The sequence below is a fragment of the Spinacia oleracea genome, chromosome 1 (genome assembly GCF_020520425.1).
Source record: "Spinacia oleracea cultivar Varoflay chromosome 1, BTI_SOV_V1, whole genome shotgun sequence".
NCBI classification, from domain to species: Eukaryota; Viridiplantae; Streptophyta; class Magnoliopsida; order Caryophyllales; family Amaranthaceae; genus Spinacia; species Spinacia oleracea.
This window is the reverse complement of record NC_079487.1, coordinates 116167215-116230678: the sequence shown is the minus strand read 5'-3', so window position 1 is coordinate 116230678 and position 63464 is coordinate 116167215. Positions and strand designations below refer to the sequence as shown.

The following is a 63464-nucleotide window of genomic DNA, read 5'->3' as shown; positions in this document are numbered from 1 at the left end:
AAATCTACAAGTGTTAGTGTATGATTAAATTTCTATTCCTAATTGGATAAATTAATTAAATAGAATTCATGTAGGATTCTAATTTCAATTAATTCGTATCCTACTAGGATTACGATTCCTTTTCCATAACTCTATAAATAAAGGCCTAGGGGTCATAATTTATACACAAGTTTCAAAGTATTCAAAAGTGAGTTTTTTGAGAGAAAATTAAAACACACATCTTGCTCAAAAGTGCCGAAATTTTCTAGTACCTTAAGGGCGATTCTAGTTGGTCAATCTTAAGGCGGATCTGGACGTGCTGTGGACTATCTACGGAGGGACGACACTTGGAGTCCTAAAAGACTTGTTCTTGTTCGGTTCGGGCGCAGCTAGGGAGGGCACGCAACAAAGAGTATGCATCTAAATTATGCTATATGATTATGTGTAAATAATATGTTGTCCTGGGTTAATGGTTGTTTCCGCATGATTTATGTAATGTCATATGTATCATAACCTAACAGTGGTATCACGAGCCCCTTATTATTTTCATAATCTAAATTGCATGAACATGGTTAAATATTACAAATTTGCAAGAATTAAAAGGGGTGATTAATTTTCGTAATTGTTAATTAATTGCAAATTGCGTTTATTTAATTATACGTACGCAGTTTTTCGGCAGTTTCTTCGTTACTCATCCGAATTGAGTGATTTTTGTGTCAATTCCGCATGTAAAAGGCATTCTAAAATTTTGACAAAAATAGTATTTTTCTGCCGAACCCAGAATTCTCAAATTCGAAGCCTAACTATGACTTTTCGAAGGTTTTAGTTTTTCGAATGCAAAATTTCGTAAATTTAAGATGTTAAATTAAATATTTGCGAATCCTGTTGATAAATCTTGAATTTTTGATTGACCTACTGCATATGTTTAACAAGTTTGAATGCCTAGTCTTGTTAATTATGCAATCTAATTTGTAATTATGATTAATTTGTTGAAAATTAGAATAATTTAGAATTAATTTGATTTTCATAATTAATTGTAATTTAATTAGAAACCTATGATTAAAAACCACCATAAAAATTGTAAATTTACGATAAATTTTAAATTTTTATGACCTAGACTTGAATCCATATCAATCGGAAATCAATTGAATAATAAATTTTCGATTTTTCGCCCTAAAATTATGAAATTAATAATATTTATTAATTTGTCATTAATTTTAAATATAAATTTTAAATTTTTATGCGATTCGTTCAAATAACTTGCACGCACGAAGCAATGGACGCTTCGTGTTACCCTTAAGGGGTGTTGTATAATGCGGGCATGCGACGACGAGCAAGGGAGCTCGTCGCCCGTGCGGCACGAATGCAATGAGCAAGGGCGTAGTGCACGAGCACAAGGCAGCAGCCCTGCCTTGTGTCGTGTGCCACGAGCAATGAACGAATGGGCATGGGCGAAGGGCGAGCCAAGGCAGTCGCGTGTGGGCAGCAAGCGAGCTGCGCCACAACGCGCGCTGCCTCGCGCGCAGCGAGCGCAAGCTCGCGTGCCACGAGCGCTGCGCCCAGCATTACTCGCGCGCACAGCGCGCGATGTCGCCCGCCCAGCGAGCGATGTCGCGCCCCAGCGAGCGATGGCTCGCGCCAGCGAGCGATGGCTCGCGCGCGCAGCGAGCAATGTCGCGCGCCCAGCGAGCGATGGCTCGCGCGCACAGCGCGCGATGTCGCGCGCCCAGCGAGCGATGTTGCGCGCGCGCACTGCGAGCGATAGCTCGCGTGCGATGAGCGCTGGCGCGCGCAGCGAGCACAATGTGTGCGGAGGCTTGCGATAGGACAGCAGCAGCTATGCGACGAGCGCATGGGCTGCGCGCACATGGCCAGTAATGGCTGTGTGCGTACGGCCCATGGGCGTGCAACGCGTAGGGTGTTTGCGTTACGATTAGATCGTTTTGAATGTTTAATTTGAAAATTTCAGTTCACGTAATTTTAATTAATTTTAAAATTAATAATTTGAATTAATTTCTTGGATTTTAATTTTGAATATTATAATTATAATAAATGTTATTTATTCTAATTATTTTACTAAAATTAAAATCATGAATTAATTTAAATACGACTGAAATTAAATTAAATTTTGGATTCAATTATAGATTGATATGAGCTTTAAATTTTAATTAAATTTGTATGTTTCCGGTTAGACTAGAAATACATTTTTATGTTTAAAATTGGTAAAGCATATGAATTTATTGGTTTAAGTGGGAGCGCTTTTTAGTCATAAACTCTTGATTAGGTCTACAAATCCTTAAGGTTAAAACAACTCGATTAGAATTAATAAGGACTGAATAATTGGTAGATTATTGGTGCCCTTGATTAATTGCTGCAAATGTTTACGTGATGCATAATGTGTTTTAACTAACCAGCTATGTGGGCCATTCATGATAATGAATGGGTGAATGGTATATATTGTATATGTACTGTTTTGCAGGTTATGAAGTGACTAGTATGGCCCAAATAGGATAGAAAATATGGTCTGCGTACCATTAATTTGAATGTAATTGGTCTAAAGCACCAAAGTTATTTTTCAATTCAAATATGGTCTGCGTACCATCAAATAGTTGTAATTAGTTATAGCTTATCCTATTTGAAGAAAATGGTGCCTCCCACGGAGATTTTCAAGACGGACTTTGAAGTCAAAGCTTCAAGATGAAGTCGGGCCATACTAGATCACAAATATCTTATGCATGTTTTAAGTTATTTATTGTTTTAAATATGTCTTAAAATGCATGAGATCAAAAGCTTGATTATGTTGCATGATTAAGGATTTTAGTTCACTTAAAATCTAACCAACATAGTAAGAGCCTTAAGTTCCAAACTTAAAAATTGAGTTAAAAGGTGCCATGCCAAAATATACACTTGCTTGGATATCCTTTACATCAATCTAGTAATAGTTTTCGCTCAGCGAGGTGTTACTTATTGGTCCTAAAGGGGCAAGGTACACAAATAATTGTGAGTACATGTTAGTTTTGGTGAAACTCAACGATATAAGTAAGGAGTCCTTTTATGTCGTGGCAAATTCGATAGGTTTACCTAATAAGTCCTTAGATGTACCTATCAACCAAGAATAGTTTCTAGACTATTAGCAAAAGGCTTTTGCTTACCTAAGATATTCTAGGATTAAGTCGACAAACTGTGCTTAGTTCTTCAATGATTTTAGGATCTTGGAATCATTTTATTCACACCTGCCGGAACAATAAAATCGAATAAAATGCTAATAACTTGTTTGAATTGCATGGTTGCTTTAATTTCAAGTTATTATTCATGATAAATGTTTAGACTTTGCATGCTTCAATGTATGTTTTAATTATTGTTTATAATTAAATATCTTGCACTGCAATAAATCCTTTTAGAAAGGTAACAGTAAATTTCCTCGATTGGTAGTGAATCCAAGAACGATTCACGGAAAAGAGAGAAAGTGAGCAATTTAAAATGTACGTTTCTTATATCGACTTTTATGGTTGTTTTCGAATATCAAATTCGAATGGCAAACCAATTGGTGCTTGTGAATTCAAAATACACTGTAGTTTTGAGATCATAAAGCATTGAGCTTAAACGCTCAGCTTTACCAATGGTTAACAACCTAATATCTTTGTCCATTTAATTCTCGAATGTGTCTAGTCCCTAGACATTCGAATAGATCGATGCTTAGAGAACTTTAGAAGCTTCTGGTAAGATCATCTAGTTGAAACTTAATATTCAACATAAATTAAATGTTAAGAACCTTGTTGGGGTGACATTGGACATGTCTAACAAGTATAAAAGTCAACACTAAAGAATTCAATTCTTAAGACTATAAGAAAGGGTACAAGAAATAGGAAACAAGGAACAAATGAAAGGAATTTACGATTCCGTTTCTACCTATAAATTTATGTTTAAAGAGAAGTGACCTAGCAATCAAACTTCCTTGGTATCATATACCGCTTGAGGTTCTTACTTCGGTAAAAACTTAAACAATGGAAGCTAGGATACACTAATGACCTACAAGTGAGAAATGAAGCATGGCAATGCTACATTAGTTGTAGGGTCATCTAGTTTGTTTTAAGTCCTTTCAAAGGCTGGAACTAAATGGCTATTTTGTTCCATAATCAGCATACCTAAATTTCTGCTTCAAACACAGAAAGACTCACATTCAAGAAAAACAAAAGCAATGTTTGTTTGTTTATTTGAATGAAATGGTCAATTACAGGTTGAGTCAATATGCTTGATTAAAACAAACAACTCTTTAAAGAACTTTACTAGGTTCAAATCAACTTCTTGATTTGAGTTCCACTAATCTTTGGCATTGTTGCTTAGACCATATCAACAAGTTAACATTCAAAAGCTCTATTTTGATGGACTTTTGAAAGTTGGTTGATTTCTAGATCAACTTAAGACAAGCTAGTCTTACTTGTTGAAAGTAACAAAGAATATGAACTATTGTTAGAACGCCTAGACAATAGAGTTCAAAGCTAAAGAAAGGTTTTATGACTTTATTATTTCACATGGATTTGAGTGAATATAGGTTTATTTACTCAAATGTGATATAAGTTGAATCTGTTTGGCTAGTTCAAAGATTCAAAAGTATAAAATCCACTTGGCAAGAAATCATAAAGATCTAGGTTAGATCATGTTGATGATTACTTGAGACCAAATATGATCATCAATGATTGTGTGTTGTAATTTCACAATCTAGGTCCATAAGATATGGCATATCTTAGTTGGAATAATCGAAGTCAATTAGTACTTGATTCGATTAATGATGAATCATAAAGACTTTTCCTATAATTTCTAAAACAAAATGCTCAACTACCACCAAACTAAACCAAATTCGTCAAAGCTATTGAAAAGTAATTTCAGAATAACTTTTCATAAAATATATCTAAAAGTTGCAAAACTCAGTGGGAGCTTAGTGTTTGTCATTCGACAAACTAAGGCCCAAGTATAGATATATGTTTCATTGTGATTTATTCAAATGAGACACAAGGGTATTGTTTCTACCACGAATTTTTGAGAACATAATGTTTGTTTGCTCGAAATAATGTCCTTTTGGAGATTCGTTTCCAAAATGACAAGTGGGAGAAAATAGACCTCGAAAGTTTTCGAGGCGAACAACAAACATAAACGGACATTCCGGAGGCTTTTCGAAGTGCTTCAGAAAATCCGAACTTATTCTTTAAGACTTTAGAAGTGGCTTTAAAGAATAGACATCTCTTAGAAGACTTTACAAGTGCTTCAAGGAGAACAGAATATTCAAAGGACTTTAAGTGGCTATTGATATTCTAATGTTTGATGTTCTATACCCAAGTAGGCATAGAATTCAAGTCACTGAAACTATGAGATTCTTCTATTAGATAGTAAAGAAACATAGAGATCAGGTCAATGAAACTATGAGATTCTTCTATTAAATAGTGAAGAAACCTACAACTTGCAGTCAAACTATTATCATGTAGATTAATGAGTTTGTGACTTGTAAGAAAGCTATGACGAAACCTAGATTCCCTAAAATGGTTAGAGGCCATATATAGACTCAAATGTTTTAAATGGTTAGAGGCCATAAACCATACTCAATGTTTTGATGACAAAATTGAAATTTTGTTGATTTGCAAGAATAGTTTCACACCTATTGGTTGCAAGTTTGTTTTAAGGATAAAAACCATCAAACAAGAATTGTGTTCACACACAAAGCTAGATTAGTTGCTAAAGGTTACAAGCAAATTCATGGTGTAAATTGTGTTGAAACCTCATGCATAATCGTAATGCTCAAGTCTATAATTCAAGCAATGATTGCATATTGGTACATATAGCAATTGGATGACAAAACGTATTCCTCAATCAAATGTTGGAATAAACTATGTACATGGTATGTCATAGGATTTGTGGATCCAAATAAATGCTTGAAAGAGAAAGCTAGCTTATAAAATCTAAGTACAGATTTAAGCAAGCAATTGGGAGTTGGAACTGTATTTTAGTGAAGCTAATAAGTATTTTAGTTTCATAAAATGTACATGATTCTTATAGATGTATAAGAAGTTTAGTGGGAGTACATAAAAACTTATTTGGTCCTATGTGTATCACACACATATCTCTCTATTGTGAAATAACATTCAAATGCTAATGACTTAGATTTGAAATTATTCATCAATGATGGACCATGGCGAAACTTAGTACATATTGGGTATTAAGATCTATTTACAAAGATCTTATAATATTGTTTTAGATTAAGTAATGGCATTTACTAAATCAAACACGAAAGTCTCCATTGGAGATATTCGACCCATGTGAATAAATCTAAGTAAAGAATGTTTGAACTATGTATAAGCATTTACTAAGTTAAACATCAAAGAGTCTAAATGAGATTCTTAACCTATATTATATGTCAAAGAATTTAGCTGGATTCAGTAAAGTTACATGAATAGAATTCAATTGGGAATTATTCTGCAAAAGAATTTATCATGTATGATATAATATGAGGATCGCCAAAAACGTATCGTATGACTTTAGGCATGACGAACATATACCAATCTCTATTGATCTAAGTGAAGATCAACTAGATTGAGACCAAGAATACTTATGGTACTTAAAAAGGTACATAGGAATAGTTCTTGATTCAAGGAAATAAAGATACGCTAAATATTTGATGCTGCACGCATAAACACTGGCAAAGGATCAAGCAAGACCCTTTGGAGTTAACCATTGATAAGGACGAGCTATAGAGCATCGTGTTTTGAAATGGCAACATGGATTGGAGACCATGAGTTGTTGCGTGGGAAATTAAAATATTAATTTCTATGTTCTAAGATATAGTTGGAGAGTCTTCCACATATCTATGAACTGCTTGGATAGGTAAATCCAAACAAAGCATCACTAGCAACCTATGCAGTTGAAGTAAAAGTAATTATTGCCTAAGAAGCAATAAAACAGGGTTGTTTAAAGTTCTTCACTGAACTTGGGTAGATCACCTATCTGCTGGCTTGATGGTTCTTCATTGAAAAATGCGTGGAACCACTCTTGAAGCAAGAAAAACGTCTGCTAACTTAATGGTTCTTCATTGCAAAATGCGTAGAACCACTAATGTAGTAAGAAAGACTAGATCACATAATAAACAAACTCGAAAAGATCTTATCATCATATCTCAAAGAACATTCGATGAAAAGGATGTTAAGATTGGCAAAGCATGATAACTAAACCTATGCAACAAGTGAGAAGCAACACTCACATTGTCGCACTGGAAATCAAGCATAGCTTTGAATTCCATGAATTGTTTTAGAAAATGGGTTTGAGGCCCATGGTTGTAAAACATTGGGGTTGAACATTTATCATATATGAAATGTATTTTCATATTCCATTTAATCTTGGTTTAGTATTAAATGATGAGTCCCTTCAAATTTGACGAAATATTCAAGATAGACTGTCAGGACCAGTCCTGTGACTAAGAAATGTCTATCAAGTGAACTTGAATGTCAAAGGTTGAAAATGGTCCCTAGTCGGAGTTTTCTATAAAATTGGACGCATAGAAAACGTTAGACGACTAGAATGCAAGATGACTAGTAGTTCTGTTTCTTGAACTATGTGGACATGGCAATGTCATAATCATTTGCATAGATACTTACTTTGGGAAGACTAGTATCGGACAAGACCTATGAAACTTTACTGTAAGAGATGAAAATCTGTCATAAGTAAATTTCATTAAAATTATTAGACACTAAATCCTCAATACCTGAGTGATTTGAGATTACTTGTTTGAGAACTGGTTGCTTTGACGTTGACCAACCGTCGCACCGTAAAAGGAGGCTATAAAGGCAACGCTCAGGTAATCACCTATCAAACGAAGTCTAATCTCAAGATCGCAAGATTGGGATTGTCCTCCCATAAATCGGGAAGAGATGCTTAAAAGTTGTACAAGGCCACTCGGAGAGCTAGAAACTGTGAAATGCATGGCCGTGCTCGGATGAATCATAGGCTATGATTATCTGTTTATTTGATCAGTTGAACTCTGAAACCGAGGAACACCTCTGGACATAATAAGGATGACAACTCTTACCTTATGTTCAAGAGCAAGCATCGAGCGACAAAGGAATTAGGAAATGCACACTTGTCCCTAAGGACAAGTGGGAGACTGAAGGAAATAATGCCCTTGGTCCAAGTATGCATTCTATGTTAAGTCTAATAAATGCGGTTCAGTATTAATTAACAAGTTAATAATTCAGTGAGATCAAGTGAGCTGAATGCCTAGCTAGAGGCCGCTTCAGTTCAAGTGGAATTAATGATATTAATCCACAGCTTACTCTTGACTGAACCCGTAGGGTCACACAAATAGTACGTAAACGGATCAAGTATTTAATGGCATTAAATACTCCATCTATGAATATTCGGAACCGACGGATCTTGGTTTCAGTGGGAGCTAAGATCGTCACAGGCAAGAAATGAATACTCCGGAAACGATGATATTGCCGGAAACGGAAATATGGATCGTATCGGAAATATGAATATTATCCAAGTCGTAGATGTTGCCGGAAACGGAAACATGGTACGTATCGGAAAATATTATTGGAAATGGAAATATTACCAGAATCGGAAATATTGCCGGAAACGGAAATATTGTCAGAATTGGAAATATTACCGGAATCGGAAAATAATTCCGGAAACGGAAATATTAAATATTTGTTCGAAACGGAAATTAATTCCGGAATCGGAAATATTAAATATTGTTCGTATCGGAAATAAATTCCGGAACTGGAAATTTAGTCGGAAGCGTATCGTACGAATTAGCATCGGACGAGGCCTGCCGGACGAAGGCCCAGCACGAAGCCGGGCCATCGCCCAGCAAGCACGCGCGCCACAAGCCCAGCCAAGGCAGCGCCCAGGCCTACCGCAAGGCAGGCCCAGCGCGCGCCAAGGGCCACGGCTGCGTGGGCCGTGCTGCGCGGGCTGCTGCTCGCACGCGCATGGGCAGCCCTTGTGGCTGCCGTGTGTGTGTGAGTTTGTGCTCATGCGTGATTCCTAAATCTACAAGTGTTAGTGTATGATTAAATTTCTATTCCTAATTGGATAAATTAATTAAATAGAATTCATGTAGGATTCTAATTTCAATTAATTCGTATCCTACTAGGATTACGATTCCTTTTCCATAACTCTATAAATAAAGGCCTAGGGGTCATAATTTATACACAAGTTTCAAAGTATTCAAAAGTGAGTTTTTTGAGAGAAAATTAAAACACACATCTTGCTCAAAAGTGCCGAAATTTTCTAGTACCTTAAGGGCGATTCTAGTTGGTCAATCTTAAGGCGGATCCGGACGTGCTGTGGACTATCTACGGAGGGACGACACTTGGAGTCCTAAAAGACTTGTTCTTGTTCGGTTCGGGCGCAGCTAGGGAGGGCACGCAACAAAGAGTATGCATCTAAATTATGCTATATGATTATGTGTAAATAATATGTTGTCCTGGGTTAATGGTTGTTTCCGCATGATTTATGTAATGTCATATGTATCATAACCTAACAGGAACGAGTTCCTCCCCATTCCCTTGATATTCCAATATAGAATCGACATATTAGGATTTTTGGGTGGCAAGGAAAAGGGGTGACCATTTTACCCTTTATTGTGTCACACTCTCGTACTCCCCCTAGAGTTAGTTTGTACAACATACAGTTCATCGGCTCCATTGTAAGTCTGATGTGCCTTCCGTATTTGGGAGCTTCTCCTGACTGCGATTTCACCTGAATTTGGATTTTCCTATCCCTCCGACGAGTCTGCACGAGTTTGACTATGTTGGACTAGCTGGTAGTTTTGATGGATATTTTCAGGTACTCTCAGAGAAAGATCTCCTGGCATTAAGGTAGCTGAGGTGGTGGGTCGATGATTTCGATGAATCCCTTTGGTATTATCTCCAGTGACCTACTGCGTTCAACGGAGCCATTTTCCAGAAGGAGAATGCTCCGGTCGATTCCGAAAGTGAAGCCATGTCTGCCACGTCCGGTAGGTGGGAAGGAATGAGTTCGCCGTGAGATGTGAGCATCTTCATATCCTTCCAAATTTCCGGCACCACCGCCGGATTCAATATGAGTTGTCGAAGAAGCTAGATAAACCGGAGCTATCATAATCGGATCGTTCCATGGTGTATCCAGCATGTACTGGATCTTGTTCAGGTCCATGTCCAAGATTCCGGCTACCAGAGTTGAGAAGTCTTCAACCTGCGTTTCCCAAGAATAAATCAGCTCCGCTACAGAGGGAAGCGAAGAGGTTTTAAGAGTCATTTTGATTTAGTCCATTACATCCCGCGGCCAAAAAAACAAATGAAACTTTGGCTCCCACGGTCACAAACCTATTGCTTTTAATCACATCTCATTTATACCAAATTATTTTCTGGAACCTCGAAAAAAATTAGGTGACCACAAATACTACATTAGTAGTTTAGTACCTACGTCGGTTGCAATAGCTTTTGCACATTTTAAATGTAAGGGGTTAGTAACTTTTATACTAAATGTCAGTATGATTTTATACGAAGTACAAAGCATTAATTTGGAAAAGTTGATTAAAAAAATAGGCAAATTTGCCAAAATAACCTTTTATATCTCAAATTTTGCGAAAAACAACCTTTTAAAAACAATTTGCGAAGAAAGACCTTAAACTAAAAAGAAATTGCGAAAAACAACCAAAACCTTTTTCATGCGTTGATTGAGAAATTTCGGCCATTGACTCGCCATGTGCAGGGCATATGTTATTATTTTGGCAAATTTTCCAAAACAACCTTTTATAACCCGAATTTCGCGAGAAACAACCTTTTAAAAAAATTGCGAAGAAAGACCTTAAACTAAAAAAAATTGCGAAAAATAACCAAAACCTATATTCAGACATTGAGAAATTTCGGCCATTGACTCGCTATGTGCAGGGCATATGTTAATATTTTTTCCTATTCACGCCCAAGTTCCCTCCAAATTCCCATATATAAACAAATGATAACCTAAAAAAACTCTACAAAACCTTTCACATTCTCTATGCCTTTCACACTAGTCATCTGACATGCTAAAGTCGTATCACCCAGTCAAAGATAAACCAAAAATCACTAGCTAAATAGCAAGTGAAGTCAGGATCGAATCCACAGGGAAACAACGTTCTTTCTACTACTAAATATAAGGTCTAGACTACTGGGAAACAAGAATATGAGTTGATTTGTATATTAAGACTACAACGATAAAAAATGAAATAATTCAGATATTAAAAGGTCTAGGGCATAGTTTCACCAATAAACAACAATCTAGGATGATAAACAATATATAATAATCAATAAAGCAGTTAATTAGACTAGCATGCTCTCTCGAATTGATACTAATCATAGACTTAGAATTAACGGGCTCTCGCTACGTATTAATCCCAATTCTACCTGTTGAAACAAGCCTAATGATATGCATGTTTTATATAGTATTTTTACCCCCGTCCCTTAGTACTTTTATGTGTCAAACGTGCTCTAAGGAGCCGTTTCTAGTACTAATGTGTGTTATTGAGTGTGCCTTGAGTTTCAGGTTTGATTATGAGAAATTGGTCGTTTTAGACCCGTTTCATTGTTGATCTAGGCCACTATATGAGTCTGAGAAGTTCGGGACCTCCATCGTCGACTTTCGGGAGCCCTGGATGCTTATGGTTGAGCCCCGGGAGTTAGACTCAGTGATATGGGCGAGCTACATTGAAGATTGCAAATCGCCCTGGAAGCCGAGGGCGAAATGCAACCATCGGGCGGAATTATAAGCAATCTGGATTCATCAACGCGCGCCCGATCGGGCGCAGCTCGCCTGATCCGGATCGGGCGGTCAATCTGGAGGCTATATGGAGAGTTCACAATCCGCCCGATCGTGCGGATTTTGGCCCGATCGGGCCGACTATCGAGTGGATCGCCCGATCGGGCGAAGCGACGCCCGATCGGGCGACGCCAACCCCCAACACTTATGCGCGAGTTTTCTTTCCGTTTTTTAGGCCTTATTTTGGGCAAACTATATAAGCAAGCCTTAATTGTTTTTAGAGGACACTTTATTTTCTAGTATTGAAGCTTAGTATTATTCCCTTAGCCTAATTTTCTCTCTAGTTTATGCAAAAACACTTAGTTTAATTCTCAATAAAAATTCAAGCTTTCAATTCCCTTGTTCTTCAAATAGGTATTAATTCTTATTTCAATTCATTGTCTTGCTTTAATAATGCTTTCAATTATGATTATTGCTTTGTTAATTGTCAACATGCTTGAGTAGTTTAATTTCCAGGGTTGGGGATCCATGAATAATATGAAGGGATGATTGAATGATTATGACTGTTGGCATTGTAATTGATTCCTATTGATTGGTTTATTTCACTATACAATTAGATTTGCGCAGGTTTAATTGTGGTAGTTATGCAATATCAAATTAAGATTCGAGAGATGCAATTTGATGTTTAGGCTTGTGTCAATAGGTAGAATTAGAGTTAATACGTAGCGAGAGCCCGTTAATTCTAAGTCTATGATTAGTATCGACTTGAGAGAGCATGCTAATCTAATTAATTACTTTGTTGATTATCGTGATTGTTCAATGTCCTGGATTATTATTTGTTGGCAAACCTATACCCTAGATTCCTTAATATATTGATTCATTCCTGTTTAATATTCGTTCGTAGTCTTAGTATAAAAACCATCAACCAACTTTGTTCACAATAGTCTAGATTAATTAATTGATAGTAGAAAGAACGCTTGTTTCCCTGTGGATTCGATCCTGACTTCCCTTGCTACCTAGCTAGTGGACCTTAGGTTATTTTTTATTAGGTAATACGACTTTAGCCTGTCAAAATTTTGGCGCCGTTGCCGGGGAAACGGTTTTATTTTCTGTTGTTGATTGCTTATCCTAGACTATTGTTTGTTACTACTCAAGGAACTCACGTTCCTTGAGACCGGATCTCACATTGTTTTGTAGTCTTTGTCTATGCCCAGGACCGTAGGTACTAGTAATCTTACTCCATTCGATCCTGAGCCCGAAAGAACCTTTCGTAGACGAAGAACTTTCATTGCACAGTGTGGGAATTACTCTGATTCTGATCATAATATTGGCGATCTTTTTCCTTCAGATACAGATTCAGTTTCAGAGATAGAGATGGGTGACGAAAATCTGATACCGCCACCTACCCCACGGCTTACAGACTATTCTAAGCCAAGTCTGTCCGTGCTACCAAAGGCGATCATGCCTTCTATTACAATTGAGACCTTCAAGATTGAGCCTACATTGATTAACATGATCGAGAGACGCCAGTACAGTGGGGAACCAGGTGAAGATCCGAATCTTCACATTCAGTCCTTTATCCAATATTGTTCCACCATCAAGCAAAAGGGATTGACTCCGGAGCAGACTATGGATTAATGGGTTGAATCGGGCGGCTTTGAAAATCAATAATTGGGAATCCTTGGCTCTTGCTTTTTATGTTAAATATTTTCCACCTGATAAAACGGCTCGTCTGAGGGGTCAGATATTAGGTATCTCACAACAAGCGGATGAGAGTTTGTTCGAGGTCTGGGAGAGATTCAAGGATTTGCAAAGAGAGTGCCCGCACCATGGTTTAGAAGATTGGTTCTTGATTCAACAGTTTTATAATGGTATGGGCAATGAGTCTAGATGTTTGTTGGATTCAGCTGCAAGTGGGAGGTTCATGCAACTTGAGGTGCCTAGAGCTATGGAGGTGATTGAGGAGATAGCCATTCACAATGCCCAGTATGGAAATCCTAGAGGTCTATCTAACAGGGGTGGTAAGCATGATTTAAATTCTATTGAACAGTTAACTGCCCAATTACTGCTTTACATTATAAGTTTGATAATATGCAAGCGGCCAATGCTCAATCTGCCCAACCTGTTAGTGTAGCTGCTATGAGTACCCAACCTGCTACTATTTGTGAAAGTTGTAGAATGTCTGGTCATTATGCACAGGAATGTAAGAGCTCTATTGAACAATGTAATGCATTTCAATCCTACAAACAAAACAACCCATTCTCCAACTCTTACAATGAGGGCTACAAAAATAACCCTCTGCTTTCCTACAGGAGCAACAATATCCAAAACCCTCACCAAGTTCAACATCCACCCCCACAACCACAACCTCAAACCATACAGCCTGACCCTATGCTAGTAGAGATGAGAAACATGATGCTACAAATGCAAAAATCTCTAAGTGAAAAGGATGCAAAAATCGATGCTCTTACTTCTCACAACAAGATCATTGATACACAGTTGGCACAGATGGCTACTACTATTGTAGGGAGGCCACCAGGCCAACTTCCTTCACAGCCCGAAAATAGGGAGACTGCTAATGCAATTACATTGAGGAGTGGTAGGGATTATGATGGTCCTTCTATGCCGGTTGAGGTTGATTCCGGGGTGTCTGCTAGTGATCTGGTCAGTAAGGAAATCCCGAAGATAGTTATGGGTGAAAAGGAAGCTGAAAAGGTAGTCAATGAGAATGAGGCTACAATTGAGGTTAAGAAGGGGGCGGATATTCAAGTACCACCTATTGCACTCCCCTTCCCAAACCGACAACTCAAGAATAAGCTAGACAAGCAGTTTGGCAGATTCTTGGAAGTGGTCAAAAATTTGCAGGTAACGGTTCCTTTTACTGAATTAATTTTACAGGTTCCTGCTTATGCTATTCATGAAAGATATTTTGACCAGGAAACGTGCTTTTTGTGAGGTAGAGACTGTAGCTTTCACTGAGGAATGTAGTGCTTATTTGCAAAACAAGTCTCCACCTAAACTTAAGGACCCCGGGAGTTTTTCCATCCCATGTAACATTGGCACCGTGTTTATTGATAAAGCCTTATGTGATCTAGGTGCTAGTGTGTCTGTCATGCCTTTGTCTGTCTGTACTAAACTGAATATGGGTGAGCTTAAGGTTACCAACATCACTCTATAAATGGCCGACCATTATGTCAAATACCCCTTAGGTGTTTTAGAGGACGTCCCTGTTAGAGTAGGTAAATTCTATATACCTGTAGACTTTGTAGTATTAGACATGCATGAGGATTCTCAAATTCCCATAATCTTAGGTAGACCCTTCCTTCACACGGCAGGGGCGGTAATTGATGTTAAAAGTGGGAAATTGACATTGTCTGTTGGGGATGATAAGGTGACTTTTAATCTGAATAGTGCCTTAAAAAGTCCCATGCTAGAGGAGGAACAATGCTATCGCATAGATGTAGTTGATTTTATTACTCGTGATAACGTCTCCCAAGTTCTCGAAAGAGACCCTTTGGAGACAGTGCTCTGTTGTGAGTCTTCTGCAGGTGATAGCAGTTTTTGGAGTGCTGAAGTGGATGCTCTGGAGTTGGCTCTTAATGGTGAAGAATCCGAGCCGGAGAGCACCAAATTGAAGAGGTTAGTTCGGCCGGTTTGTTCTGTTAAAGAGGTAAAGAAACCCGAACTTAAGCCTCTTCCTGCTAACCTTAAGTATGCATTTTTAGATAATGAACAACTTTGCCCTGTGATCGTCAGTACTGCACTTGATGCAGACCAGTTATCCCAACTTCTTATTGTGTTGAAAAGGCACAAAAAGGCCATTGGGTACAGCATTGATGATTTAAAGGGTATTAGCCCTGACTTTTGTATGCATATGATACATCTAGATGAGAATCATAAACCATGCATCCAACCCCAGCGTCGTTTGAACCCTGTCATGCAAGATGTTGTAAAAGCTGAAGTTATGAAATTGCTTGATGCGGGTATTGTGTATGCTGTGTCTGATTCTAAGTGGGTGAGTCCTATTCAGGTAGTGCCTAAGAAAGGGGAGACAACTGTGGTGAGAAATGAAAAAAATGAGTTGATACCAACTAGGGTAGTCACAGGTTGGCGCATGTGCATTGATTATAGGCGTCTTAATGTTGCTACTAAAAAGGACCATTTTCCCCTTCCCTTCATTGATCAAATGTTAGAAAGGCTAGCCTGTCACAAGTTTTTCTGTTATCTGGATGGTTATTCTGGTTTCTTTCAAATTCCCATACATCCAGACGACCAGGAAAAGACCACCTTCACCTGTCCCTATGGTACCTTTGCATATCGTAGGATGCCTTTTGGTCTGTGTAATGCACCTGCTACTTTACAACGTTGCATGATGAGTATCTTTTCTGATTTTATTGAGTCTATCATGGAAGTGTTTATGGATGATTTTAGCGTCTATGGTACTTCTTTTGATTCTTGCTTGCTAAATCTGACTAAAGTTTTGAAGAGATGTGAAGAGTGCAATTTAGTCTTGAACTGGGAAAAGTGTCATTTCATTGTTACTGAAGGGGTGGTTTTGGGACATTTGATATCTGATAAGGGCATTCAGGTGGATCGAGCTAAGGTCCAAGTGATTGAACAATTACCCCCTCCAGTTAATGTGAAGGGTGTTAGAAGTTTTCTTGGTCATGCGGGGTTTTATCGCCGCTTTATCAAGGATTTTTCTAAAATTGTTAAACCACTTACCCAGCTCCTCCTCAAGGATGCCCCGTTTGTGTTTACTGATGCTTGTCTTGAAGCCTTTGACAGGATTAAACAGGCACTGATTTCCGCTCCCATCATTCGTTCTCCCGAATGGGATCTCCCGTTTGAGATAATGTGTGATGCAAGTGATTATGCAGTTGGGGCAGTTCTGGGTCAGAGAAAGGAGAAGGTTTTACATGCCATCTATTATGCAAGTAAGACCTTAGATGAAGCTCAAGTTAATTATGCTACTACTGAGAAGGAGCTTCTAGCTATAGTCTATGCCTTGGATAAATTCCGCACCTATCTGATTGGATCCAAGGTGATAGTCTATACTGACCATGCGGCCCTTAAGTATCTGCTCTCTAAGAAGGAAGTCAAGCCTAGGCTTATTCGATGGATACTACTGCTACAGGAGTTCGATCTAGAGATCCGCGACAAGAAAGGGGCTGAGAATGTGGTTGCAGATCACTTGTCTAGATTGAGGTATGACGATGGTAAGGGATCTACACCGATTGATGACTCATTTCGGGATGATCATTTACTTGCACTTGTCAGCCAGTCACCATGGTTCGCAGATTTTGCTAACTACATTGTGGGGAAAATTCTTCCGGCCGATCTTTCATATCAACAGAAGAAGAAATTCCTATATGATGTCCGGTTTTACTTTTGGGACGACCCTTATTTGTTTCGTGAGACTGCTGAAGGGTTGTACAAGCGTTGTATTCCAGAATGGGAAGTTCAAGGTGTTATCAGTAGGTGTCATTCTTCACCTTATGGTGGTCACCATGGACCGTCTAAAACAAACGCTAAGTTGTCACAATGCGGTTTTTACTGGCCTACTATGTTCAAGGATGCACAGGCTTTTATTATGGCTTGTGATGCGTGCCAGAGGGCCGGCACTATTTCGAGGAGGTATGAGATGCCACAGAACGGGATCCTTGAGGTTGAGATTTTTGATGTGTGGGGAATTGATTACATGGGACCATGCCCATCGTCCAAGGGTAACTTGTATATCCTTGTTGCTGTAGATTATGTGTCAAAGTGGGTGGAGGTCGTTGCCTCACCTACTAACGATGCTAAGACAGTCATCTCCCTGTTCAAGAAGATCATTTTTCCTAGATTTGGGGTTCCGCGCGCTTTGATCAGTGATGGAGGGTCACACTTCCATGAGAGGCATCTGGATGCGCTCCTGCGCAAGTATGGGGTTTATCACCGCACTGGGCTAGCCTACCACCCTCAGACGAGTGGTCAAGTCGAGGTCTCCAACCGAGAGATCAAATCTATCCTTGAGAAAGTGGTGGCGAAGTCTAGGAAAGATTGGAGCGATAAGCTAGATGATACTCTATGGGCATATAGAACCGCCTTTAAGACATCTATGGTACCTCCCCGTATCGGTTGGTGTATGGCAAGGCGTGTCACTTACCAGTAGAAATGGAGTACAAGGCTTATTGGGCAATCAAACAGCTCAACATGGATGCAAAGCTAGCCGGTGAGAAGCGGTTACTTCAATTGGGTGAGCTCGATGAATTCCGACTACAAGCCTATGATAGTGCCCGGATTTACAAGGAAAAGACCAAGAAGTGGCACGACAATCACATTTTTCATAGAGAGTTTGCGGTGGGCGACAAGGTTCTACTTTTTAACTCTAGGCTTAAGTTATTTCCTGGAAAACTTAAGTCTAGGTGGTCTGGGCCGTTCACCGTGACTATGGTAAGCAAGTTTGGGTCTGTTGAAGTAGAGAATGAGAATGGTGAACGATTCAAGGTCAACGGGCAACGTCTGAAGTTGTACCATGATGGGGCTACTGTAGGAGTGGTTGAGGTCCATCACCTCAATCCCTCCGCCTCATAGACTGCATATTCAAGGTAACAAGGTCGAGCGGGACCTAGAAATAAACCAACGCTTTGCGGGAGGCAACCCGTATTTTATCGCTTTAGTAGTATAAGTTTGATTTTTTTTTATTCTATTTTTGTGTGTTTAGTTAGTATTTCCCATACCTAAGTGTGTTTAAGTATTGTTTTTGGTGTTAGTGAGGCGAGAAGAGGGCATTACGCTGTTTGGGTGTTTAATAATGTGCAGGCCTAAAGCTCCAAGTTCGAGAAAGTGAAATTACGCACAAGGCCAAGCACGCTGCAAACCGCCCGATCCGAATCGGGCGAGGTGCGCCCGATCGGGCGCGCACGATGAGTTTCATGCAGTTAATTTCTGCCCGATCGGGCGCAGCATGCCCGATCGGGCGGTCTGGCGAGTGGAATGCTCGATCGGGCGAAATTATTTTGCCCGATCGGGCGGTCTGACGAGTGGAACGCCCGAATCGGGCGGTTGTTTGCCCGATCGAGCGCAGAAGGCGAGTGGAATGCCCGATCGGGCGAAATTATTTTGCCCGATCGGGCGGTTGATGAAATTTTCGAGGAAAAGTCAAGGATGATTCTGGGCAGGAAAAAGTCAAGAAAATGAGCATTCGCAAATCGCCCGATCCGGATCGGGCGAGGTGCGCCCGATCGGGCGCGCACGCATGAAAAGAAAAGGTTCGCATCCCGCCCGATCGGGCGGAATGTCGCCCGATCGGGCGAGACGCGATTTCATCAATAAACCACGGTTCCCCCCTTTCTTTCTTCACTTCCTCTTCATCTTCAACCTAACTTTCTCTCACTTCCTCCATTAAACCCCAACTTCCAAAAACTTCCAACCACCATATCTCCCTCAATTCTCCACCAAATTCAACAATTTTTTCATCAAAATCATCCTCTCATCATCCTCTACAACCTACACCTAACCGATTTGAGTTTTCTCTCATCCCCACAAAATCCCCAAATTCACCCAAAAAGCTCAAAAACTCAAAAAAAAATCAGATTGTTCATCAATGGCCAACCGACTACAAAGGAAATGCACGAGGGTACCAAGAAATCAACATGAGGCTTCCACGAGCCGAGCTCGGGAACCGACACCACCACCTCCGCCGCCGCAATTCGAGCCCGACACGGATTTTCCGGAAGTCATCTTTATTACGGAGGAGCAACGAGCACGATTCATGCACCTCAAATTGAGGGAGGGATGGCTATCGAACCGTGTCATCGGTTCAATTCCGTGTGATGAACCGAACCTACACCATGAGCTTATCTGATTTTGGTAGGATTTTTGGATTGTCTACCACATATAGTAGGAAACCTAAGGAGACCCATAATAACTGCACCATGTGGGGAAAGCTTACGGGCAATGCTAATCCCGGGAGTATGCAACATTTTCATGCTTCCAAGATACAACACCCGGTACCCATTGTCTTTTACAGGTTCCTAGGATTCACAATCTTTGGTAGGGATGAAACCCAGAACATTAGGAGTACGGAGCTAGAGATCCTAGGTGGCTACGTTTCGGAAGGAGAGGAGAGCTACAAAACGAACCTTGCACATCACATGGCCTCTCAATTTTACTCCATAGCCACTTCCACACACACTACCAAAATTACCATTGGTGGGTTGATCACCCACATAGCCATGGCCACGGCCAACTTTACTGAGGCTAACCAGATTCCAGTTCTGGGTAGCAACCTGCTTGATTTGGCTTATTTTGCTGGACTCCGTAGGCTACAGGGGGAGCATGGGTTATTTAGGCCGGGAGCCATGTACTGGATGTTCGAGGGTAACAGGCTTTTCACCTTGCCTGACCCTCAGGGTCGCACTAGTTTCAGACCCGGTCAGGCTCATTATCTATTTGTTGGATTTGAGCAAGAGCCTCAGCCTGACCCCCAGCCTCAGCCTGACCCTCAGCCAGAGCCCCATCAGTACCAGCCAGAGCCTCGCACCTACTTCAGGAGGGGGCGTCGAGACACGGGGAGGCCCCAGGGTGGCCCGGTAGAGCATGAGGAGCAGGGGTCCATTGATGAGAGGTTGAGCAGACTTGAGCTCGGGTTCCGGGAGTTCACAGCTGATCACCAGAGGACCTTGTTCCCATTTTATGATCAGTATGCCAGGCAGGGCTATATTGCCCCAGATTACGAGCACCCTACCTGGTATACCTATCCCGCGGAGGGATATGGAGCTCCGGGTTCTATGGGCACCTTCACACCCACCCAGTACGGAGGGTGGGGAGCGGGTCCTAGTGGGCATGGTGGCCGTGATGATGGTGATGATGATGATGATGGCGGCAATGGCCGTCAATGATGGAGATGAGATCGAGTTGGTTCGATACCCTTGAGCCAATGAGGACATTGTCTGATTTGGTTTGGGGAGGGTTTCACATTACTTGTACATTGTAGGTATATTTTTCTTTTCTTTTCGCATTTCTTTATTTTGGTGTGTTTCTTTGGTGTGTTTAATGCTTTCTAGATTAGTTTATTGCTTTGAGAAAAAAAAAATACAAAAATACATTCCGATGAGTGCAAAATCATGCTTCCCTGTGCCCCTTTGATTGAAAATTGTTTTGATTCTTGGTGTTTGATGATGGGCAATGTAGATGTGTTAGCCATGATTTGATGTTCGATTGTTTTGATGCCTAAACATGAGTCAACTCCGACTAACTACTTGTGGACTTGGTGCTTGACTAGTTGACTTGGTTAGGATGTGTGATAGCTTCCTGGTGTGCCATTGATTTTGAGTATTGGTTTGCAACTATTAGTAATGTTTTATGACTCATATACATGCACATTGTGGAGGACGAAGACATTTTTCTATTTAGGTAGCCTTCAGATGAAATTAGATACGTTTGTTCCGTCTTTTTCTACCCATGTTGTGCTTGTGCCATTTATTCGGTGACTAACCACATTACAAGCCCGTAAATTCCCCATTGGTTACTAGCTAGTCCCAAGCCTAGCTTGGGGGAGCTAATAGTAGTGAGGTGAGGGAGTTGTAGTGTGGTACATTTTGAGCATATTGAGTATTGAAAAGGGAAGTTCTTCTTATCATGATTGTTGTTGAAAAAATGAAAAGAAAAATGAATGAGATGAGGAGAATAAAGAAAAAAATTGTGTGAAGGATCCAAAAGAAAAAAAAATGAGATTGAGCAAGAAAAAAAAAGGAGAAGAAAAAAAAATCGTTATTCTCAAGATAATTCAAGCTTTTGTCACTCCGGTATTATAAATTCTTATCTTCATGAGTGATTGGTTATAATTGTGAAATCAAGGCAAGAAAGTATAGTGTGGTTGTTTGTTGTTCTTATTCATGTGTTGAGTGGGAGATTGTGGTCATCATGTGTGGTTGATCATGGATTTGCTAGGATTTATGCTCCCCAAAGCCGAGGCTTTAAGCTCACATTTTACCCAAATTTACCGCACCCTTACCTAAGCCTATCATTACAAGCTTGAAAGACCTTCCGACCTTTGCGCATAGAGTTGTATTAATGTGAAAGTAGTTGTTTATCAATGCAAGTTATAACATGACACATTCCGAGTCGACTACTAGGTTGAGTGCATGTTTTTCTAGACACACGAGTGTTGTGAGTTTGGGAGGGCATTGTACACATATATGTTGGGAGGGGAGCGAACGGGTACATTTTTTATCCGCCACATAAATGAGTGACGAGTGTGTGAGCACTAGTCTTGAATTCCATTGTACACTTGTGGTTCTCTTTGCGTGACGATTGTTGACGTGGATTGGCGGTTGAATGAATTTGATTGGTTAACATTGATGCATGCTTGTTGGATTTTGCCTCGAATTATGTTTTTCATTTTGAATTATGTCGGGGGTGAAGTTGGTTTTGTGTTCATCGATGATTTCCTTGCTTAGGGACAAGCAAGGATCTAGCTTGGGGAGGTTTGATATGCATGTTTTATATAGTATTTTTACCCCCGTCCCTTAGTACTTTTATGTGTCAAACGTGCTCTTAGGAGCCGTTTCTAGTACTAATGTGTGTTATTGAGTGTGCCTTGAGTTTCAGGTTTGATTATGAGAAATTGGTCGTTTTAGACCCGTTTCATTGTTGATCTAGGCCACTATATGAGTCTGAGAAGTTCGGGACCTCCATCGTCGACTTTCGGGAGCCCTGGATGCTTATGGTTGAGCCCCGGGAGTTAGACTCAGTGATATGGGCGAGCTACATTGAAGATTGCAAATCGCCCTGGAAGCCGAGGGCGAAATGCAACCATCGGGCGGAATTATAAGCAATCTGTATTCATCAACGCGCGCCCGATCGGGCGCAGCTCGCCCGATCCGGATCGGGCGGTCAATCTGGAGGCTATATGGAGAGTTCACAATCCGCCCGATCGGGCGGATTTTGGCCCGATCGGGCGGATTTTGGCCCGATCGGGCCGACTATCGAGTGGATCGCCCGATCGGGCGAAGCGACGCCCGATCGGGCGACGCCAACCCCCAGCACTTATGCGCGAGTTTTCTTTTCGTTTTTTAGGCCTTATTTTGGGCAAAATATATAAGCAAGCCTTAATTGTTTTTAGAGGAAACTTTATTTTCTAGTATTGAAGCTTAGTATTATTCCCTTAGCCTAATTTTCTCTCTAGTTTATGCAAAAACACTTAGTTTAATTCTCAATAAAAATTCAAGCTTTCAATTCCCTTGTTCTTCAAATAGGTATTAATTCTTATTTCAATTAATTGTCTTGCTTTAATAATGCTTTCAATTATGATTATTGCTTTGTTAATTGTCAACATGCTTGAGTAGTTTAATTTCCAGGGTTGGGGATCCATGAATAATATGAAGGGATGATTGAATGATTATGACTGTTGGCATTGTAATTGATTCCTATTGATTGGTTTATTTCACTATACAATTAGATTTGCGCAGGTTTAATTGTGGTAGTTATGCAATATCAAATTAAGATTCGAGAGATGCAATTTGATGTTTAGGCTTGTGTCAATAGGTAGAATTAGAGTTAATACGTAGCGAGAGCCCGTTAATTCCAAGTCTATGATTAGTATCGACTTGAGAGAGCATGCTAATCTAATTAATTACTTTGTTGATTATCGTGATTGTTCAATGTCCTGGATTATTATTTGTTGGCAAACCTATACCCTAGATTCCTTAATATATTGATTCATTCCTGTTTAATATTCGTTCGTAGTCTTAGTATACAAACCATCAACCAACTTTGTTCACAATAGTCTAGATTAATTAATTGATAGTAGAAAGAACGCTTGTTTCCCTGTGGATTCGATCCTGACTTCCCTTGCTACCTAGCTAGTGGGCCTTAGGTTATTTTTGATTAGGTAATACGACTTTAGCCTGTCACCTAAACATCAAATTGCATCTCTCGAATCTTAACTTGATATTGCTAGATAGCGAGGGAAAATCCTTATAGACTAATACAATTAGACCTGCGCAAATCTAATCGCGAAGTAAATGGAAGCAATCAATAGGAATTAACAGCTAATACCAATAATGAACAATAATTAATCATCCCTTCATATTGGTTCATGGATTCCCAAAACCCTAGAATAGAACTACTCACGCATAATTGAAATAACTAAAGCAAACATATTAATTGGAAACATAATTAGAACAAAATAATAAAGCAAAGTAAGAAATAGTACCTAAGGGAACGAAGAACGAATAATGAAAGCTTGAATTTTTAATTGAAAATAAAGCTAAGTGTTTGAACAATTGAGAGAATAAGAAAACAAGTGCTGAAAATAAAACTAAGTGTTTAGAACTAGGAAATAAGTTGTTTCAACAAAATGACTAAGGGCTATATTTATAATCTTGCCCATAAAGCCAAACAAAACCGGAAATAAACTAAGCGAAAAAGCGCTGGATGTTATCGTCGCCCGATCGGGAAGACGACCGCCCGATCGGGCTTTTGGCTCGCAGTCAGGTCGATCGGGCGAAATTTCGCCCGATCGGGCGGATGGAAAAAGCCTCACTTTGGCGGCAGGATGGGCGCCCGATGGGCACCGGGAGAAGCCCGCCCGATCGGGCGCGCACGTGCTGAAGCGTATAAATACTCCTTTTGCTCGCCATATTTTCTCCATTCGCCCTCCAGTCGTAGGGCGATTAGCGAAATGCACCGTTCTTCACTTATAGCACCAAGTCTGACTCTCCGGGCTCAATCATAGACATCCTAGGCTCCCAAGGGTCGACCATGATCATCCCGAACCTACTCGAGAACCGTGTAGTGGCCCATATCATCATGAAACGAGCCTAAAAAGGCTAATTTCTCATTAAACGATCCTGAAACTCAAGGCGCACTCATGACACAAATTAGTACTAAAAACTAGTGTGTGGCCCGGGCGTTGCCCCGGATTTTGACTTTTATTCGGCTTTATTTGTTGTAAATATGTGTTCGTGTAGATGGTGTCGTCATAGAATTATGGGGCTACACACAAGATTAGCGCCCGATTAACCACCTTCTCAAGCTGAAACTCCATGTTCTATTACCCCAAGTGCATGTAATATGTTCTATAATTATTCAACCACTTACTCGTTATATATTACATTCTATTACCCAGAGTTTTTTTTTAGGCTTAATCTAGAAAAGTAATAATTGTACATTTATAAATGAAGTAATCATTCGCTTTTCTTGCATTCACTCCTATTCAATTTGTTATTTATTGTAAAAAGAACATAAATGTTTATATAGAAATATATAACATGAGTTGTAGTTGGTTAAGATGGTTGGATGTTGCACGTTTAACAAAGAGGTCTAGTGTTCGATCCTTACTACATGTTTTTTGGTTGTCAATGACATGTCATGATGCTGGTTAGTGGTGACGTGGTGTAATAAGGCGAGGTATATGTGACACGTATACGTTCTTAAGAACGCCTTTTAATATATTAGTATAGATGGCTCCTAAGAGCTCATTTAACGCAGAAAAGTACTAAGGGACGGGGGTAAAAACTCTATATAAAATGCACATATCACCATCACCACCAGACTCTTTAGTCATCATCCCAAAGTCCTAATCCTTTCAAGAAAATTCAAACATTTCAGCACTAGAACAGTCGTTCCGATAAATATAATTGGAAGTATCGAATTCTATTATTGCCACAAACATTATACCTTTCATTCAAAGAACATAAATATAATTAAGAATTCTCATGAAAGTTTGCATGTTGATAGATTCGCAGCAGGGTACAATTAATATAACCAATGAATTCAACAACAAACACAATCCAAAATCCACGTACAAGTTAGCAATTCAAGATATGCAATAGAAACAAATCTTCAATGCCAGACAAGTCTACAAATCATTTCTCCTTAAATCCATGTTGTGATTCTACCCTAAAATTGATAGTTTTACGCACTCATCTCTCAATATATCTCTTAACTCTTGAATTAGGGGTTTTCAAGTGAGCAATTGGTGGAGAGAGAACGGTAGAAAGGGGATTCAGAGGGAAGAAGAAGAAGAAGAAGGGAATAACAGAAGAGTGACGACACTTTGGAGATCTTGAATTGGGTTTTTGTCGGCCCTCTCTCACACTAATTTCAGCCAAATCAATTCAATTCAAACACTTGGGGGGGAAAAAACTTAACTTTCCTACATTACAATTCCACAAATTTAATACACCAGACTTACCAAAATGTAGATGTAGATAGTCGAACAACGTTGGAGAATGATTGAATTGAGAAAAAAACAACCTTGGACCAATAATTTCTACGAATGTTTTTGAGCAGGAAGAGGAAATTGAGTTTGGAGGAAGAAGAACAGAAAGAAGAAAGAAGTCAAATAATTTTTTTTTGGGTTATTGTTGCTTTTAAGAGGGAAATTTGGAGGGAAAAGGGTATGATTAGCAAAATTGAAGAGTCAATGGCTGGAATTTCTCAGTCAAACGCCTGAAAATAGGTTTAAGTTGTTTTTCGATTTTTTTTTTTTAGTTTAAGGTCTTTCTTTTAAATAAAATAAAATTAAAAGGTTATTTCTCGCAATATTTAAGTTATAAAAGATTATTTTTGGTAAATTACCTAAAATAAAAACAAAATTTACCATCAAAATAACAAAAACTTTCAAGTTAGCTCAATTTTTAGCTCCAAAACAAAGTGAAGGACAAAGAAAGGGCTTGATTACAGTTTGCACCGAAAGCTACGCAAAGTCGCCAGACGGAGAAAGCAGCAGACCTTACAGTTCAATTTTCTGTGGCAATTGCCGGAAAACCCCAATTTCCAGGTTTTCAGTTGGTTAATCGTTAATTTGGTTTTAGACACTGTGATTACTCCGTATGAGTTTTGGATTTACAAATTCCGCAATCTTTTTCCGACGGCTTTGCTTTTGCGTATGCTTATCATTTTTATTTTTTTTCTGTGGTAATTTGACTTGGGTTGATTCGATTTTTGGGATTTTTTGGTTGTGATATTGAATTTAACGATATTATCTGGTTAAAAATATGAACTTTATGGTTAAATTAGTTCGAATTATTAGGTTATTGGGGTATAATTTTATCAGTTTTTACATCAGTTTTGATGCTTTCGGACCACTTAAGCCTAATGTCTGAAAAAAATCAGTAATTTATTTGTGTAATGTGGTTGGCAGCTGAAGGTATAAGAGCTGGAAGATTGGTGAGGGAGATATGGGTGACAAGTTAAGATCAAAAGTTAGGAAATCTCCGGAAGCTAGTTCTGTGACAGGACACGAGCTATCAAAAACTCCCACGACTTTATTGGATAGACCTAACAAAAATTTAGCCGGGATCTTTGCCTGTGCTCTTCTTGTGTTTGATGCTGTTCTCATTTTGTTTATAATTGCTTATGTCCCATGTAAGTCCATCCAAAATCATGCTTCTTTGTTGTGTGATTTGCTGGTCGGTTTTTTTAAGAGATTCCGGTTTTCTTTTTCAGACACAAAAATTGATTGGGATGCTTACATGTCACAGGTGTGTATGTTTAAAGCATTTAAAAGTCAAATTTTAAGCAAATTAGCAGAACTCTTCTGTAGTAATTGCTTTATTGACTTGTATCACTGCCAAACAGGTATCTGAGTTTCTTAATGGAGAGAGAGATTATAGTAACATAGAAGGTGACACGGGGCCTCTCGTCTATCCAGCTGGTTTTCTTTATGTATATACAGCCATTCAGTACATCACAGGAGGACTAGTCCATCCTGCTCAGGTTTTCTTTCTCGCTGTCATCTAAGCTAATATGTTGCTGATCATGTCAACAGTTTAGAATTAGATGGAAGTAAGGAAAGTTCATTACTTTTTTATAGTATTATGGCTTATAATGACATAATTCTGTCATCTGCTAATTATAAGAAAGTAAGAATATGGGTATCCGATTTCTCTCTGTTACCTCAATAGTCCACTGACCACACACGGGAAAGAGGGTGGTGAATCTATTGTATTTTGGTAAATACATCTTGTAGTTCTCATATCAATGCTTCAGAAGCTACTGTGAACACTTATGGTAAAAACATTTACCCACAATCTTTGAAAGTGATTTTTAATCTGTTGATAATAATTTGAATTATATTTTATGTGGTGGAATCTGTGACCACTTTAGTTTATGTGATGCAAGGATGCAAAAAATTATCCTTTTTAAGTCCCCTTTTTCCCGCATCATCTTTTGTTTTGGTTAGGTGGGCTACTGTATTACTGACTCACACTAAATTTGTTGTTCTTGCAGATTTTGTTTGGTGCTCTGTACATAATTAACCTTGCAATTGTGTTCTTCATCTATATCAAAACTGATGTGGTATGATTCTTCCTCCTGTTGTAAGTCTTGTACTCACTCAATTCTAATGCTTGATATGCTGTATATAGTTGGTTTTGCTCCGGCCACTGAATTGATAAATACCTATAACGGCTACAAGGAAGTTGATTAAGCCGTGAATTTTTTTTACTTTAATTTAAACTCTTTACATGATTTTGAGAATTCTAGGCTACTTTATCTTTTACTCTTTTTGAAATGAGGTCAGGGTTATGCAATAGTTGAGAAAAGTGTTCGAATTGTGGCTGGAATGTCTCAAGTTTACAGGATTTGGCTGAGCTTATTGGGATCTTCTGTTGAGAAAATCTAGAGCGACAGCACAGCAGTCTAGTTTTTTTGGGAAGTTGGCTGATTATGTCAAATAGTCGCATTAGACTCCGATTTACTTTCTACTTATTCAACGTTTCTGCTTGACTTGCTATTTTGCTAATAGATTGGGGAAAATTGGAAGAGCTTATTTATGAGCTAAAAGAAAATAGGAAAAGCTTGCTATTCAAATTTTTTAATCTACTTGCTTCAAATGGATTTTAGAAGCAAACTGGGATTTGTTTGCATGTTAACGGGTATATCAGTATGTCTGCTGATCTGAAATGAAAGACTGAAATACCTACGTGAAATGTGATATGAGGCTTTTTGAGTTGCATTTGACTCATTTTTACTAGGGGTTTTGTATATACCTCTGAAATGATTTACATATGTCTGAGTTGATATGTGCGATGAGCAGTTTGTCATGCTGTAAATTAAATCACTCTGAACACTTCTCTTGCATTCTAATGGCCACAGACCCTAGTTTTTTCCCTTTTTTTTGGGTTTGTAACCAAAATTGTATTACCTGCATAAACGAAAACAACCTAACACCTTTAGGCAGTACAACACTCTCCCAACAGGCAGTCACTAGAATTAAAAAACCTTAAAACATCTTTATACACCACACAACAAAACGTTACAAGCTATATAACCAATCCTTGTCTAATCGGTAACTTTCTTTGGTAAATTCTGTCCGACCCTGCTATTAATTGTATTCTGCATCATTTGAGTAGTATGCTATTCTGCCGTACAGACATAACCTTCATATTCCAGACTGCTTCATTCGTGACATTCAAATTGTGTACACAATTGAAGCAAATGCAACCAACCAGACCTTCCTCTTGACAGATGAACTGTTTTCCTCTGAATCCATCTCATTACGTCAAGTATAGATTCACATTTTCCGGTTCCCCGGTTATTCCCAGCCAATTTTATATCAATCACACATTGAGTACTAAAATGACGTTGGAAAAATATTATAAATGATCATGTGAGTCTATCATTTGACCACAAATCTGACATAGATTATCAGAAATCAGGCCAAGCTTGTACCATCTCTCTTTTGTTTTAAGTCTCTTCCAAACTGCAACCCACATAATAAATCTGTGCTTAGGCACACTCAATCTATTCCAAACAGCTCTATCCCAATGAACTCTTGTTGGGACATCAGACAATAGCTTTGCAAGTCTTCTTTTTGGAGAAACTTACTTGTTACTTTAACTGAGCCTGTGTAAAAAGTGATTTCATCTTCTCCGTTTGTGAAATCTTCTTTGTTTCACAAACTTTCTTTTAATACCAGCCATAATCCTTTCGATGACTGTAGCTCCACCAGTTATTGGAGTGTAGGTTGACAACATGGATCCAATTTACCTGTATTGTATAGATTATCCTGCTTTGTGGAAACAACCCATATTTTTTTTGCCATTGCAGCTTGGTTCCACCTCACAATATAACATACTCCTAACCCACTAGCACTCTTTGGCAACACCACATGATCCTAAGCTAGTACACCTGAGCCTGCATTATTATTCCCATACCAAAGGAAGTACCTGCATATCTTTATCTTTATAATGCTGTTCAAAATAGTTGTAGGTAGTACTATCTTTATAAAGCTGTTCAAAATAGTTGTAGGTAGTACCAATGTACCATTACTTGAGCCCAATAGATGTGAATACTGATGGGGACAGAATTTATTAATTGCACTCTCTCCGCCTGTGAGTGTCGCGTATGCGGCATTCACTTGTGAGTGTTGAGTATGCGGTATTCACTTGTGAGTTTCGCGTATGCGGCATTCACTGTCGGTCCCAAGCCCAGATAAAGGAGGAGGGTTGCGGTAGGTTGGTGGCGGCCAACGGTAAAACTAAGTCACATATCATATATCATGAGATGAATCGACAATGGAATATCGTGGGGGCGTCCCCTTCTCAGCGACGCGCTACACCTCTTAAGCATGGGTGTAGTGAAAAATATGTGACGGTTGCTAGGTCGTCGCCCAGAAGCGGCGCGCCACCCCTACACCTGTGGGTGGTGTCAAATATGCAAGGGCGCACTACACTTCCTAGGCCCGGGTGTAGTGAAAAATATCCAAGGATTGCTAGGTCGTCGCCCAGTAGCGGTGCGCCACCCGAGGGTGGTGTTAACTATCCAAAGTTTCATGGTAAGCTTAGGGGTAAGGGTAAGGGTAAGGGTAGTAGGATGCGTTTTGGGACTTGGAACATTGGCTCTTTGACAGGGAGATCAGCCGAATTAGTAGAGGTTATGAGAAGGAGGAGAATTAACATATTATGTTTGCAGGAGACCAAGTAGGTTGGAAACAAGGCAAGAGAAATAGCTGCATTGGGTTATAAGCTTTGGTATTCGGGAAAAACTAGGGGTAGGAATGGGGTATGTATCCTTATTGACCGATAATATATTGATGATGTAGTGGACGTGTCTCGAAAGAGTGATCGAATTATGAGTATTAAGCTTGTGATAGGGGATGAAGTTGTAACCATTTTGAGTGTCTATGCACCACAAGCGGGACTAGATGCTTCAACTAGACAAGAATTTTGGGAGGATTTGGAAGAAGTGGTGCAACGCGTCCCTAGAAGTGAGAAGCTGATCATTGTTGGGGATCTCAACTGACATGTAGGCTCGAGTCGCGATGGATTTGAAAGCATTCATGGTGTTTTTGGGTATGGGGATCGGAATGAAACGGGAAATGCTATCTTGGATTTTGCAATGGCATATGGCCTGGGTATAATGAACACTTTGTTTGAGAAAAGACACTCTCACCTAGTAACCTATAGGAGTGGAGGTAATACGAGTCAGGTCGACTTCTTGTTAGTAAGGATTGCTTTGAGACAGTGCTACACCAATTAAGGTGATTCTGGGTGAGAGTACATCAACCCAACATAGACTTGTGGTACTTGATTTTCAAGGTAGAAGTTATATAAGGAGAAGGCCACTAGTGGAGCCTAGGATCAAGTGGTGGAAACTCCAAGGGGAGCAACAGAATTCGTGGACAAGTTGGAAAGTGAAGGTATTTGGGCCGGTGATATGGATTTGGATATAGACTCATTATGGACAAGAATGGAGCACACCATAAACGGAGTGGCGAAAGAGGTCCTAGGACAATCTAAAGGAATCATGCCACCAAGTAAGGACACATCTCGGTGGAACGAAGTCGTGCAACAAGCTATAAAGAGCAAACGAGAATGCTATAAAGAGTTGGGAAAATGTAGAAGTGATGAGAACTACGAGAAGTACAAGGAGGCTAAAAGGGAAGCAAAGAAGGCCGTAAGAGAGGCTAGAGCAAAGGTGAATCAGGATCTTTACGCAAGATTGGATACAAAAGAAAGGGAAAAGGACATATATAGACTTGCTCGAATGAGAGATAGAAAGACGCGAGACATCAGGAGGATTAGATGTGTGAAAGATGTTGATCAAAAAGTTTTTGTGGGAGATAAGGAAATCAGGGATAGATGGAGGTTCTACTTTGATAACTTGTTCAACGGGGATCAAGGGCGCGATATTGGAGACACAAATATCCCTCGAGATATGGTTAACCTACACTTTATATGAAGAATTCAAAAGAGAGAAGTCGAAATGGCATTGAAAAATATATGGGACCCAAGAGGGCAGTGGGGCCCGATGGCATACCTATTTGTTGGGAATGATTACAAATAATCTTGCAGCAGAAATAATATTCTTTCCCTTTCGTGTATAAACAAAATAGGCTAACAATTATATCTCTATGATATAATATAAACTCACAAAGTGTTTATGAAATATAAACTAATATTCGATGGTATACTCTAAAAATGTAACGTGTTTCTATATATCTGAATTATGTTACAATGTTATATTTCTGAATGAATTTAACTATCAATATGATTACATATTTATAACCAACCTATTACTAAGAAACTAATGACGCAAATTATCGCAGAATAATTTGCCAATAAATGTTTCTTGCTTTCTAACTTCTCTCCTTCTATTTCTCTCCTTTTCTTTTTCTTTGGCTTTACTAATTATATCTTCCCCAAATTAGGAGGAATAACCAACACTATTGAAGTCTGGAGATACTTGGGAGAGAGAGGGGTAGTATTGTTAACAACTCTTTTCAACAAGATTTGGGGAAGTAATAGGATGAGATTAGAGTGGAGGAAAAGTACTATCATCCCCTTGTACAAGAATAAGGGTATTGTCCAGGATTGTGCCAACTATCGAGGAATCAAACTAATGAGTCATACTATGAAACTTTTGGAGCGGATTATTGAGCAAAGATTAAAGAGAACTGTGAAGATTTTGGAGAACCAGTTTGGATTTATGCCTAGGAAATCGACTATGGAGGTCATTCATCTTATAAGGCAACTAATGGAGAATTATCGGGATAAGAAGAAGGATTTACATATGGTTTTCATTGATCTGGAGAAGGCGTATCATAAGGTACCCAGGGAAATTCTTTGTTGGGAACTAAGTAGGAAAGGAATTCCGAGGAAGTATATTGATATAATCAAGGACATGTTTGAGGGGGTTAGCACGAGTGTGAGAACTAGTGTTGGTAAGACCGAAGAATTCCCTATTACGATTAGAGTGCATCAAGGCTCCGCACTTAGCCTGTTTTTTTTTTTTTTTTTGCTATAGGCTGGACGAATTGACGAGATCAATTCAAGATGGTACATCCTGATGTATGATGTTTGCAGATGATATTGTGTTGATCAGGCCCGGTCCTGACATTTTGTGGGCCCTAGGCGAAATAGAAAAAAAAAGGCCCCTTGTTTAAAAATATCTAGTAAATTTGAAAGAATTCATTGCTACCGAAGTGAATTTCGTTAAATTTTAATTTATTTTCCAATAAAAAAAATTCGTACTATGATTAATTACGTTAATCTACCATATAATAGGAAGTACGATCCCTGAGAAACATAAACTGGAAATACGAAGCACTGAATACAAAAAATTAAGCTAAATTATATTTTATCTTTACTATCAATTTACTCTTAGTATGTATTAATTGAGTCTCTTCTATTAACACAATCATATCAAGGTTAAAGAGTATAAAAAATAATGTAGTTACTCCCTCCGTCCCGGAATACTCGACCCGGTTTGACCGGCACAGAGTTTAAGGGACTTAGATTGACTTATTTAATTTAATAGGTAGTAGTTGATAGTGGGGTATTATTTTAATGTAGTTAGTGGGAGGTGGGTTAAGAGGTGGGGTTGGGGGAGAGTAGGGGTTGAATTTTTAATTATTTTTTGTATGGAGTAGGGGGTAGGTGGGTTAATAAGGGTGGAGTGAGAAATAATATAATATTGTTAGAATATTTCCATTTTTAGAAACAGGTCAAGTATTAAGGGACGGCCCGATAAGGAAAACAGGTCAAGTATTCCGGGACGGAGGGAGTATAATATTTTATTCAAGAAAAATATTTACTACTAGTATATATTTTGATATTTTGTTATTTTTATAATGTTAAAATCTATGCATTGAAAAAAAATGTTTTATTAGAGGATAACACATATCTTTTGGGTGAGAACCACTTGACATTAAAAAATTAAAAACTAAAACAAACAAAGAAATTAAAAGTTAAAAAGAATAAAAAAAATCTCAACAAGCGTGGTTCGAACCCACGTTGCTGGGGAATGTGAAAACATATTCAACCACTACATCACAATACTCTTATGGTTAAGTACTGCGCGCAATATAATATATATAAACACGGAATATTTTGGGGCCCCTCACGGCCCTGGGCCCTAGGCGGCCGCACTCCTGGCCTATGCCCAGGGCCGGGCCTGGTGTTGATTGATGAAACAAAAGAAGGAGTGGAAAGTAAGTTGGAGTTATGGAGAAAAACTTTGGAATCTCGGGGTTTTAGGTTGAGTAGAAACAAGACGGAATATATGGAGTTTAAGTTTAGTGGATTCCAAGACAGATAGACAGGGGCAATTACCTTAGATGGGAAAATTGTCCAAGGCTCTGAAATGTCTTGTTATTTAGGATCTATTATCCAGAAGGATGGGGGATTGGATGGTGATGTGGCTCATAGAATCAAAGCAGGTTGGTTGAAGTGGAAAAGTATCATGGGGTTCCTATGTGATCCAGGCATGCCCCAAAGATTGAAGGGAAAATTTTACCGCACGATAATTCTACCGGCGTTGTTATACGGCACGGAATGCTGGCAGTGAAACATTGTCATGTGCATAAGATGAATGTGGCGGAGATGCGCATATTACGTTAGATGTGTGGGCATATAAGAAAGGATCGTTCGAGGAATGAGATTATTAGGAAGAAAGTAGGGGTTGCAACGATTGAGTTTAAGATGATGGGAAATTGTTTAAGATGGTTTGGGCATGTAAGCAGAAGATTAAGTGATGCCCCGGTTAGGATGCTAGAAGGGTGGCAAAGTGATAAAATTGCAAGGGTAGGTGAAGACCAAAGAAAACTTGGAGGAAGGTGATTGAGCATGATATGAGCTTTCTTGGGATTGAGGAAAATGTGGCGTTGGATAGGACAGAGTGGAGGGAGAGAATATACATTAATGACTTCATTTGACTTATACAACTTTCATTTTGACTCTTCTTACTTTTACTTTTACTTATTTATTTATGTTTTTTATTTTTTTATTTATTATTATTTTTTTTCTTTTGAAATGTACTTATTTTACTTATTTATTTATTATCCCTTGTAATATTTTTTAATCAAACCAGAAAGGAGCGGGAAGTTAAAAGAATAAACAAGGAAGAGGGAGAAAGTGGAATTAATGAAAGTAAGATAAGGGAATTATTCCACTTTCTCCCTCTTCCTTGTTTATTCTTTTAACTTCCCGCTCCTTTCTGGTTTGGTTGGTGACAATGACGATCTCCTACGATGATTCATGTTAGCCGACCCCAAAACATTTTGGGACTAAGGCTTTGTTGTTGTTGTTGTTGTTGTTGTTGTACTCTGCCTGCAAAAGATAAATTACTGGAATATCAAGTTCTCAATCGAGCAGTCATTTTATCCAAACTCTGTTCACAATCGGCCACAGGAATTCTCTTTGAACAAATTGGATTATGTAGGTATTTAAACGGTAAAGACCCTCTAGCGAAACTAGACATGTTAATCACCTCTTGGACTTTCTCCTCTTTCATTCCACTAACATACATAGCTGATTTCTGAGAACTCACCTGCAAGCCTGATGTATCAGAAAAAATCGTAGGAGCTCCCAAAACTATGGTGATAGAGTTTTTCCCCCCTTTGCACAATACCAAAATGTCATCCACAAAACTCATATGAGTTAGCTTCAAAACAGAACACCTAGGATGGTATTTGAAACCAGTATTGTGGCTTAAAGATGTACATATTAGATGTACACCTTGTCTTCTCATTTGTATGGACAAAGTTTCAAGCAGATCTGATTAGGTTAGACTGTTAGACCGTGAGAGTTGTCTGTACTCTGTAATACACCCATGACTGCAAATTACGTGACATATTTTTCATTTCAGTTCTTTTTTCATGTTTTGTTAAGATAGATTGTTTTGATGAGGTATCGACTAAACACTTAATTTTTTTTATTTATGACTTTGGAATAAAGTTCTGAGTGAGTCCTATTATTTATGACGTATGGGATATGTTTTTGGTGGGTTTTAACCCGAATTTGCACTGTTACTTCTTTACAGCTTCCCTGGTGGGCTCTTACCCTGCTTTGTTTGTCAAAGAGGGTGCATTCCATATTTGTACTTCGTCTATTCAATGACTGCATTGCTACAACACTTCTTCATGCTGCACTTGCAACTCTTCTTTATCAGAAGTGGTGGTTGGGGTTGATAATATTCAGGTTCTGTTCAGAACTCCAGACTTTGGAATTTGCTTATGTGAGGCTGTACACGTGAGATGAGTTAATTTACTAAGTCCTTCGTATTTATGCAGCTTGGCTGTTTCAATAAAGATGAACGTGCTACTCTTTGCCCCTTCTTTACTACTACTCATGTTGAAGGTAGGTATATGCTTTATGTTTTACAATCCTTTTCCAGACTCTGATGCTTAAAAGTTACGAAACTTTTGCCACAGGCTATGGATATCAGTGGAACGATAGTGGCTCTTGGAGGAGCTGCATTTGTTCAGGTGCCTGATTTAATTTATTAGCCATGGACTTGTTGGTAGATTCTCATAGTATTGATTATCTTCGGATCCAGATATCCAAGATTTTACTCAGTGCCTTAAGCAGATTGCCCAACTTCAATTCTTCGTTGATTTTAAATTTGATTGTTCGACTGGTAGTTTTTGTTCTCTTAATGATTTGGTTTGCTTTATCAACTTTTCTACCCGAGAGGTCTAGACAAGTTCATGATTTTCTTTTAGTTTCATGCATAGTGTTGTACTGCAGCACGTTCAACCATGTGGTCAAACAATAGCTGACTTTTATTTATGTGCTGAAGCCCTGAGAATTGTATTGCTCGAGAATCAACCAGTTGCTAAAGTGAATATACTGATTAAACTCGTAAACATATTTTCCTGCTGACGATTCTCCCGCGCTTATATTTTTTGTGCTCTGGTTCTGTATGATTAGGTAAGAAGACAAGTGCTGCTGCTGTTGTGTCAGGTGCATTGATTTCAATTAATCATTGATATCTCCATTCAAATTCGTGATGGATCTGCAGATCCTACTTGGGTTTCCTTTCTTAGTATCATATCCAGTGGCCTATGTATCTGGAGCCTTCAATCTCGGACGTGTGTTTATCCACTTTTGGTACCTTATTTAACCTTTCTCTTTGTGTTGAAATTCTAAGGACCTTTGTACAGAAGAAAACATGCCTAGTTGCATGCTACAAAATGAATTTTTTTTTGGGTCTGTGAACATGTTTATCTAGTCTTTGCGTGAGATTAAGAACCAGAAGGCTTGTTAAGCTGGTGACCAGAAAATATTGATTTGACTCATCATCATATTGATTAAACCCACACTTGTAAAAATACAATATATTTTTGGCTGGCTCACTTGCTAGGTTAGAAAGTGTGACAAAAATTACCCAGTATGTATCCTGCTTAAATGTCAAATGTCAATAATGCATTTGTTTGAGATTTGTGGGAGGTAGCCTTCACCAGTATTTCCATGTTTGGATTTGTATGGAAAAGGGAACCTCAAAAGAACCTGAACATTATTGTTTGGTCACCATGGTGTTCTTTCACATAGGTATTTCCTGAATTCTGATGTTTAGAGATTTCTTCTAATTGACATCACTTAAAAATATGCACATGGTGTGACTTTGTGCTCAAAAAATCATAATAGTTGGCCTTACTTCTTTTATAAGCCAATTCTAGTTCCATTTTCCACTGAGACTTTGCACTAGTGTTCTCTAAGGGTCTTCTTGATGTGACATGTTGTCTTCACGTGGGAAATTTGGATTTAGTGTGAAGAAAGACCTGTGACTATTGGCAAATCAAGGAAATTATATAGTCAGTTCCCGTCTAGTACTTATACAGTTATACATGTGTTTGTCGCAGTGTTTAAAAAAGCGCGCTTTAAGGCGCTTAAGTCCTGAAACTCGAAGCTCTAGGGCAAAACGCACGCTTAATTAGGTCTGAGCGAAGCTCTTGTGATTAGCTTAAGCGCATGAAGCTTTTGGCGCTTCATTGAAATTCTTTTTTTTATATTACTTTACGTTGAAAGATTTTTTATATGTTGTTATTGTGTTTTGGACCACTCCCTATTAGTCCTTAACAATAGAGAGTAGACCAAGAGTCCAAAAGAAAAGGAAAAAGAAGAAAAGAAGAAGACAACAGTCACAGCAGCCGACCCTAGCTTCTGGATACACACTATGTTATATGCTTTATATTTGTTAAACCAAAGAGTATATATTTTTGGAAGTAAATTTATGTTTATATATTTTTGTGGTTATTTTAGTAAGATATATATGCATAATAGTAAAAAAAAACTTTAATTCTTAAAAAGTGCGCTTCACTCCGATGAAGCGCACGCCGCTTACGCTTAAGCTCTAGGACTCATATCGCTTTAGTGTGCTTTGCGCTTTTTATACACTGGTTTGTCGAGTGTCATACATCATCTTGATGAATGATGTGGCCCCAAACCGTACTAGGTGTCTTGGAGAATTCACACAGAGATTTCCAAGGGCAGTATATATTCGGTCTCTAGGTTTCAGGTGTCTTTGAGATGGATCTTCCACAAGTAGCAAGCTAATGTAGGAGGTTTCTCCCAAATAGGCACCAAACTTTCCTCTAGGTTCTGTATGGCGGCACTATGGCCTTAGATAAGGAATCATAGAGTTGTAGGCGTGAGCTGAGCTATAGTGTTAGTGTTCTAAATAGGTTTACGAGGGTTATTATCACCCAGCATCGTATGTGGTGCTTACAACCAATATTGTCTAGATTGTTAGTCGGCTGCTTTGGAGTTTAAGATACTTCCTTGTAGAATGCATCTTCCCAGCAGTATGTGTGACCTTTGCAAGAATAAAAAAAAATCTTTAATAATCATCTGGACTCCGAACGATTGTTGGAGGTTTCCTCCAGCTTCCTTTTTGCAATACATACATGTTGAAAGTATTTCATGAACCTGGATTATAGTCTTAAGATGGAGTTTTCAGGGTCAGATCGTCTAGGAGTGATGGATTATTGGCTTTAGAATGGACGTGGACTATGGCCTTTACTAATTACCATGGTGTTTGACAGGTTGTTACGGGCTTCATGATGTCAATGGCCAATTTGAGCGGTTCTGGCTGCTGACCTGGTTTATATTTAGGGACACTTCCATTTTTTGTCAGTGTCTGAAATGAATCTTTTAGTAATTACTTATGGTATTTGATAGGGCCTCAGATCTTAGTTTTAGTGTCACATACACATCTGGTGGTAATTAGCCTTTGGGTGGCCCCAAGAGATTTCTGTATTGTTCCGTAGACATAAAAGATCTTGCAAGTGTGACATATACCTTTAGAATGCTCTTCTGAGCACATCTTATCCGCGCCATGTATATCTTTGATGCCTTTTTCCCTCTTTTCTTGGTCACATCTTACTGTTGTGTTACCTAGACTCTTCATTTTTACCTCAAATACCCGTGTTAGACCTGCGACACTCGGACATGGGTATGGACATTTCTACACTTCATTTTGGACCAAACCATGCAAGTTTTTACAAATAGTCGTGTCGGACACTTGAACACGTACGTGTGTCCGGTATGGGGATCCGAGTCCAGGTAACACAGTCTTACTATATATTTTTGGAGCCTTCTTTTTCCTTCTCTCCCATTCTTTTCCGTGGACTTCTTTTGAATCATTTGCATTTACAGTTTATTCTATAACACTGATGATGGATGGAATATGAAAAGTTGTATTTGTTGTTTAATCTCTACATTTAACCATTCTTTGCTATTTCTATCTGTTGTTCTTTGATGTTAATTACCTTCACCTTTTGCTTCATTTTCAGGTCAGTTAACTTCAAATTTGTTCCAGAGCCAGTCTTTGTTTCAAAGGCATTTGCAGTTTCATTGCTGATTTTACATCTCGGACTGTTGGCTATTTTTGCTCACAAGAAGTGGTGCAAGTAAGAAGTCACATTTTGCTTTACTGGTAGAAACAAATGGTTCATAGTTTTTATATCTCATTGATTTCCGATGCCCGATGAAATGCTATAATCATGAGCTTTCTTTGTTACAGCCTTACATGTAGATTATGATAATGGGAGTCAACTATCCTAAGCTAGCTTGATGTTCTGTGCTTGTTGGCTTGGCTATGTGAACGCAATCACTAAATGTACCATAGAATTTAGCTATTTACAGAAAAAAATCACAGAGCAGAGGGATCTGCACTCCCTTGGTCCTAGAAATATGACCTCTTTAAAGATGGTGCTATTTCATTGAAATCCTCAAAAGAAAATTACATATGGAATTCAAGTGCAAAAGTAATTAGTTGAAGCGGCATATTTTGTTTTGGATGACCACATTCATAATGTTAGTAGTATTTGTTTTTCAATGAAGAGTATTGTAAATCATGTTATTTCTTGCAGGCATGAGGGTGGACTTGTTAATGTGATGCATTCTGTATACATCTCTACTGTAAGTCGCTTCCCTCTTCAGGGACTTTATGCATATGGCACAACCTCGAAAACACTGAATGAAGAACGTAAGTAGTAGTCCATGTAATTCCCTTGTACGGGATTGATAGGACAAATATAGATGCCATCTTTTGCAATCTCCCTCTATACTTGAACCCTGATTCAGATATTTGAATTTCAGATATTGTAACTACCATGTTTGTTGGAAACTTCATCGGTATCATTTGTGCCCGCTCACTACATTATCAGTTCTACTCCTGGTAAATACCTGCATGCCATTCTCTGAATATATTCTCCTTTTAGCAGTAGATGTTATCATGACACAATTCTTTCATCATAGGTACTTCTTCAGTGTGCCGTATCTGCTGTGGAAGACACCCTTCCCAACGCCATTACGGTAATCTGATTGTTCTTTTCTTTTTTTAGGTTTACACACGGTGGTGAGTGAAGCCAATATTAAATCTAGTGTTTTTTTTTTTTTTGCAGCATAGCATTGTTTGTAGCAGTTGAATATTGTTGGAATGTTTATCCGTCAAACAACTATTCATCTGGTATACTTGTTTGCATCCACTTGATGATACTATGGGGACTCTGGATTGCCCCTCCAGAATATCCTTACATGGATGACAAGTCACCGGCCAAACGAAAGAAAAGATGAAGTCCATTTACCATAGAAATCATTGATAGTTTTTTGCTTCTTGACTTGGCTGCAATTTAAGAGAGTAGCTACATGACTTGCAATTTTAAAGAGTTTTAGGTGTACCAATGGTGTACTAAAATTTTGGAGCAAAGCTGCCTGTGTTCTTTTGTGTAACGCTATGTTTAATCAGTAAATGTGGCAATTATATACTATTGTATAAGCTATATTGCTTCTTGTGATGGCAAACGGGCTGCGCAAGCTCTAACTTTTAAATCTGATCTTCTGGTCCCGTCCCGTCATAGATCTTGGTAACAAATGCAGTATTATCATGTGAAATTCCTGAACGAGAAAGCGGTATGTATGGTTGGCGTATGCCTGAAAACTAGTCCTGAATGATATCATCAACTGCACGATTGACCATGAGTAAGCACTTTTTACAGCAAGAGAAGAGTCCTCCCCCTCACAAGGATATCTTCTATGCGAATGTTCTTGCTTTCAAAAGACGAGTAAAGGACCGGAGTTTCGGGAACAATCGGATTTGAAAGTGAAGAGTTCCAACAAAGCGATTGATCCAGTTAAGATAAGACGCTCTCTTATCTATTAGTCTAAGCGTCTTCGCTAACTCGCTTGCCCCGAAGAAAACCCCCGTCCTCTCCGGACTCGAAAAAACTTTGAGATGAGCTCAATTCTTTGTCAAACTTTCCACTTGCGTACGCAGTCGGTCCCCTTGGCTTCACTTGTGAGATTCACATATACTATCGCCATTGCCATAATTCTAGCCTTTATTGGCAAACATGGCGCGCCGCCTAACTACGAGTAATAACAAATCCATATAGATAGACAAAAAAAATAAAAATAAAAAGTTGCAGACCATTCTTCAGTTCAAACTATAAAACATACAGTACATGTCTTTAATTCCCAAGTACACTTCCTTTCAAAAAAAATAAAATCCCAAGTACACTTATTACAACATATGAACATAAGAGGCAAGCATAATGTCTCTCCATTGATCAACTTACATATTTACAAAACCTATTTACATATCCTTGCCATACACCCCAACACACATTAGAAAAATCCACCAGAGGCCGACAGGGAGTTGTTCTGAAAGCTTCAACACTTGAAAATTTTGCGCCAAACTGCCAAGCAAGTATCACCACCACCTTCCCAAAATGAGCCCCAACTTGAGGCTTTAAACAGCATGAAATCAAGTTCACTATCTTTTGCCAAAAACATTTAGAGTGCATCGTCTTAAGGTTTTAAGTGCTTATGCTCTAGAAAAGTACAGCATGTAAACTTCTTTAAGACTAACCAGTGGGGGCAAAAACAAACCAAGAATCATCATACATATTTGACACTTCAGCTATGTAAGACAGACCATATAACTAGCACAAGTAAAGTTTCAGGTAAATCTCACTCAACCTAAGCTAAAGTTGGTTTCAGGGTTTAAAATCAATTGTATTCTAACTAATTTACCAAGGAAACAATATGCGGGGTAGCCAACGCAGAGAACTGTGGCTTACAGGCATGAATGCAAAATGATAATGAATTCCCATTTCTAATATCTTGATTTTTTTTCAAGATAAGGGTACAAGCAGCGTTTAATAAACCTTCTCTCAGTTCAAAGTCAAAATTTATACTTCATGATGAGGAAGTGCACGGCTACATTGTGTCAAATTGTCTGAAGCATGTCAAAATTCACAAGGTAATGCATGTAAAACACAGAAAACCTGGGCATTATATTAATAGCATGCATGTATTTAATGCAAAAAACAGAAACACACAGCGAGACACATCAAAATGAAAAGGTAACACTTATTTAGTATCAGCAAGAAAGGGGTAGACCAAAATTCTAACATTATGAATTTATGATTGGTTAAAGCCCTTTTTCTGGAGGGAACAGTTGGTACTCTTGGTAGGTTTTCACAAAGACAAAGTGAACTTGATTTCATGCACACTATGATAGCCTTGCTTGGAATTTAGCTAAAATTTCAAGAGAGCCAAATTGAATAAAGTACCAAAACAGAACATTACCCTTAGCATGTTCGCATTTCTGAACTGTGCTTCATCCATTTACTGTCAAATGGCCATAACTGCTTAAGTGATGCCTGCATGAGAGGCATCTTTACTCCATATGCAAATTTCCAGCTTGAGGCAACCACCACTTTGGTAGAAGTAATCAGGGATCAGAAAATAATCTACAGGTGGAGGATCGTTTAACTGTCCTGTGGTACAATGTGTGAAAGATTGGAATTTAAGAGAGGTGCCGCCTCCGCTTGATACAAGATCATATGCAAATCTTCCATTTGAGACGCTTGGATCAACGCATCTAACTGCTATTGAGTTTCCCTGGCTCAGGATGAACAAAATGCCATCTTTCTCTTCCTGAAGAACAAGGATTTTTTCATCCATCCCAAGAGATACAGAGAACATAGAGTTGTAGCGGAAGCGAGTCACAAGATCTACATGCTCTTTACACATGTGGCTTGAAAGTCTTCTAGGTGAACCCCGGAAGAGACAGTCAGGAAAAGGGCATGAACACGGTGCGTAGATGCACTTCTCCTCGTGCTCATGTTTTTTACAATAACTGATACTGTCTCTGCAACCGTACCTTAAATAAGAGCATGATACTTGAACTGATTCAATAACCTTCTCAATTGCCCGACAGCGGTTATTGCCAATTTTCCCACAGCATGAGGGACATTTATTACAAATGCTGATACAGCATGAAGAGCATGCTATATGCCCATTGTCACACTACACAAGCAGACAATAATAATGTCATATATACTCGTTGAGTGATTGCTTAGATTTCAAATCTCTGGTTTTTTAATATAAGCTTTATATCTGAAAAAAAAAGGTCTTTAATGGGGTAGTATACTCAGATTCTTCAAGAATGAAACTCGTTAAAAGTTCCTCAAATGAGCATTTGAGTTGGTTTTAGTTTTATACATTAACACAACTACACATATGACAAGGTAAATTGGATAGTCCGAAGTACCAACTCTACCAAGTACCAACTTACAAATAAAACTGCAGATACTACAAGTTAAAAAACATTCTTGCATAACCATCTTTGAGCCTAAAACCAACCTCATTTTCATGTTCAACGATGTGTCCTTGGACAAGAAATTGAACTAGGTTAACGTCACTTGTCTAATTATAAGTCATAGCTTCAAGAATGAAAACAACACTATGCCTCGACTAGGCTACAAGAGAACAGAAAAAACATTGTCATTCCAAAGGGGAAAACTCCTACACTACTTCACTTGTTATAGAACGCCAAAACATGATACTTTAGCATTCCTGTAAATAACCATCCACGACCCTAATAGCCAGTGAAAATGGAAGAGAAACAAAATCCAACATCATCTTTTTTTTGATAAACAAATCCAACATCATCTTAAATCTTAACATTTTCAACCATCAACAATCCTAGGATACAAACGCGTCCATCATAAATTTCATAACTTGTCCAAGACCAAGAAAAGAAGCATGCTATATAATCAACAAAACATAGCACATTATCCCTCCACTACCTTGCAAACCATAAAGTCCAAAAATTCTAGGCTTACAAAATCACAAGAAAAAGTTGTGCACTACCACTCCACCGTCAAACTCATCATGTTGCATACACAAAGAAAGCAAATCATAACCACATTACAGTATAACTATAACACCCTATAGCATTAAGTCATTAACTCTATCCTCAAAAAAACATGCCAAAACAAACTCCTTCAACGTATCCAACAACGATAGGTACCTCTCCGTGAAACACCAAGCTTTAATACATTCCAACCACCTAAAATACCACCACAAATTATACAACATACCACTACAAACATATACCACCATAACCATTTGCCACAACGCTACCGGTATCCAAGGTATCTCCATAGCCGATCCAAGTCTCTAATCATTTAAAATTGAATTGTTTCACCACCAATCCATTCACTCCCCAATTCCCCAACCAATTACCCCAATTCTCAATTCCAACTTCCCTTGTTGTTTCATTTATTTTCAGACTGATTCTTAAAGATAACACAACACTTAAAATTGTATCATTTCAAAAACAATAATACCAATCCCAGAAATAAATTAGCAAAAGGAATTAGTTTCTTTAAAAAAAACGTACCTGAAAGACAGGAATAGTCAAAGGGTGGAAGCAAATGGGGCAATCCAAGACATCCGGATCGGATAAAATCACCGAAATGGACCCACCCGAATTGGTGTGTCCAACTGGAAAGTCGGAATAATCAACAGCTTCATCTTCTGATGATTGTTGTCGCTGCTGTTGATCTGAATTAGAGGAAGAGGATTGAGGGGGGTTGTAAGTTCTTCTCCTTTTGGGGCTGAGGATGCTGAATTCTTCGTCGTCTTCTTCATCACCCTCATCTCTAAATATTGAGAATTTCACCATTAAATTTGAGTTTTTATCTGTAAATTAGTCAATTCAAAAACCCAGAAATGCCATTTTGTTTGCCATGAGAAGGTTAAAAAGTATCCGTGAGTTTTTTTTTTTTTTTTTTTTTTTTAATTGGGAGGATAAAAGATATGAGTTTCTTAAATATTGCATCATACCAATTGCATGTTGGTTCAGTGGTGATTGAGGCTGAACTTGGTAGGGAGGACCGTATTCGATCCCCCGCAACAACAATTGGGAGGGGATTGGAACCTATCTACTCAGAACTCGCCCCGAATTCGGATTAGCCATAAGGGTGAACCGGATGGTACACCAAAAAATATTGCATCATGGGTAACTTTACGCTTCTCGACATATACTTTCACTCTAAAAAAATATATATTGATACGAATTTAAAAATATACCACATGATTACATTGTTTCTTAGGTACAAATCGCTATATTTATGGACCAAAGAAAGTATGATTTTTTTTATTTTCATTTTTAATAGATATAACAAAAAGTTAGAAGAGTGGATGAAATGATATTTTTCTCAAATAAAAACAAATTCCAATTCTGGTATTTGGCTAAACGTAATCCTCATTTCTAGTTTTTATACAGGATTGAACAAGCCAAAAAAATTCTATTTATTGAAAGTATGTCGCTCTTAGCTTAGGATTTCTCCTCTTTTTCGTTCTTTTATTATTTAATTTTGCATCTTTTCATATCATTTTATATGCTACTCATTAGCTTTGAGCTAACATAGGTTATGTTGGAGCAAATCATGATTTTCAAGGAGAAAACGCTAGAAAGCAGGGTTGTCCGCACGCAAAAACACCACATGTGCACACGCACAAAGAAGAAAATTGGACAAGAAAGAAAAAGAGATTTGTGCGCACGCTCGGATATTTGTTCGCACACATAGAATGGGCTAAAAACGATCAGTAACCAATTGACTAATTGAGAATTTGTGCGCGCGCACATGCCCCAGACCTGCCCACGCACTGGTAATGTTGGCCATTCAACGCCTCAAGCAGCGATGCTCAAAGCCTCAGGCGCGCCTCACATGCACACTTCGAATGACCACTTGTCTTCTCTCAGCTTTGCTTCGTGTGCACACGCACCTGCATTTGTGCGCACCTACATACCCTCATGTGTGCGCACGCACACACCTTCTATGCGCACACACAACAACACATAAAAGCAGCATCCTTGTATTTAATGTTAATTTGCCAAAGCATATAAATAGATAGTTTTTTTCATTTTTCAAGACACCTTCCATTTTTATTTTCAGATTTTTTAGTGAGTTAGAGAGAGAAAGTAGGAACTTCATTGTCTTCTCATTTGTGCTTGGATTTTAAGCTTCATTGTAAAACTTCTCAACTCTTACTTTCATTTTTATCATTAAATTCTATTTTTCTTTTGTTTGTTCTCTTTGTTTTCTCATTGATCAAAAACCCTAAAAATAGGCATTTTTATCTTACCTTTTCCATTTCACTTGTCTAGACTATTTGGTTATAGATTTTTGTTTCGATTAATGCACTCTCTCATTGAATATATCATGTTGAATTTTGTGGTTAACTCCATGACTGAGTAGTTTCCCATCTAGGGGTTAGGGTGTAGTCAAGAGTTTCTATGTTTGGGGGTTTAAGGTAGAGGTTTAATAGTTTTTGCAATTAAATGTATAAGTCGAAGGGGAATTATTCGTTGATTTCTTGGTAGACGTAACCTTGTTTGGTCAATGGAATGCGATGTATTGACTTGGCAAGGGATTGTGAGTCCTTGCGTCGTATGATTACAGTTTGGATTTTATTGGTTATCTCTCTAGTTTTGAGTTAATGCGGGAACATGATTCATTGCCTTGTGAGTAATTTTAAATGCCGATTCCCTTTTCAACTTGCCTTTGCAAGCCTATTTTGTTCTTAAACCCTTAATCCCCTATTGCACGTGTCCCTTGGTGAACCCCAATCCCCTAGTGTCTCTAATCTTTGTAACTCTTATTAATCAATTAGTTCTTTTTGCATTTCTTTTTCAAACTAAAAACCCTCTTTCGAACTAGCTTATGCCAAGCACTAATCGTTACAAAACCCGCAAGTCTTCGTGGATATCGACCATTACTTTCCACTTTACTTGTTTTAGTGGTTAGTTTAAGTAATTTCTTTTGATTTAGGTGAGGCTAGTAGCGACCTAGTTTTTCCTTTATCAAATTGGCGACGTTGCCGGGGAGTTGCAACTAAATTTAGTAGCATTTAGTGTATGAGTCTAGTTCTTTTAATTGCTTTCTTCTTTTATTTTTGGTTTTCAATGCTAATGTTTGCTTGAGCTAGTGTGCATGCCAAGGAATCCTAGAATCTCTCCGCTCATTCCTCAAAATTTGGAAACTGAGAGGACATTTAGGGCTAGGTGAAGATGCTTGCAGCAAGCATCCACAACCATTGATCATCAAGAAAAAACCCCTTTTTCTTTTGAGGAAAAAGAGTTAGAAACTTCAGACGAAGAAAAGGAAAGTCTCCGTCTTTCAAAAGTTCTTCAAGTGACACTTTTGAGATGGCAAATGAGTTGAGAAGCTATGGAGCCTCCGGGGCTTACGAGGCAAGGAATGCTATCCTCCTTCCACCAGTGGAAGTGAGGGATTTCGAGTTACACCCCGCACTCATAGGAATGGTGCAAAGAAGTCAATTCACCGGGTCTAGGATAGAGAGCCCAAGGGAGCACTTGAAGACCTTTGTGGACTATTGTTCAATGGTGAATTATAATGGGGTTACTCAAGAGTACATCCGCTGGTAATGCAAGGAAGTGGCTAGATGATCTTAAACCAATCTCCTTAACCTCTTGGAATAAAGTCACAGAAACATTTATCAACAAGTATAGTAGTCCCGCTCAAACCGCCGACTACCGTTCTAAGATGATGACGTTTAAAGAGAAGGCCGATGAAACTCTTCAAGAGTCGTGTGGGAGATTCAACGAGCTCATTCTTCAATGCCCTCACCATGGTATAGATTTGGGGTGCTCCTTCATTGCTTCTACCATTGGCTATCGATGGCTTGTAGAACGACTCTAAATATGGGAGACGGGGGTCCGATCATAAAGAAGAGGCTAGAGGAAGTCTTTGATATCATTGACGATGGTTCAGAATTGCAAAGATTGAAATGATGATAGGAGAGAAAGCGAAAGGAAAGGAGGAAATATGACCTTGAGCCGATCCATGCCTTGAGCTCAAAGTTCAATGCTCTCGTCACACAACTTCAAAGGTCCAATTGTATCCCTCATTGTCCTCCTACTCTCCAATTCCCTTATAGTGTCATGTCTTGTGCTTTATCATGTGATTATTGTGGTTTATTTGAACACCCTTCATATTGCTATCTTTTTAACCAACCCATGGAACAAGTCAATGCATTTAATAATGAGTTTAATACATAGTCATTTTGAACTCTTAAAAATGCTATTTTCAATAAATTTCTCTTAAAAATACTTTAACCATATACTCCCTTCGTCTCTTTTTGTTCTTTACGTTTGGTATTTTTCACGCGTTTTAACGCTTAACTAATTTGTATCGAGCTTACTCAATTTTTTTTATTTAAACAAGATAAATTACGTTTATTTATAATGTTTTCACTTTTATCAAAATTCTGATATTGGGAAATGAGAAAATTTTAATGTCCCAATGGAAAAGTGTGAGAGATTAAATGAATCAATGAATTTAATTGGTAAAAATAATAATTGGACACAAATTTTGATAGAATAATAAATCATTTATGTGATAATATAAAAGGAAATATAAAGAACATTTTAAAATAGGGTAAATTGTTTTTTACCACCTAAAAAAATTGATATATTGTTTTTTACCACCTAAAAAAATAAAAATTGTCTTTTACCACCTAAAAATTGTTTTTTACCATCTCTTAACCGAAAATGTGGACGAAAATGTTATGCGATCCCATTTCAACGACTATATTTTTTTATTTCCTTCTCTTATCCCACTATTTTCATGTATATAAGCTACCATTTACCCTTACTTCCCATTAATTCACATAACGTTTTTATCCATTTTTAGTTAAGAGGTGGTAAAAGACAATTTTTATTTTATTGTTAGGTGGTAAAAAATAATTTTTAATTTTTTAGGTGGTAAAAAACAAATTAACCTTTAAAATACCAAAAAAAAAAGTAAAGAACAAAAAGAGACGAAGTGAATACAAATGAATCCGAAAGTTATATTATATTAAGGGCTTGTTTGGTTGACATGTGAATTTAATTCCCATAGGAAGTTGTAATTCAAGGGAAATTAGTTCCCTTGTTAAATTCATGGGAATTTTTCTAAGTTGTTTGGTTGACAATATGGGAATTAGAAATTCCCATGAACTTTGATTGACCAAGGGAGAGCTAGGTAACTTACTTCCCATGTTTTGTAGGAATTTAAAATTCCCATGAATTCCAACTTCCTCCATTTTTACTTTTTTATGTCAACCAAATAACTAGCCAATCTATAAATTCCCATAAATTCCCACTTCCCCCAATTTTAGATGTCAACCAAACAACCCTCTTAGTGAAGTCAATAAAAAAGAATGGTGGGAGAACGATAATAAGTCTCATAAATAAAATAACCCCATTGATTCGTTTACCCAATCCTTGAAAATCCTCCATTGTTTCTCAATACCCTTCGCTTCACTCTCAGCTGCAGTAGTAGCAGGAAGAAGAAGACGATGGAAATGAGCAGCTTAACTTTCACAACACCATCATCTTCGACAACAAAGCCACTCAGCTTCTTCAACCATGGCTTGAAACAATTGAAACCTTCAACCCCGTCATTTTTTTCTGGAACAAATTCATGGAATCAAAACAGAAGCAGAATCACCCATGTGAAGGCCTTAAAAGGGTCAATTGAACGCAATACCCTCTCTTCGAATTGGGAATTTTCAGCCACCGCTGCCCCCAGGTTGCCCAGATTTGAAGAACTTGATATTACCAACATGCTTCTTCGTCAGAGAATCATCTTTCTGGGTTCTCAAGTTAGTAACTTTTTCCCCTCGTTTAGTTTCAATTCCTTTTCCATTTCTTATCGGTTTATGAATCATTTGGCTTTGAAATTTTGTTGTGTTCGATGAATATTTAGGGGTTTTGTGAAATTATTCGACTCTTTTACATTGTTGTTGAAATTGTCGATTGAGTTTAGCTGGGATTAAGGTTGGATGTTGAAAATTTGGTTGGTTGATTAATTTTAGGGATTGCATATGGGTTCCTGTGATAAGCTTGTTATTGATGTTAATTATTGATTATTGATTTTCAGAGGACTAAGGCTCCGTTTGTTAAGGCGTAAAACGTTTTCATTGTAAAACGAATTTCCATGGAAAACAGTTTTCAAGGGAAAACACAATTCCAAACTAGTTTTCCTTTGTTTGGTAACTTAAAGGAAAATGGGAGAAAATGGTGAATATTGAGGGGAAGAAAGGAGATGGAGGTAAGGAGGAAAGAAGGAAAAGTGGTTTCCCTCCCTTTCAAATGGAAAAGGGTTTTCCATCTTTGAGAGAGTAATGGAAAATTGTTTTACATCCCTTACCCAACCAAACAACGTAAAATGGTTAAAAAGGGGAAAATCGTTTTCCATGAAAACGTTTTACGCCCTACCAAACGGAGCCTAAGGGGGGAAATGTTGGGTAATTAGATTTGGAGTTCGCAACCACTAATGAAGGATTCTTTGAAAGATTAAAGGATTAGTATTCTTTTGTGGAAATTGAACAATTTGGTCTTATACATACTTGAAGAGTTGAAGGGTGTGGAGACTTGAAGGGTGTGGAGTGTGGAGTGTGGAGTGTGGAGTGTGGAGTTGAAGGGTGTGGAGTGTGGAGTGAATGATTGCTGTGTTCAAGGGGTTTTAATTGCTAATGGCAAGAGAAGCCTATATGAGCTTGGTTCTTCGTTAATTTTCTGGACACACTTTCAATGAGATTAGGACAAGAGGAATTCTTCTGAAACTTTGTAGTTTATTAAGTTAATTTTTGTTTTTGCTATAATGGTCTGCAGATTGATGACACTACAGCAGATTTTGTCATAAGCCAGCTCTTACTTTTAGACGCAGAAGACCCCAAGAAGGATATTAAGTTGTTTATCAACTCTCCTGGAGGATCAGTGACTGCAGGTTTGGCTTATTAACCATTTTAGCTTGTGTATCCTTCAATCATCTTCAATTTTTCGGATTGTTATAGTTCTACTTTTTGTGAGGCAGATTGTCAAATATGTTACGCTTACCAACTGATTCGAACCTTTTGCTACTGAGACGAGTTCTTCCGTGTCTGATAACTCTTTTTTCTTTCTACTTCAATACTTCCATAAGATTGTATCGTGAGAATGATTCGAAAACACGTTATACTTTACCATGTTCAGATGCTTGTCTCTAGATTTTGTTATACAGAAAACAAGCCTTTTATTGTTATTGTCTGTTCACTACTTCAATCTAGTATCAATTCCTGATTTAAGCAGAAAGGGAAATTCAGGTCAAAAGTCAAGAAGATTCCTCTTCTATAATGGAAAAGTGCCATTGGTTTTAGTTAACTTCTACAGCTGATCTATTCACTTCATTTGTAGGGATGGGAATTTATGACGCTATGAAACAGTGCAAGGCAGATGTATCTACCACTTGTATGGGATTAGCTGCGTCCATGGGAGCATTTCTTCTTGCTTCTGGTAGTAAAGGCAAGCGCTACTGCATGCCAAATTCAAGAGTGATGATCCATCAGCCACTTGGAACAGCTGGCGGCAAGGTAAATTCCGGCCTTCTATTTGTTTTAATACTTAATTATTCCAGATTTCCATGAAGGAATACTCCCCTTCTTGAATATGAAACTAGACTCTCGTTTATCCTTGTTCTCTATTGCGATCTGTCCTGAGCTCCAATATATTTTGCTCTTTTGTTTTGCATCTCGATCATCAACTCTTCTGTCTGAAAACTATAATCTTTTTCTGCTTTTGTAAAGGTTCAACCTTTTGTCATCATTTAGATCTTTGATAATTTGTAGTTATTTTGGAGTTATGGTTTAGGTTTCAGATGAATTGGTTTTGGCAAAATAAAATGATTAAGCTAGTGGTTTACTGGGTTTTTTTTTTCTTTCTGTTTTTGCTTGTAACTTACTTTCTGTCAAAGCATTAAGAATCATTTTGTTTCCAGCTAAAGGGAACTGAAGAGAATGTGATTATTGCGTACAGAATTGAACTTCATTGTGCTTCGTATATTGAATTGCCATTGTATATAACTGTTGCCACTATGATTTTATGAGGAACTGAAGACTTCTTTGAGAACTTTGTGGAACCAAACCCTTTTACTTCTTTTCCATCATTTTGCTCAAGTTCTTCAAATGATTGACTACTTCACCAGTTGACCTCCTCCACTACCTTAATTATGACACTTAAGTTTAGGCATTCATATCCTGGTTAATTTTGACTGACCATCCTCCTTAAACTGCAATTTTGTGTCCAACATAAATTGGCTTATTATTAAATTCTTATCCTATATAAATCTATTCAAACATTTTACTTTGTTTGATTTCTGATGAAATCTACATATATTATTCAGCTTTGCTACTATGAGTTGTCAACATTCAGCCTCTGCCATTAGTATGCTAATCAGCTGATGATGGTGGCAACACCAAGGCTTATTCAGGATACTTCTATATGCATCCCAAAACATGATCCCAAACAGATGTGACCCTCTTGAGATTTAGGTTAGCATGATAGCGGTCGTTATACACTTATACCCAACACCAGCTTACTCATGTACCAAATTCTAACACCGACACCTACATAATTCACGCATGCCTCGAAGACACCAAACACTCAGACCATTTAGGAGGCTGGATAACAATACCATGTTAATTGTCATTTATAATCCAATAAGAAGAGACTATCATTATCCTGTTTGCTTATTTCATATGTTGTCTACTTTTTGTTTACAAACTCAACATGGTCCTCTTGATGTACTCGTTTTCTCTTGCTTGCATGTTGTCGTGTTCCTATTCCATTATTCAACCTCTTATGCACTTATTATCAGGAGATCTGTTGTTATCTCTAATTTCAAAGCTAGCTTAATCATTCCGTCATTGTTTCTGTTGTAGATATTAATGCATACTAGTATTTTTTTTTGTCATGCGTGTTGATGATTACTTGTTATTATTTATAGGCAACAGACATGAGCATACGTATCAGAGAAATGGCGTACCACAAAGTCAAGCTCAACAAAATCATGTCCAGAATCACAGGAAAGCCAGAGGAGCAGGTTAGTTGTATGAAAATGCTCTAGCCAAATCACATCTAATGTAGCTTTCGTTAATATGCCTTTTTAATCTCCTTTTTTTTCTTACAGATTGAAATTGACACTGATCGTGACAATTTCATGAATCCATGGGAGGCAAAAGAATATGGAATAGTAGATGCAGTTATCGATGATGGTAAGGTGGGTTTGGTTGCACCCATCGGAGATACTGCCCCACCTCCAAAAACAAAGGTGTGGGATCAATGGAAGATCGAGGGTAGCCGCAAAGCCAGGAAGAATCTTCCATCCGAGAGCAAGATGTCACAGACTGGATATGCTGACGAGAACAAGGGTACTCAACTAGATAAGGAAACCCCAACTTCAGTATAAGGGCCATCACCCACATTTCTCCAACCAGTATAGATTTACACTGTCTTTCCAAATTGTTTTACTCACGTAGAAGTAATTTGATATATGTGTAACCTTGCATTTTTTATGATTATTTTGTGGTAGTTGTTCCATTGCTATTGGTATTTTTTTTTTCTTTTTTTTTCTTCCATCGTCTTGACTCTTGACCATCAAAACAAACCCAGTTAAACTTTGATCAACATGTATCTTTTGTATAAGAGCAACTCCAATGATCTAGAGACTTGCTTGCAACTTTTAAAAGTTTTAAGCTACTAGCTTGATCATTGGAGTGAAAATGACAAATTAGCTTGGCCAAGCAAATTAGCTTGGCCTTGCTTGGCCAAGCTGATTTGCTTGACAAAAGAGTTATTAATGGTTGATTTACTACTGACAAGTGGGACAAAAATTAAATAACAAGCTAGTAGGTAACCATTGGATTACAAAAGCTAACAATAAGAATAGCGTGTGATTCTTATGTGGTATGACAAACTATTTAGAAATTAGCTTGCCATTGGAGATGCTCTTCCCTCCGTCCCAATATATAGTGTCTATTTTCGTTTTGGATGTATTGAAATGTTGTGCCTACTTTTGTAATTTTCTATTTAATTAATTGATTTTCCCCCCAATATTCCTTATCAAACAACTTAAATATTCCAACTATCCTACTTTTACTTTAAAATGTAGTCCCATAATCAATGTTTGTATCGTAAAAAATAGTGTGGTCCAATAATTAATTTTCTACCATGAAAAATATGGTCCCATAATTTATTATTTTATTGTCTTTTAACTTTTTATTTAAATTATAAAATAAATTGTATACTTTTATAGTAAAGTACAACAACATTAATAGTTAATAATATTATTTTTCAAATTTTTTAATTCCCATGGAAAATGTCAAACGAGTACTATATTATGGGACAGAGGGAAATATACTTCGTATATACAACATTATAAATATGAAATAATTACCGGTTGTGTATTTGTTTTATTCGAAGAAAACAAATCATAAATATATTTTTATTGGACTTGAGTATTATTTTTGGATATAAATCTTCCTATGTTGCATAAATATCGCACTATTTTATTCTGTACACTATTCACGTTGGACCTTTAATCATTTTTTTTATTCATACGTAAGAAAAATTTGTAGCCATGTGAGATCTTGTTATGTTCGTATCAATATATATTTTCTAAATATAATTTCTTTATAATGTTTTATACATAATTCAAGATATTAAGAGTCAAAATATGCATTGGAAAGCGTAAAGTCAACCATGTTGCAATATTTAAGGAACATGAACAGAGGAAGTATAAATTTATGACATCATCTTCCGATGATTGTTGCCGAAAAATAATTCGGGGCGTAATAAAATGGATGTATAAGTTTAAGGTGAGTTAACCCCATGATTGGGGTTTAAGTTTTACAAAAAAATCACCAATTGGGACCTTAATGTTTTTTGGTCAATAATTGGGACCTCATGTTACTTTTCTAGCTGAAGTTAACTATGGTGGTTAAAGAATGTTAAGTCTTTGAGTTAAGAAATATAATAATAACATTTTAATTTTGTAAAAGTATAAAACTAATTAAATTAATTTTTTGTTATTCTTACTCCTCCAATATCTCCGTCTTGAACGAACATCGTCGGAAACTACCAACACCACATTAATTTCTATTTCCTTTATTAATAAGTTTGTTCACAATTCAGCAAAATTTGACCAAAAAATGTTAAATAACTAATTTATAATATTCACATAATTTAACATAGAAACTCAACAATACCAAAATGTTCACTTGAGTGTTTGAACATAGTCCTATAAAATGGGTAGGGCTCAAACTTAATGAATGGGTCGATTTGGGTCATAAACAAGTCATATTTAGTCAGGTCAAGTCATGAACTCATGACCTATTTAGCATAACCCAACCGCTCCGACTCATTTTTTTAAAAAAGAAAATGAGTATACGAGTCACAATCTAAAAATACTCCGTACTCTGTATAAATCTATCATACTTCCCACTACATGTCACCCTTTTAAAAAGCATCTTCATTCGAACAATGGCCGAACATCATTTTACTTTCAATTAATTTAGAAATCATGCAAAAAGTTCGCTCTTTTCCTTATGTGATTAACATATAAACATCACAAAGTAAACATAAAAATAAAAAATAAATAAAAATCAAAATCAAACAACCATAACAAAATGATCAAAATCAACACAAAAACAATAAAACTTAGCAGCATTAATATCATACAAAATCACAAAATTAACCAATTTCAATCATTAATCTCAAGAAAAATTACAAAATTAATAAATACGGAGTACCCATTAACTCAAATCTAAAGACGTAGTACGAAATAAACCCAATAAACCCCTCCAAAAAATTGACACATTATACTATATTACTATGTACTAACTCATAAGTCGTAGCTCTTATAATTTATGTTTGATTTATTTTATTAGTTTGAATAGTCAACTTTGAACTAAAGGTGAGTTAAACTAACATAAATCTAACCTTAAGTCCCAATTATTGAACAAAAAAAAGTGAGGTCTCAATTAATGATTCTTTATAAAATTTAGACTCTAATAATGGGCTTAACTCGTTTAAAGTTGTAATTGTCAAAATTAGATGTTTGAGTTTGTAATTAACAAAAATGAAATTTTATTAGTTGGTATAATTATAATATGTATTAGTGTATTACATACGATTGCAAAATTAATTTATCTTATCTTCCCCTTCATGCATTCACAAATTCTTATTTACATGGGGTGTACGATAAATATTGTACACCGAAGTTAAAGTTAATGTAAAATGCTTAAAAGTTACCCTTATATATGTAAAAGTTATATATTTTTAAATTTCATTTTAATAAAAAAATATTTTTCAAAATCGCTAATAATATATAAAATTAATTATTGAACCCTTTATAAGGTTTATCTATCAATTTTTTAAAAAAATATAAAAGTTAGAGAAAACAACGTAGAGTTAGAATAATTTGGATAAAAATTATATTTGTGTATAACAAATTTATTGTACACATTGTGTATGCAATTTTTGTCATACATTTGCGCCATTACGGGGCTAAATTCGTTGAATTAAGAAGTGGATCATTCATAATTTTGTTTTTAAATGGAGAGGAATTAATATACCAATTCATCTGATAAAATTGAAACAATAGGAAGGTAATCATCAAAGACCAGAGCCAAGGACCTGTTCTAACCTCAAAAGAAATCGGTGCAAATCCGAAATGCCCAAAATTGTACACTCTCTCTCCTACTCATCAATGAATTCCACCCTCAAATTCCATTCAATTCCCAAAATTCATCCTCCATTTTCAATAGATTCCACATGCTTAGTGACTAATTCTGTAAAATTGCCCACTGCTAAAACGAAGAACAAATTCCGACAAATAATTAATTGTTGTTCAGAAAACCAAAGTAGAACCCTAAGAACTTGCAAAAGTTGCAAAACCCAGTTCGATCCAGCTCTCAATCACCCTCTTGCTTGCCGATTTCACACTGCTCATTTTGGAGGTACCCTTTAAATTACACCATTTCCAGGATTTTAATTTTGTTTTTATGCTCTTTTTTCTCGTTTTCTGGTTTTGTTTAATTAGTAATAAACTACTTGAATTAATTGCTGTTTTGGTGAATTTGATGTATTAGATTAAGACATGTGCTCCCTTTGTTAATATCCGACTTGGATACATGAGGTGTAATAGAATTGGAATTGTCAATTTTGGTGTCTATATTTGTGGAAATAGTTGGATGATCAACGAGGGAACTTGACAGATAACAGACTGACAGTAGGATGGAGTATTGGAGATGCAAACTATATACACTTAGTAATTTACGTATGTACGTTTGCCGCGGCCACGAATCCACGATGTATAGTGATCATGTCGATTTTTGGAGGAAATTGTTGGGTTTGCTTAAGAAATGTACCTTTGTTGCTTATGAAAACAACATACTTAATACTTCGTAACCATATTAACAATGTAAATGCTCATTCCTTAAGAGTCAAATTTTGTTTTTGAATAATTCTACTCAATCTGTAATAAACTCACAATTCTACCACAAATTCGACAGTAATATGAGGGAGGGATGAATGATTTGATTAATGGAAGTGGAACTTACAAAAGGGGCTCAAGCATAAACAAGCAACTTCTTGTGTATGTTACCGTTATCGGAGGACGCTGCCAAGTCATTACATAATTAGAGCCTCCACCATACACTAAGATGACCTAGTCACCTAGGAGTACCTAGACTATTTCTTGCTCGTCTGCAGTACTCCAATGAGTATGTAATGGAGAGAAGATAGGGATGACACGATTATTATAGATGGGATATATTAGTCCAAGCACATCATCTTAATATGACGTATATAGGGGACGAGGCAATATGACTATGATTTCCAAACTGATGGAATATATTTTGCATAAGGATGTTCCTTCAAAAGTACTTCAGAATTCTGTTAAATATCGTACTTAAGGGTTGACATGACTCTTTACTCTTTAGTATGCGCTTATAACAGTCTCCAACAGTCAACATTGGAACTTCTTCGTAGCTTCACATCAGAGGTACCTTTCATGGTTCAGTGTTGTTATTGGAGAATCTGTCGCTGATTGTCTGAACATAACTAGTGAGCTTACAGCCAAGTCTTAATTGTTTTTATTGGTTGAAAATAGCTTCCCTTTTTCTCTCTTCTGATGTGGAGGTGGTATTAGACTAGACACCATGTGGTTAAGTTGGGTTGTATCATTTTAAACCATTGGACTTTGCCTCCAGTTGTATTTTGCATAGTGCTTATGATCCTTTGTTTGTGGGGTAGCTTTTGTTGGTGATATGTTGGGCTTTGCTAAAAATGTGTCCCCTAACCTAGCCAGAGAGCCATTTCCCGATTTTTTTGATAGATTTTTTTAAAATATAGATCTATCGATTATATGTTTAGTTCTTTAATCAGGTGCTTATCAAGAAGATATGGATTTGAGAGAAAGTGTTTACATTGAAACTCTGAGATTCAATTCAATAGATTTATATGGCAGCAAACATGGTCTCTTGCTGCTGACTGCCTGCTGGTCTGTTCATAATACTCCCATTCCCATATTGGTGCTCCCAGTCCCATCAGCAAGAAATTACCATGGCCATCGCACATTCTATCAGTGCTTCAAATAGACTTCTCCATTTTACCTGTCTGATCTAGAATCCATCTGTGACTTGACTGGCGTCATGCTGCTAAAAGCTAATCCGAACTCACTTTTTTGTTTACTAGCTGTAGGATAGACATCATGCTGCTTACAGCTAATCCAAACCAAACTTTTCGTTTACTATCTGTAGGATAGATTTTTTCAATATTGTGAACAGGGTTATCTCTGTCTCTCTTTTTTGCTTCTCACAAAGTTCTGTATGCATTGTATACTAAAGGCCGAAGGTTAATTTAGGATTTAACGAAGGGTTAAAGTAACATTAAATATTTATCTGGGTCTGTTTATGTGTAAGTCTCATTTTGGATTGTTTAGTATTCTTTGCTTGTTTTTCCTGCTTCTTGATCCTTATTTGGTTCTCATCACCTTAAGCAGGAGAGACAAAGAGGAAGTTTGAGAGTGTCTACACAGGAGGTACGATGAACACCCCCAATTCTGGTCAAGTTTTACAGTACTGGCATTGTTGTGGATCGGAAGACCCATTTGACCCTGGATGCACCTCAGCCCCACACTCATCTTACGATGATTGACAGTGCTGCCATTTGCAAATAAGGTCATCACTGTTTTAAGCTATTGGTTTTTGTAAAGAAGTCGGGAAAGATAATATTATTGCAGTTTCTTGTAGCATTGAATTGTCACCATTCAATTCGAACATATGGAATCCCTGATTCTTATGCAACTATGCAATTGCATAAAAGAATGAAGAGATTGATGGACAAAATGTATGGCATTTGTAAAAATGTCCTTGTCCTTGTCCTTGTCCCTGTCACTGGAGCAGCTGTCTTGTTTGCAAGTCTGTTTTTACTGAGGTTGTTGTATGTATTAATTTGTTAGTTTCAGTAACAATCTGTAGTCCAAATCTATAGCTCAACAGGAAATGAAGATGGTTGGCAAGCATGATGAAAACTGTGGTGCAAGCTATTCTGATTTTCTTGATCAAAGTAGGGAATGTAACAGATATCAGAAATTGGAAGGGTATTTGGATCTTTGACAAGGACAGCAACGTTTACCATGAGCAGGTGAAGGTAACAACTGTTATTGATTCCGAGTCTGCAATTGGGAAGTTGACATTATTCTAGAGTTTTTCCAGTTGGAGAGATAGCTAGTGAACTCATCCAAGCAATGCCCATCAGTGAAAGGTTCCCTGCCGATAGTCGATAGTCGATAGATATAGGGGCAGGGGTGCTGATTTTGTGGAGGCTGGAAGAAAATTGAATCCTACTCTTTCCCTCCCTTTGTCTCTCTACAAATTCCAATCCAGTTTTCTTAAAATACGGAGTAATTAAATGTTTTTTCTTTGCTTTACTTGGCACTTGCTACACGCCCAAGTACAGCGTACCAAAGCTATCAATGTTGATTTTTTTGATACGAAACTACTTTATGTCTTAAAAATGTAACTATGTAGAATAATTTGAATGATATAGAGGAAGTAGTTTAATTATTGTATGACAATTGGTTGTTGCCTCGTTTAGTTGACTTTTAACTAAACAACGCCTATATCAATTGTCAACTGCTCCAGTCGTCCCTCTTGTTTGGCCCCTTGGAAAAACCGTGGGACTTATGTTAAGGAAAGAGTCAGATGTGAAGTACGGCTTATATCTTAAAGAAACAAAATACAATTGTATCAGGAAAAGGCTACATATACACCTAGTGTACAAGATTCTCATGTACATCACCATTAATTTATTAACACATCATTAAACCCAGTAAAAAATGAGAATAAAAGAAAAAAAATATGTCATTTCAACCAATAGAAAATCATGGTGCATAAGATGTCTTCTACACTAAGTGTACATGTAGTAAAATCCGTTGCTTCAAATGTACATGCCGCCTTGATCGCCGCATCTAATGAAAAACATAAATTAAAGGAAGCTTCTTTTAAAAGTCTTTGGTATTTGCTTCTACGAATCATCATCAAAATAAATATATTCTAGAACTTCACTTCTTAATTACGCCAAACGGTTCGTCACAAGTCCTCATAACTGCCATCAAACCATCTCGATGCTTATCAGAAGTCAACGCGTATAGCTGCCGGTTAATATTATAAACCATAACTCACCAATTAAAATTGATAATTGTGCCACGTGTTGTCTCTAGATTGGTTCAACATTCATTTGTGTTTGTCCTATAAATTTGGACCATTCCGTGAGAAATATGATCAAACAAACATAAACCCTTTTTTTTTCAAACTTGTTACACCAAAGTTTCATCAAAAATTTCATTTATAATCATGGAAACTACAGTTCTTTCTTCAATAATAAGAAACCCTCTCAACTCAACATTTTCTCCCTTCCTCAAAACTTCGAAACCCAAATCGCGAACAAGAAACAACAACAATAATAATAATATTACAATTGTTTCATCTCTTCATAGGAGTAACTCATACGGATCTCAATATGAAGGTCGTTTAGTAGATGAAAATATGATTGTTCTTAGAAAAAGAATCCACGAGATGAAGATGGTGGAGAGAAATTACGAGCCTCCAAACGAGTGGATGGGGTGGGAGAAACAAATGTATGCTCAATATGACGAGTATATTTGCAAGGTTTTAGGTGTGGTGCAAACTCAATTGATGAACGCTCGTCCTAGTGTTGCCCTTGGTGCATTGGCTTTGCTTACGTTGAGCGTCCCGACTTCGGTTGTTTTGCTTGTTTTACACTTTGCTCAGGCTGCTGATACCATCATCAAGTTATAGTAATTTTTAATTTAATTAATTGGATCTTCAAAATGTACATATTTTATTTATTTTAGCCTTAGATTTGTTGTTGAATTGAATAGGTTGTTTTTTAAGTTATTCATTAATTTATTTATTGTATTGACTATACTTTTTTTTTTTTCCGCCTTTTGAAGATTTTTTCTATAGATTCAAAATTAAAAACATACTTTACAACCTTTGTAAAGTACCTGAACGGGAATTCTCCCACAGGAATCCTAAGAGCATCCAGAATCTGATAAATGTCACAAGTTGCAACAACTAAAATTTATCACAATCTTACGTATCACAGTTTAATTGGCACATATAGGCGCCACGTATGCTATCCAATGTAATATTTTACTATAAAAATATGTAATTAAGGTTGTCGATATAAAGAAGGAAACAAATTAGAATATTAATATTTTCCTACTTTTTTTTGTAACATGTATAATAGGTTATATAAGTTAAATATTTTAGTTTCCAATATAAATCATGACACATAAGCATGCCATGTCAACATATGCTTCTCAACTAATAACAAAATTAAGTCAGAAAATGACCTTTTATAAGGTCCATGTTTATTAAATATATATTGGATATGTATTTGTGTTAATTCATTTGATATTTGTACGTTATGATAAGATTAATATATGTTAGATTGTGTAAACTCCTTGAATTGGAGTGTATTCCATTGATCAAATATATATAGGGATTACAATATGATTTCTAATAGGATTAGGAACACTAATATGACTAGAAGTCTAATATACATCAAATATCCTAAGAGATTAAATCCTAGTTGATTTCTATCTCTATCACACCCCCGCAATCGTAGCGGGAGGAGGTTGTACGCTAAGACTGGATCTGAAATCCAAAAACAATTATCGAGGAAGGCCCTTAGTGAAAATGTCTTCAAACTGATACCGCGAAGGAACGTGCAACACCCATACTTGACCCAGCGCCATTTTCTCGCGAACAAAATGGATGTCCATCTCCACATGTTTGGTGCGCTGATGTTGGACAGAGTTGCTGGATAAATAAATAACACTGACATTATCATGATAAACAATGGTGGCCTGACGTAGAGGGCAATTTAACTCTAGAAGAAGGTTACGTAGCCAACACGCCTCTAGAACGATGTTTGCGACGCCTTTATATTATTCCTCTGCACTTGATCTAAAAAGAGTAGGCTGACGCTTAGAAGACCAAGAAAATAATATTGTCACCTAAGAAACAACAATATCCTGAAGTCGAACATCGAATGTCAGGACACCCACCCCAATCTTCATCAGCATATGTAATCAAGCGTAAAGTAGATGTAGGATATAAGTGTAATCCGTGGTCAATGGTGCCCTGAATATAGCGTAGGATGCGCTTTAATGCATTCAAATGAGGCTCCCGTGGATCACATAAAAAGACACACCTGTTACATCGCATAGGCAATGTCAGGGCGAGTAAATGTAAGGTATTCTAGATCACCTGCCAGACTGCGGTACT

The 63464-nt window shown here is 37.6% G+C and overlaps 5 protein-coding genes and 1 non-coding gene across 9 annotated transcripts; 4 read left to right on the top strand and 2 right to left on the bottom strand.

Moving 5' to 3' along the window:
- Nucleotides 1–13471: 13471 nt before the first annotated feature.
- Nucleotides 13472–13578, bottom strand: LOC130466487 (small nucleolar RNA R71). Its single transcript, XR_008926712.1, has one exon. It is a non-coding gene; the product is annotated as a small nucleolar RNA R71 (small nucleolar RNA).
- A 12779-nt stretch (nt 13579–26357) lies between these two features.
- On the top strand, nt 26358–41294 carry LOC110797544 (dol-P-Man:Man(5)GlcNAc(2)-PP-Dol alpha-1,3-mannosyltransferase). 3 transcript variants are annotated; one of them, XM_022002665.2, is made up of 14 exons: nt 26358–26515; nt 26879–27102; nt 27184–27218; nt 27316–27453; nt 27967–28035; nt 36001–36158; nt 36251–36317; nt 36392–36445; nt 36982–37070; nt 39755–39871; nt 40334–40449; nt 40563–40641; nt 40722–40778; nt 40868–41294. In XM_022002665.2, the coding sequence occupies exons 2-14, from the start codon at nt 26916–26918 to the stop codon at nt 41037–41039; spliced, it is 1338 nt and encodes a 445-aa protein (XP_021858357.1). In that variant the 5' UTR covers nt 26358–26515; nt 26879–26915; the 3' UTR covers nt 41040–41294. The 3 variants fall into 3 exon arrangements, with proteins under 3 accessions (XP_021858357.1, XP_056697048.1, XP_021858358.1); XM_056841070.1 differs by lacking the exon at nt 26358–26515 and adding an exon at nt 26520–26621; XM_022002666.2 differs by lacking the exons at nt 26358–26515; nt 27184–27218 and having other exon boundaries at nt 26960–27102.
- A 577-nt stretch (nt 41295–41871) lies between these two features.
- On the bottom strand, nt 41872–45534 carry LOC110797545 (E3 ubiquitin-protein ligase SINA-like 10). 2 transcript variants are annotated; one of them, XR_002535860.2, is made up of 3 exons: nt 45157–45534; nt 43056–43778; nt 41872–42211 (listed from the first exon to the last, which is right to left on the bottom strand). XR_002535860.2 is itself a non-coding variant. In XM_022002667.2 (2 exons), exons 1-2 carry the CDS (start codon nt 45439–45441, stop codon nt 43119–43121), a joined length of 945 nt encoding a protein of 314 aa, XP_021858359.2. In that variant the 5' UTR covers nt 45442–45534; the 3' UTR covers nt 41872–43118. The 2 variants fall into 2 exon arrangements, 1 of the variants encoding a protein (XP_021858359.2); XM_022002667.2 differs by having other exon boundaries at nt 41872–43778.
- A 4460-nt stretch (nt 45535–49994) lies between these two features.
- Nucleotides 49995–54183, top strand: LOC110797546 (ATP-dependent Clp protease proteolytic subunit 3, chloroplastic). Its single transcript, XM_022002669.2, has 5 exons — nt 49995–50429; nt 51442–51556; nt 52003–52178; nt 53591–53686; nt 53774–54183. Exons 1-5 carry the CDS (start codon nt 50124–50126, stop codon nt 54050–54052), a joined length of 972 nt encoding a protein of 323 aa, XP_021858361.1. The 5' UTR covers nt 49995–50123; the 3' UTR covers nt 54053–54183.
- Nucleotides 54184–57215: 3032 nt separating this feature from the next.
- Nucleotides 57216–60775, top strand: LOC110797547 (uncharacterized). Its single transcript, XM_022002670.2, has 2 exons — nt 57216–57602; nt 59648–60775. The coding sequence occupies exons 1-2, from the start codon at nt 57317–57319 to the stop codon at nt 59800–59802; spliced, it is 441 nt and encodes a 146-aa protein (XP_021858362.1). The 5' UTR covers nt 57216–57316; the 3' UTR covers nt 59803–60775.
- Nucleotides 60776–61440: 665 nt separating this feature from the next.
- Nucleotides 61441–62110, top strand: LOC110797535 (uncharacterized). Its single transcript, XM_022002655.2, has one exon. It carries the CDS (start codon nt 61503–61505, stop codon nt 61965–61967), a length of 465 nt encoding a protein of 154 aa, XP_021858347.1. The 5' UTR covers nt 61441–61502; the 3' UTR covers nt 61968–62110.
- The last annotated feature ends 1354 nt before the right edge of the window (nt 62111–63464 follow it).

Coding starts and splice junctions, on each gene's coding strand:
- LOC110797544 (XM_022002665.2), top strand. CDS start 26,916: ATGGGTGACAAGTTAAGATCAAAAGTTAGGAAATCTCCGGAAGCTAGT. Junction 36,159..36,250: donor TTGGGGTTGATAATATTCAG/GTTCTGTTCAGA, acceptor GTATTTATGCAG/CTTGGCTGTTTCAATAAAGA. Junction 36,446..36,981: donor GAGGAGCTGCATTTGTTCAG/GTGCCTGATTTA, acceptor ATGGATCTGCAG/ATCCTACTTGGGTTTCCTTT.
- LOC110797545 (XM_022002667.2), bottom strand. CDS start 45,441: ATGGTGAAATTCTCAATATTTAGAGATGAGGGTGATGAAGAAGACGAC. Junction 43,779..45,156: donor TGACTATTCCTGTCTTTCAG/GTACGTTTTTTT, acceptor CTGCTTGTGTAG/TGTGACAATGGGCATATAGC.
- LOC110797546 (XM_022002669.2), top strand. CDS start 50,124: ATGGAAATGAGCAGCTTAACTTTCACAACACCATCATCTTCGACAACA. Junction 50,430..51,441: donor TCATCTTTCTGGGTTCTCAA/GTTAGTAACTTT, acceptor AATGGTCTGCAG/ATTGATGACACTACAGCAGA. Junction 53,687..53,773: donor CAGGAAAGCCAGAGGAGCAG/GTTAGTTGTATG, acceptor TTTTTCTTACAG/ATTGAAATTGACACTGATCG.
- LOC110797547 (XM_022002670.2), top strand. CDS start 57,317: ATGCCCAAAATTGTACACTCTCTCTCCTACTCATCAATGAATTCCACC. Junction 57,603..59,647: donor TCACACTGCTCATTTTGGAG/GTACCCTTTAAA, acceptor CACCTTAAGCAG/GAGAGACAAAGAGGAAGTTT.
- LOC110797535 (XM_022002655.2), top strand. CDS start 61,503: ATGGAAACTACAGTTCTTTCTTCAATAATAAGAAACCCTCTCAACTCA.